This window comes from Macrosteles quadrilineatus, unplaced genomic scaffold, assembly GCF_028750875.1.
Source record: "Macrosteles quadrilineatus isolate MER2022 unplaced genomic scaffold, UCM_ALF_1.0 Scaffold_4__1_contigs__length_99947679, whole genome shotgun sequence".
Classification (NCBI taxonomy): domain Eukaryota; kingdom Metazoa; phylum Arthropoda; class Insecta; order Hemiptera; family Cicadellidae; genus Macrosteles; species Macrosteles quadrilineatus.
The window spans coordinates 77,678,223-77,750,311 of NW_026542597.1; the positions used below are offsets into that span (position 1 = coordinate 77,678,223).

Here is a 72,089-nt window from a genome sequence, read left to right on the forward strand (position 1 = left end):
CGAGTATTTTTTAAGTTTCCAGTAGGAAATCCGGAAGTGTGCAGTCAATGGATTTTAAACTGCGGAAATGAGAGTTTGTCTGAGTTACCGGAATCTCTGTTAAGACGCCGAACAGTGTGCGATCGTCACTTCGAACGTTCGTGTTTCACTAGTGACATGAGAACACGCCTGGAAAAACACGCGATTCCGACGTTAAGTGGCGATGGGAATAACATCGATGTCTCAGCACCCGTGTCGTCCACACCGATGCCAGCAGCAGCCCTCCAAGACACAATGGACATATCGACGACGTCGTCTCCACCTCCACCAGAAACTTCAACAACAGGTAGGCAGGCATATATGAATATGTAATTTCATACTTAGTTGGGGAAGCCTCTGATAAATAGTTAACATTGTTATGCTCCTTACCTGGCGAAAATGAATCGTAACGTATGATTAGAAACTTATACCATTGAGTATAAGGTTTATACTCAATGCTTATACAGTGAAACCTCAACAAGACCTCCGAAACAAGTCGCCATTGACAAGTGTCATTTTCAAAGCTTCTAATATTTATTTGACCCCTAATCACATGTTACTGCAAACCTCGATAGTGATTTATTTAACAATCCGTATGAGAGTCTTGTTATTGAGTTTTTACTGTAGTACTATAACATACTTTGCTGAAATGCCGAAGTGGGTTTATACATAGGTACCTGTATAATGTATCCACTACTGTAGGCCACTACAGTAGAGTTATAATTACACTAGTATACCTGTTGCTCGAAATCGAGCAATTGCAAAGAAGTACAGGAGTTATTTATAAACAAATAACTTGTTTAAAAACTAATAACAGTAATAATTTCCGATTATTTTAAAAGAGTCAATTAAAAGATTATTAACTAATGGAAATACTCACAATTTACACAACAGTCCTATTCCAGTTTGAAGGGTAAAGTTATGAAAAAAACCCATCTGCCATGCAGTTCCGTCAAAATCTGCGTCACAGAATCCAAGTGACACTAATGAAACCACCGGAGTCTGCTAATTGTGAAATAGACGATGACGTCATCCTCACTGCGTCCGATCTGGATAAAATCAGCGACACCGAAGATGAAGAAGGAGATGGTGATGGTGATGGCGAAGACCAAGTGAGAAACGTCGACGTGTCTATGTCAACTACAGAAGGAAGTGGAAATGAAGACATGGAAGTTGACGACCCAGACGACATAGTCCAATCTGAGGACTCGGATATTGACCTTGACGCCGAACATATACAGCCACCTCAAATTGCCCCAGATCAACAACCAACGCTGGAAAGCTGTTCTGTTCAGTAAGTAAATATCAGCTCAAGTACGCCTTTAAATTTCTCACTTTATTAGGTAACTGACGTAAAGTAATGTCATAAACACTCAATTCATAACAAATTTTCACAACTAAATAATTATTTTTTATGGAATTTTTAAACTCTAACAGTTTTTTCACTAAAATTAAACAATGCAATTATTATAAAATCAGTAAATTCCACATATCACCATAGTTTGCTTCCTACTGGTATATACAGTTCACAGGCATATTAAATACGGAAAAAGAGCAAGAGTTGAAAATACTTTTTTGCTCGTTTAGTTAACTATATTGTTCGTCATATTGCGCAATTGCTTAAGCAAACTAAGTTATAAAACGGCAACACTTTAAAGATAAAGATAACCTCTCAAAATGCTTAATGCTGTTAGTATAGGATTCAGACAAACTACGTCATTTGTTTATGTTTATGATCCATACCGGCCTTTCTAATATTCGTGGTGTAGGCCTACTTTATAATATCGGCATGTCGAACTGTTAACAAGAATGCAACAATAACCTAAAACCAATTAAAACCAGCGAAACATACTTTAGATACGTGCGATTGCTTATTATCGAAGCTTACGCCTACTGTGTTTACAACAACTGATTTTAACTATCTAGGGACTTAAAATGGTATTTACTCCCTAGGGAGTAAATGAGCTACTTAAGGCTAGCATGAAAAAGTTGAATATAGGTTTGAAGGGAATACCCCTAAAAACGGTTCTTTAAAACAAAAACAAATCAAAATCAAATGTCTTGTGTTACAATTTCAATGTATTTCAGGTATGTTGCTGGATATTTGGCGAAGATTTGCTTGAAGAAATTCTCATGTGAAGAATGCAGCCGAGAGCTTACAACAGGTGCCCAGCTCAGTGACGAAAATGAGCTGCTGATTCTTCACAGGAGTTATTCCACAAAAGATGGAACGAGCCATCTGACTGCTCCATCCAAGGAAATGGCATCCGTAACAGACGTCATGCTTTTTTCTTTTAAAGAAAACTTTCAAAAAATGAAGCATATAGTTGGGGCCAAGTCATCCTTGATGTCTTCAATCAAAAAGGACATTATGAAGAAACATAGAGAATGGCTAAAACTAGAGTCTACTTGCAGGGAGCATCGCGACTTCGTAGTCAACTTCCTTGTGCGTTTGAAAATTATAAAAACTGTGCTGTGGACGTCCCGTAGCTTACGAATGGCCCGCTACGGAAAATCTACTACAAAATCAGTACCACATCAACGTAAACTAAAAAATTTGCAACACTTGTAAACTTTGTTCAAGAGCTTCTTGTCATACACGCATATCTCAAAACTACTTAACTATAGATCAATGAATGAAGGCCAATAACTATTTTGTATTATTTATTACTTGAGTATCTTTTGCACATTGGTGCATCTTGTAAACTAGTTTTAATTCACGACATTCGTTTATTTAATCATTCAGCTGGTTTCATTATTTTTTAAATATCGCGATTATTCTATGGTGTAAATTATATAGTATTTTTCCCATGACATATGTTTAGTAAGCTGTTTCGTTTTCCTTATTTAGTTTACTGTATACCTTGTAAACTCTAGCATTTTAACATTACATACGTTTCGTAAGCAGGTTCGTTGCGTTTTAATATCGTGGTTATTGTATAGTGTAATTTGTTTTATTAAGTTCATGAAAAACGTTTAGTGAGTCTTTTCGTGTATTGTTTAATATCGTGATTGGTGTATATTGGTAATATGGTGTAAATTGTAGTATTTTGTGCATAACTTGTGCTTAGTTAGCTGTTTGTATTTTTTTTGTTTTTTTTGTTACTGTTTCCCTAGTAAACTGTAAGTTGTTGTATATATATATATATATATACACGTTTATACACAATGGCATACGTAGACTTACCGGTTTGATTTATATTGTCTTTTTTTACATTACTATTTCCATATGATTAGTCAGCTGTTCGTTTTTGTGCATTACCATTTCCATATGTTTAGTCTGCTGTTCCGTTGTTTTTTTAAAGCGATTATTCTAGGCCTACTAGTAGGGTGTTTAAACCATAGTATTTTGTTCATGTAATACTTTGAGTTAGATATTTGATTTTTTCATTGCTTTTTGCTAGGTTAAAAACGTCGTATTTGTTGATGAATTTGTTTGTTTAGCCGTATTTTCCTTCTTCCTTGTTTTATAACGCATTTTAATACCAAATTATTAATAGTAAGTAATTATTTGATGTAATAGGAAAATTGTTTTACAAGATTTGTTCGTATTTTTCTTTTCGTCATTATTCTATTATGCCTTTAAAGTATTTATAGTAAAATTCTTATAGCAATATGTATTTTTCAATTCATAACTTTGTATTGAGCCTCGATTTTGTTTTATTTATAATGTATTTATTTGTTGGTATACTTGATTAGCAAGTTTATTATATCAAGCCAATTTTACAAAGATTTTTAAAGATAAGGCTCTGTAAATACCTTTGTAGTTGTACACTCGTACTGTCAACCAGTTCATATGAAGTAATGGTATAAAGATTTTTAAAAATTAAAGTGTCTGTCGATACCCTTGTACTTGTACTCTTGTAGTTACAACCAGTTTATATGAAGTTAATGGTATAAAGATAAAAAAAATTAAACTGCCTGTACATACTCTTTTACTTGTACTCTTGTAGGCCTAGTGTAAAGCCGAATCATAACTATGCATATTTTTGAAACGTTCTTCTCTCGTAGAATAAAGTGAAAGTAGTGCGTGTTATGTCACCGAGGAAGAATATGTAGCCTACAGTGGTTTGGGAATCAGGGGTGTACGACTTAACCGATGGTACCAGACAAATAATAAGGCGTAAAAATAAACACTGAAATAATGTTATAACACTTACCATATTAAAATTCTGGTAAATATTTTCAGTTAAAACTTAAAATAATAAAGAAATTTAGGATTTATGTTATAGAATTTTGTTAAATAAGCAGTGCATATGCATTATCGTACGTGTTCTTAGTTTTAAGTTTATTATATTATGTAGAGAATATGTAAACCCACAACAGAAATAAAACAAACTTAGTTGTAATATCAATATAATAAACTATCGGTTAAACGATAAAAATGGTTTGCTATAAAGTTGATCAGAATTGTACGTAAAAAGATTGGCAAAATTTTTTTACAAACCTTTGTAATTTGATGTGAGTTTAAAATCATGATAGACCTTCAAGTAAGTGAATCATATACAGAAAAAATAAATAAAATTGGGATTCCTGTATAGCCTACAATTAATTGTAGCATTACAATATTGACAAATAACTTTTTAATTGCGTAATGTATGGATAAAATTATGTTATATGTGTTAGAGGCAGTTGTTGCCGTTCGTGTTCATTGCATTCGCTTTGTAGAGACAGCTCGACCGGTGAGGGAGAGGCCGGTTGCTGTGGGAAGTGACGATGAGTAGGGGAGGGGGGGGGAGACTGACGCGCGAGCGCGGCGCAGGCTACCTTAACGCAGCGTGTCTCAACGCAGACTGAGCTAGAGGTGGGGAGTAAATAACGCAGCCGTTATTTAATAACGGTTATTGGACGATAACTGTTATCGGCAACAGCTGTTATCGAAAACTAGGAGTTATCGATAACCGTCATAATAACCGTCTGCTCTGCTGTGCATTTTATTATTTTTAGTAACGGAGCTTTTGCCAATCGGTTTAAAATATTTTTATTTGTGTATTTTTGACATTAACTAACATTTTGTAGCAAATAAGATAACCACTTGGCTGTATATAATATCGGATTTGTTTAATAATCTCATGAAAGTAATGGTTATTGCCACTCAATACTGTTGCTGTAGCGCAGCAAACACATACACGGGGTACACGGCTGCCTTACAACTAGAGTTATTAAATAACTGCGTGGTGCGGCAGCGACGGTTATCCAATAGCCACAGGCAGCCGTACGGCTGATCAGCAACTGGAGTTATTAAAATAACTGCGAGGCAGCGACGGTTATCTAGTAGTAGGCACAGGCAGCCATACGCATACGGCTGATCGACAACTGGAGTTATCCAATAACTGCCTAGCGGCGACGGTTATCGGGCAGCCTGAGTTTCTTGCCAGTTGCCAGTACTGCTCAGCTCGGCTGAGAGTTATTTGATAACCGTTATTTTAAACAGTTATCGTAACGCAGCTGCTGGGCAAATAACAGCTGGGCATTTCTGACAGTTATCCCCACCTCTGGACTGAGCTCAGCGGCGTACTGCATTACCATTGACTACCACGACCCAAGCGTCAGCGGCCCGAACTACGTCGTCAAAAGCGGTACCGACTAACAGTATAGCGGTGGGCTCTCTAGGTTAGGTTTATACTCAATGGTAATATTGTGGTATACCATAATTATGTGAATAAAATAAAATGCCCATTTGCAGTATCGAAACTCAATGGTACATTTGGTTAGTAGAGGTAATACCAGAATATGACCCCACTTTCGGCGTTTTTGGACCTAGGACTTTTGAATTTTTTTGGCGAAAAAACACCCAAAATAGGTAAAATATGATGGTTTTACCCTATTTTTGGCGTTTTAGAGGCTATATGGGGGCATTTTTTGGTTAAAAAATGTTATTAATACTGAAAAAACAAGCCTGGAAATGAAGAGCTTTTTTTGACCACTTTTTTTAAAACCCAGCTCTCGGCACGTGAACTCGGACGCGCTCCCGACCCATAGGTTACTTCTGATCCCCAGCGATGACAAACTAAAAGTCTTATGAAAAAATGTTAGAAACAAAAATTGAGGAACATCTAATCATCTATACTTCTTCCACTGAAAGTTTTTCTCTGACCGAAAAATAAAAAAAATCCTCGCTTACTTACTTTTTCATGTTTGCTTTGAGTAACCTTTTTATATTTTCCTTAATTAATAATTATACAGTGGCATAAATTAAATTATATTTATATTGTATTAAACAGTAGTTTATGTAGAATTTTAATATATAAATTTTATGCTATAAATATTTTTTTTAGAAGCTAGACAAACATGTAAGTGATAGGAGGCGCATCACTTTGAACATCGTCATGCCCCCGACAGTGCCGTGCTGGTAATACCTAGAGTTTGAAACTATTGCTATTGTTGAAATTATATTATAACACATTTACATACAAAAGAAACTGGTAAATGGTTTTAAATTGTTTAACTTTTTATGCTGTATTATTATGTTGAAGGCTATTTTGGTTGCTGGAATTTTAGCTGTTTTGTTGTATATCAAGCCTTTTTTTTTAGATATAAGTATTTTTAAACAATAAATCAGACCTTTATTTACTAATGCTATTATTATATTACAATGCATTGGCATACAAATGAAAATGGTTTGATTTATTTGTACTCATATAAAATAATATAATTCTTTTGAGTTATAGGGATGTCTGGTGATTAAATCACAAATTTAGAATATTTAATAATGGACTTTTAAAATAATGGAATTAAGTATAGACTTATAACATTTTCATGATAACTGTTTGATTTATTTGTACTCATTTAAAATAATGTTAAAATAGTATTTGATTTTTATGTTGTATTATTGTTTTTTGTTGTTTAAAAGTTGGAACTAACATAGTGTACCTAAATTTAACCATTTGTCGTATCTCAAGCAGTTTTTGAGAAATAAGCATTTTAAAACGATAAAGTCACACCAGTAATGCATGGAGTTTGTAACCATTACCAACACTGATATTATGTTATAATACATTGTCATACAAATGGAACCATTTAATTTATTTACCAAATGGTACTTATATAAATTTTAGATTTTTAAATTTTTACCCTGTATTATTGTTTTATATCAAAAGTTGAAATCAATGTAGTGTGCCTAAATATGTTTATTTACTGTATCTCAAGCAAATAGATAGAATGGGATAAAGAGGTGTTTTTGGTGTTTTACCTATGAGAATAACATGGGGAGATTTTAAGCCACTTTTTAAAAAATCGTGCTTATTTATACATTTCTATATAAATGTCCAACTCCAAAAATATTTTCAATCCCTATTAATGTCTGTATCATGTGAGATTTGTACCAGTTGGTTTGAAATATTTATAAATATAATGTGTTGCTGGAATCACCTTAAATGGATGTCTGGTAAAATATTGGATTTTTTCTAGTTTGGATTAAATATTTGTGAAAAATTGAAAAAATATGTTTTTTACTCAACTATTTTAGCGTCTTGAAACATGTATTACCGAGGAATCAGGCAAATATTTCGTGCCGAAATTATATTTTACCTTACGTGAGAACTTGGAATCATTATTTAAACTCAGTCCTGCTCCACAGTATTATTGCAGGCTTGCTTCTCGTCCCAAGTGGTGAATTGTGTACAGTTTATGTGTGGTGCAAAGACTGGGTTTTCTTTTTAGTTGTGACCAGCTCATTCCTAAGATTAGTAAGGCATGCTAGATGGTATCCACTTTGCCTCTGAACATAAGTAAATTGTAATCTCCAGTTTAGGAGTTAAAGTTAATGTCGGATGCGATGCCTCTTTGATCGGAAGTTTGGGTTGTGATTAGCTCAACCCCTATCACTAATATCAGCATAGATCCATTGAACTATTATGTGTTATTGTACTTTGTGCTGATTAATATGTGTTTGGTAAATTAGCATGGCACAACACACAATCCCACATCTTGCTAATCGTAGTTGGTAGTTTAGGTGGTCAAAGTAGAAGTAGGGAGCATTGACTTTCTACAATCAAAATTGGATATTTAGTTAGAGCCTTAGACTGTAATATAAAAATAGATGAAAATGCAAACTCTAAAGGCCCCGACTGTGTTTTATACTTTCCGGCTGGAACAACCTTTACTTGGAAAATCGTACATAAATAATTGTTTGTATACATAAGACTCTTGTAGTGAATGTACTCTTCAATGAAAAGACAAAATAAAGATGAAAACTACTTTATGCAAAGAAGAGAAAGTGATTGTGAAGGGTAGCTACAAACAATCACATTTTAGTGCACAATGAAATTTGCTATAATTATTGGGATTGTTTTGGGTATTTTCTTAGATATTCATTGTGTTTACAGTAATTAATCATAATGGGGATGCTATTTATGTTGAGATATACTGATTTAGTTAAAGTGATAAAACGATGACCATCGATAGTGATGGAAAAAGATTTTATTTGTTGAGCAATTGATGTGAGAAGGAGTTTCTTGTTAAACAATAACCTGGAAAACCAATACAACGTAATGCATTGTCATCCCTCATTGGTATTGTACCTTACAAGCTCTGTTGTTCTTTACTCATTTTCAAAAACATATAAATTATAAAATAAGCCATTTTGTTGTTTATTTTACATATAGGTCTATATTACTGTATGAACATAATTTCTGTATTTCATATACGTAAAAACAATGAGACCATGCTAAATTACAGAATTCAGTAACAAAGGAAGTTGATATTGTGCTGTATACCTGAGGGTGTAAATATAGAGGTGGGTATTTTCATAGAGGCCTAATGATGAATCAGAATGTGAAAGTTCTATGGTAGAAATATCAAGAAAGCAAGAGTAACATCATCAGAGGTAATATGGTCATTAGGGAATTCATAGAGAGGGGTCAGTCAGGTTGAACTAGTATATTGCAGTGATTCATCTAATATAGAAACAATAGTTACAAATAACCAGAACCAATCACTGAATATTGTAGTTAGTGTTCCTATCTTACTGTTAAAATATGAAACTCATTTTAACATGAGTTAGTGAGTTCATGCCTGGCAACATGAGTGTAATAATGGTTCCAAATGTATTTATCTTAATTTATGGTAGATTTCACTAGGTGTGCTTATTCTATAGTAAAACTCTTTGAGATCATTTAATATTTAACACACTTAGATTAGTGAATAAATCATCAAAGTGTGATATAAATATGCTGGGTGAAAGTATTAAAACTTGCTATTACAGTATATGTTATTGTACTTTGTGCTGATTAATATGTGTTTGGTATATTAGCATGGCACAACACACAATCCCACATCTTGCTAATCGTAGTTGGTAGTTTAGGTGGTCAAAGTAGAAGTAGGGAGCATTGACTTTCTACAATCATTATCAATTAATTTTATCAATTAAAGGATTGTCAAACGTCTTGGTTTTGCTAACTATGACCTGGTGTCCCGAAAAGGGCTCTTAAGACCATAAAATGACAATACATTAAGTTTGAACTATTGACTGTGATGTGAATTTATGCATACTTCGTCATACAAATTTTACACTATAGTATTTTTACAAGTTCTGACTGTGACTGTGATGTGAATTTGTGTGTATTTCATCACATAAATTTCACACTATTTTCACACATTTCACACCACTATTATGATGTGTTGTGCCTGCATGGGTATGTCGAGCCATGGATATCACAGACCACCAAGCTATAAGGACGTATGCTAGAACTGATCCAATCTCTGCCAAACCCTGAATACGAGCCTGGAGGCACAGACTTCGGACCAAGGATCAATTGTAAATAGACAAACCTGTGTGATAGGATATAGAACACTGAATAATGCAAATGTTAGAAACTTTAGTCTTTTACTTATTTACCCTTACCATCCTCCATATGTTGTCATCAGTCAGGCGTCCAAACAATAAAAAAATATCGATGAGAAGAAATCGGTTGTTGTATTTAACAACATAAAGGTTGATTCACACACGGTACCTAATAGTTTAATCATGTCACAGTGTAGCAACTGACTGTGACTGTGATGTGAATTTGGTTAGTTGTGTGAAATGTGTGAAAATAGTGTGAAATTTTGAAATTGCTTCCAGTTTATACGTTGTCATCAAGCAGGTGTTTGAAAAATCCAAAAATATCGTTGAGAAGAAACCAGCTGTTGTATTTGACGACACAAAAGGTCAATTCACACACGACAAGTCACAGTTCAGTCACATCAGTCATGACACAATGTTTACAAAAAACTGACTATGAGTGAATTTGTGTGACGAAGTACGCACAAATTCACTCATAGTCAGTTTTTTGTAAACATTGTGTCATGACTGATGTGACTGAACTGTGACTTGTCGTGTGTGAATTGACCTTTTGTGTCGTCAAATACAACAGCTGGTTTCTTCTCAACGATATTTTTGGATTTTTCAAACACCTGCTTGATGACAACGTATAAACTGGAAGCAATTTCAAAATTTCACACTATTTTCACACATTTCACACAACTAACCAAATTCACATCACAGTCACAGTCAGTTGCTACACTGTGACATGATTAAACTATTAGGTACCGTGTGTGAATCAACCTTTATGTTGTTAAATACAACAACCGATTTCTTCTCATCGATATTTTTTTATTGTTTGGACGCCTGACTGATGACAACATATGGAGGATGGTAAGGGTAAATAAGTAAAAGACTAAAGTTTCTAACATTTGCATTATTCAGTGTTCTATATCCTATCACACAGGTTTGTCTATTTACAATTGATCCTTGGTCCGAAGTCTGTGCCTCCAGGCTCGTATTCAGGGTTTGGCAGAGATTGGATCAGTTCTAGCATACGTCCTTATAGCTTGGTGGTCTGTGATATCCATGGCTCGACATACCCATGCAGGCACAACACATCATAATAGTGGTGTGAAATGTGTGAAAATAGTGTGAAATTTATGTGATGAAATACACACAAATTCACATCACAGTCACAGTCAGAACTTGTAAAAATACTATAGTGTAAAATTTGTATGACGAAGTATGCATAAATTCACATCACAGTCAATAGTTCAAACTTAATGTATTGTCATTTTATGGTCTTAAGAGCCCTTTTCGGGACACCAGGTCATAGTTAGCAAAACCAAGACGTTTGACAATCCTTTAATTGATAAAATTAATTGATAATGATTGTAGAAAGTCAATGCTCCCTACTTCTACTTTGACCACCTAAACTACCAACTACGATTAGCAAGATGTGGGATTGTGTGTTGTGCCATGCTAATATACCAAACACATATTAATCAGCACAAAGTACAATAACATATACTGTAATAGCAAGTTTTAATACTTTCACCCAGCATATTTATATCACACTTTGATGATTTATTCACTAATCTAAGTGTGTTAAATATTAAATGATCTCAAAGAGTTTTACTATAGAGTAAGCACACCTAGTGAAATCTACCATAAATTAAGATAAATACATTTGGAACCATTATTACACTCATGTTGCCAGGCATGAACTCACTAACTCATGTTAAAATGAGTTTCATATTTTAACAGTAAGATAGGAACACTAACTACAATATTCAGTGATTGGTTCTGGTTATTTGTAACTATTGTTTCTATATTAGATGAATCACTGCAATATACTAGTTCAACCTGACTGACCCCTCTCTATGAATTCCCTAATGACCATATTACCTCTGATGATGTTACTCTTGCTTTCTTGATATTTCTACCATAGAACTTTCACATTCTGATTCATCATTAGGCCTCTATGAAAATACCCACCTCTATATTTACACCCTCAGGTATACAGCACAATATCAACTTCCTTTGTTACTGAATTCTGTAATTTAGCATGGTCTCATTGTTTTTACGTATATGAAATACAGAAATTATGTTCATACAGTAATATAGACCTATATGTAAAATAAACAACAAAATGGCTTATTTTATAATTTATATGTTTTTGAAAATGAGTAAAGAACAACAGAGCTTGTAAGGTACAATACCAATGAGGGATGACAATGCATTACGTTGTATTGGTTTTCCAGGTTATTGTTTAACAAGAAACTCCTTCTCACATCAATTGCTCAACAAATAAAATCTTTTTCCATCACTATCGATGGTCATCGTTTTATCACTTTAACTAAATCAGTATATCTCAACATAAATAGCATCCCCATTATGATTAATTACTGTAAACACAATGAATATCTAAGAAAATACCCAAAACAATCCCAATAATTATAGCAAATTTCATTGTGCACTAAAATGTGATTGTTTGTAGCTACCCTTCACAATCACTTTCTCTTCTTTGCATAAAGTAGTTTTCATCTTTATTTTGTCTTTTCATTGAAGAGTACATTCACTACAAGAGTCTTATGTATACAAACAATTATTTATGTACGATTTTCCAAGTAAAGGTTGTTCCAGCCGGAAAGTATAAAACACAGTCGGGGCCTTTAGAGTTTGCATTTTCATCTATTTTTTTTATTACAGTCTGAGGCTCTAACTAAATATCCAATTTTGATTGTAGAAAGTCAATGCTCCCTACTTCTACTTTGACCACTTAAACTACTAACTACGATTAGCAAGGTGTGTTATTGTGTGTTGTGCCAAACACATATTAATCCACACAAAGTACAATAACACATAATAATACTGTTCAGTGGATCTCTGCTGATACTAGTGATAGGGGTTGAGCTCATCACAACCCAAACTTTCAATCAAAGAGGCATCGCATCCGACATTAACTTTAAGTCCTAAACTGAATATTATATTTTGCTTACATTCAGAGAGACAAACTGAATACCATCTAGCATCTTAGGAATGAGCTGGTCACAACTAAAAAGAGAACCCAGTCTTTGCACCACACATAAACTGTACACAATTCACCACTTGGGACAAGAAGCAAGCCTGCAATGATACTGTGGAGCAGGACTGAGTTTAAATAGCAATTCCTAGTCCTCACATAAGGTAAAAATATAATTTCGGCACGAAATATTTGCCTGATTCCTCGGTAATACATGTTTCAAGACGCTAAAATAGTTGAGTAAAAAACATATTTTTTCAATTTTTCACAAATATTTAATCCAAACTAGAAAAAATCCAATATTTTACCAGAGGTCCCAACACTATGTGTTTCTTGCCATTTAAGGTGATTCCAGCAACACATTATATTTATAAATATTTCAAACCAACTGGTACAAATCTCACATGATACAAAAATTAATGGGGATTGGAAATATTTTTAGAGATGGACATTTGCATAGAAATGTATAAATAAGCACGATTTTTAAAAAGTGGCTTAAAATCTCCCCATGTTATTCTCATAGGTAAAACACCAAAAACACCTCTTTATCCTATTCTATCTATTTGCTTGAGATACAGTAAATAAACATATTTAGGCACACTACATTGATTTCAACTTTTGATATAAAACAATAATACAGGGTAAAAATTTAAAAATCTAAAACTTATATGAGTACCATTTGGTAAATAAATTAAATGGTTCCATTTGTATGACAATGTAGCCTATTATAACATAATATCAGTGTTGGTAATGGTTACAAACTCCATGCATTACTGGTGTGACTTTATCGTTTTAAAATGCTTATTTCTCAAAAACTGCTTGAGATACGACAAATGGTTAAATTTAGGTACACTATGTTAGTTCCAACTTTTAAACAACAAAAAACAATAATACAACATAAAAATCAAATACTATTTTAACATTATTTTAAATGAGTACAAATAAATCAAACAGTTATCATGAAAATGTTATAAGTCTATACTTAATTCCATTATTTTAAAAGTCCATTATTAAATATTCTAAATTTGTGATTTAATCACCAGACATCCCTATAACTCAAAAGAATTATATTATTTTATATGAGTACAAATAAATCAAACCATTTTCATTTGTATGCCAATGCATTGTAATATAATAATAGCATTAGTAAATAAAGGTCTGATTTATTGTTTAAAAATACTTATATCTAAAAAAAAGGCTTGATATACAACAAAACAGCTAAAATTCCAGCAACCAAAATAGCCTTCAACATAATAATACAGCATAAAAATTTAAACAATTTAAAACCATTTACCAGTTTCTTTTGTATGTAAATGTGTTATAATATAATTTCAACAATAGCAATAGTTTCAAACTCTAGGTATTACCAGCACGGCACTGTCGGGGGCATGACGATGTTCAAAGTGATGCGCCTCCTATCACTTACATGTTTGTCTAGCTTCAAAAAAAAATATTTATAGCATAAAATTTATATATTAAAATTCTACATAAACTACTGTTTAATACAATATAAATATAATTTAATTTATGCCACTGTATAATTATTAATTAAGGAAAATATAAAAAGGTTACTCAAAGCAAACATTAAAAAGTAAGTAAGCGAGGATTTTTTTTATTTTTCGGTCAGAGAAAAACTTTCAGTGGAAGAAGTATAGATGATTAGATGTTCCTCAATTTTTGTTTCTAACATTTTTTCATAAGACTTTTAGTTTGTCATCGCTGGGGATCAGAAGTAACCTATGGGTCAGGAGCGCGTCCGAGTTCACGTGCCGAGAGCTGGGTTTTAAAAAAAGTGGTCAAAAAAAGCTCTTCATTTCCAGGCTTGTTTTTTCAGTATTAATAACATTTTTTGGTTAAAAAATGCCCCCATATAGCCTCTAAAACGCCAAAAATAGGGTAAAACCATCATATTTTACCTATTTTGGGTGTTTTTTCACCAAAAAATTTTAAAAGTACTAGGTCCAAAAATGCCGAAAGTGGGGTCATATTCTGGGTTTACCACTACTTTGGTTCACGTAAATTAATTGTCCACTTGCAGGATCCAAAACAATGGTATATTTGTCAAATGGACCGGACCAATCCAAAACGATGGTCCATTATTTGTCAACTGGACCATTGTTTTGGATCCTGCAAGTGGACAATTCATTTTCGTGAACCAAATGTACCATTGAGTTTCGATACTGCAAATGGGCATTTTATTTATGCCCGAGTTTATGCGAATCGGTAAAAAATCAGTTTCCACAACTGCAAAAAAAACGCACTTCCTGAAATGTGAAACTGTACAAAGAGTGGTTTTAGAAAAGTATTGGATTAATATGCTAGCTCCGCTCAATAATGTAAATAGACAACTAAACTGCATTGTACACCTAGTTTCGATACCTATATTCTTGAAATTATGTATATAAAACATTTCGAAATTACCTCTTCCTCTTTGTATTAAACATTAGAGTCAATTTTCCACTATCCTCCTAGCAGACAATTTTATTTCGAAGTCTGCTCTAGTCTGCAGTCGCAATCGCCGAGAACCGGTTTCATTCAAATCAAAGTGAAAGCATTTCAACAAAACAGCTGGTTCTATGAAAAGAGCGGTTTTAAACAAAGAAAGAACGAAGAAGACAGTGTCTGCGCTGCGCGTCCCAACCAAACCCAAAAAACTACATACTACAACTACTTGCTACTACTTTTTGTAGTTTGAGCGCGTCCGTCCGTCCGTGTCCGGGCTCGTCCTCTCTTCTCCCATCCCATCCGGCATCCATCCTCGTTCGTGGCCGTGGCCGTGTACGTGCAGTGCTTTCTGTGAGTGAAATCGTGCGTGCATTGCATTCCCAATTGCGAGTCGCGAGTCGCGACTCTGTAGTCTCTACTGTGGAGGCACAGACTTTATAATACTTTAATGGTTTCTGTTGTCTGTGGTAGAGGTAGACCGAAGAGCCGAAATGTGGTAAATAAATAATTAATAAAATAAAATGCAGGGCAGGAGCGAGGAGCGCAGGACGCAGCAACCCAGCATTCAGCAAGGCTATATTTAATTTCGGTTCATTGAAAGTTTGCGGAAGCTAGTTACATCCACTTTTATATTTGTTTAACGAGTGCAAGTTGAAAGTTAAGTGACACGGAAATGGAGGAGAAATACGGGAATAAGATTCATTTGAATCTAGGTGAGTTGCCTCAAGTAGAAAGTTGACCTAGGCCCTAAATTAATATACTAGCGTCTCTTGGTCCTGGTCAAAAACCGATGAGAATCTGCGAAGAAGTAAAGGGTTGTGGAAGAGCCCCTCACGCCGACCTAAGAAACATTATAAAATTAATTATATAATTTTTTAGTTGCAGTAGCCTACCATTTAACCCTCCAAGTGTCTCTAGTTTTATACCTATATCATTTTGTATGGAAAATTATGGGCTTCAATGTAACAATCGGCACTAGGCTATCTTTGTAAAATTTTGTTTTAGAAACAAGTGTTAACAACAAAATGTTACAAACATTTTGTTCCAAACCCCAGTGTAAACGCGGCTTTAAGCAAAATGTTGATATCCAACTCCATTAAGTTATAGGCCTAATTATCGTAGGCATACAATCAATCAATCAATCGTTGAGATGGGGACGCCACCTAGGTGCGTATTTTAACCCAAATATGAGTGAAGTATGAGTGTAGAATGGTGTGTGATGACCTGTGTAGCTTTGTTACCGACTAAGATCAGCGGTTTCATTAGTCAGGATCATTTATTTAAAGCCCAATGATCAGGAACAGCTGGGCCCAGTTTCGAACCATCAAAAAGCTACTGACTTTTCTCAGGATCGAACCGGCGACCTTTTGATTGCTAGGCGAGCACTATAACCACTCAGCTACCCAGCAAGTTTAGTTAGGGTAGCCTAAGTTAATAGCTATTGATCAAATTAATAAGTTAGTTATGGTACTTTAATGTGTCTATAATATGATGGAGGCGGATGTAAAATATTCTCTAATACTAAGTAGTATTCATAGCAGTGAAGGCCAGTTGAGCGGAGCGATCATGTTTCATGGTTTTTAATAAAGCAATACCGTAAATGAAAAATGTTTACCTATAGCCTAGATATAAGTTAATACAAAGTACAAATGTTCCCACACTCCGCACTGCTAGCCTTTACAAATTCCTTCACCACTTCCTACGTCGTGGAGCTGTTTCCCTTCCCATAGCATTTTTTTTAGGATTGCCGATACATTGATCTAACTGCCACAAATGGTTCCCACATACCACACTGCTCGCTTTTACTACTGCCTTCACCACTTCCTACGTCGTGGACCTGTTTCTTTCCCTTCCCAAAGCAATTTATAGGATTGCAGTTACATTAATCTAACTGCCTCAGACGGTTCCCACATTTCGGACTGCTCGCATCTACTTACTTCCTTCACCACTTCCTACGTCGTGGACCTCTTTCCTTACCTTTCCATAGCATTTTAGGATTGCAGATACATTATTAACTGCCATAGATGGTTTGCAACCTCCGCACTACCAGCCTATACTACTTCCTTCACCACTTCCAACGTGTGGACCTGTTACCCTCCTTTCTCATAGCATTTAAGTATTACCGGCTCATTAATCTAACTGCCACCAATGGTTCCCACACCCCACACTGCTTGCCTATATTACTTATTCCTTCATCACTTCCCACATCAAGGACCTGCTTATTCCCTCGCTTCCCATAGGTAGCATTTTAGTATTGCAGATAGGCCTACATTTATGTAGCCACAAACGGTTCTCACACTCCGGACTGTTCGCCTTTAGTTCTTCCTTCACAACTTCCTTTGTCGTGGACTTGTTTTCTGTTATGTTAGGGTATGTGATTTCTCTTGTACTGTCAAATATTTCATCAGCTGTTTTATTTTTTAAGACTGTTTTGTGTAGCCTATGTAATGTTTACAGTTTAGTGTTAAATACTCTCATTTAAAATGTAGCAGATTTCTAAGTTGAATAAAACCATATAAATTTGGTTTCTAAACAGTTCTTTTCACAGGCTAACAATTTTCACAGGCCTCGCAATATTCAATTCATTACAGAAATGTAGTAAAATACTTGGCAAGTAAAATGTAGTAAGCCTACCTAGCAGATGCATTTTCACAAGTTTCATCTTCCATCTCTTAGCTTTTAGCCGTTTACCTTGATCTTGCAATAATCTTGCAAGTAGAAGTTGAACTATCTTACACTTTTAACCCTTCCCAGACAGCCATAATATAATATGCTACAGACAACAAAATAAAAAAAATAATAAAAAAATACAAATTATCTTTTTTACATCTGTAATTTGAATAGAATGTTCTAAATAGTTGATCTATGCAACACTTTAGACCAAAATACTTTTTTTTAACTTTATTTTGTTTTTCTTAAAAGTTATTTTTGGTGAACATTTTTTATTCCTCTAGAAAAACATTCCTAGTACATTGGTTAAAGATATATAATTGAATAAAAGACCGTTTTTACTAGGATTAATGTTGTTATATATAATAAACTGTAACAATAGATGTCGTAATAATCGGTGGATATATCCGCCTACCGTCCACAAATCCAAAATAGATAGGCGGATATATGCCTCTACCGTTCACTATGCACAAAATGATAGCGGATATATCCGCCTACCGTACGCTCTGCACAAAATTATAGCGGATATATCCACCTACAATCCGCTATGCATAAAACGATAGCGGATATATCCACCTAAAGTCCGGGAAGGGTTAATGATCCATCCGTCACTTTAGTTTTCAAAGGGCTAATAATGTTTTTTTCAGTTCCCAAAAAAGAACCAAGTGATGACTCTCATGTCCCAGACAGTGGACTCCTGAGGAGTTTGCTAAAAAAGGAGGAATCTCCCAGCGACGAAGATGACAGGTAATTTCACAAAGTCACTTTATTTTTTAGCAAATTTCCATAATTATAGAGAAGAAGCTATTACTGTAGATTTCACGATGTGTCCTGGACACGGGACCGATATACTTTTTCATTTTGATGTCCCTGGAGGTCAAAAGCACCATTCGCTCAAATTTTTGTGTAGCCTATGTATATATACAGGGTGATTACAAATGTAATAGACAAACTGTATATTAAATTAAATACAAACTGTCTATTTAATCTGTAATCAATCTGTACATATATATACGTGCGTGAACAGGGCCGCGCCGAGGGTAATAGACACCCCAGGGGGCGAGATTTAAATTTTCGTGTCCTTCCCAAAAAAAGGTAGGCCTATTTGGGGGTTTTGAATCAATAGACCCAACGTCCGATATATCAATATCGAACGTTCGGAAAATATTTATTACTAGCTGGCCCGACAGACGTCGTCCTTTCCTAATGTGGTTTTATGTCAATGCTCGTAAATTTTCAAGATGAGCTCGTTCGCATGGCTCAATCACGTCCAGGTTGAAGTTCGTTCGCTACGCTTACTCACCAAAAGGTCTATTACCACGGCAGGTTGGAAAAATGAATTTAAAACAATGTCTATATAATACAATATTTTATTTTAGCTACAGAAATGTAACAATGGGTTGGAAAATAGTTCAAACTAAAAAACTGAAGTTATTAAAGCATTTTACATTACCGTACCTATTACAAAGGTATTACCTATATTTTAGCCCCGTATTATCTTATGGTACCATTTAGGTTAACCCGAATTTCGTTAACCGGGGTTCTTCTGTATTAGCTTATATTTTTTTGTCAATATCTGGTACTGGTATGGTCGTCATTTCAAAGTAAAGTGTATTAAACTATTGTTACTTGGTAGCACTGACTGTTGTTGGGAAATATTGAATTTAGTTCCTACATCTTTGAAGGCAAGCAATTTGCTACCAAACTAGTCAAACCTTTCGTAAAACTTGACTCGCTCAACTCAAAAATTAAACTAAACTTATTCTTAACTTAATTTAAGTTCATATTATTTTTTACTACAGGAACTCTTGTGCGGAGAGGACCAATGATGCAAATCAACTAAAGTTACACGTAAGTAATAGATGTAACTTCTAATATAAAATAAAGTACGATAGACTCCCTCTTATCTGGACACCTTTTAACCCTCCGAGTGTCCATAGTTTAGGCCTTAATGTCCGCCTATTTTTGGCGCATTTGCAAGGTTTTATTAAAACGGATCTGAGAAGCTTAAAACAATGTTAATTCTACTGTTCTATATACCATTTTGTTTGGAAAATCATGGGCTTCAATATCATACATAAAACATAAAGAATATTTGTTTAAAAAAATTTTTTTGGTAAAAATAAAAACTATTTTGGAATAATTGAAAAAAAAAAAAAAAAGTTTGCGCTCAATAAAATTGTATAAATTATAGGCCTATAAATATTTGAAAATAGCCACTTTGTTCTAAATTTTATGAGGATTACAAATATATAATAATATAAGGAAGTAGATTTGCAAATAAATAAGTTATGGGCAAAAAACAAATTTCAGTACATAGCGTTTAGCTAAGAATGCATAGCCTAACCATAGCTAGGAATCTGGCTGATAATTTACATCAATATCACTACCCTACTTCTTCAGGATCATCAACCAGCCCTTCAAAATCACTTAAATCTTCTTATAATGCACCACGTATATCACTACTTTTGATTTTTAACACTAAAACAATGATAAATGTAATAAAACATCAGTCATCGGTCCGAGGTTAACCAAGCTGTTTACAAATACGCACGTCAGCTGTCTGCTACAATATTTTTGGAACTAAAATGAATAGCGCTTAGAAACAGACCTCTGGAGAAAGCTTAGAATCTAACAAAAAGAACGATACCTAACTCGATCCAGTTCAATCCGATTCAGTCAGTCATAGAGCCTTCGCCGTAAACGATGTTCGTGTGTCGAAAAATCGACAAGTGATACTACACAAAGTGTGTCGTGAGTCGATTTTCGACAAGTGACGCTTAGAGGGTTAACCGGACATCGGTTTAACCGGGCTACACTCGACGGAAATGACATCTCTTTAACCGGACAATTTTGATCAGCACATTGGTTTAACCAGACTAGATCGACAGGAAGTGGGCGGTACTGTAACGACTGTTCTCATGGGAAAGATTTGAGACCAGTGATCACATGTCTAAATACAATGCTCTCCTAAATTTAAGTCGAAATCATCGTAAACGGTCCATTTTAATGAGTTTTTGGGGACGTCGGCTTAACTGGAAAAACCGTTATCCGGACTGGCCTTGGTCCCGAGGAGTCCGGATTAGAGGGAGTCTACTGTAGTTAGTTGTTCATGGATCAAGACTTAATTTATTTAGAGTTTTTGCTGTCTGTGTCTAACATCAAGGCTTATTTTATGCCTGGCTGCAGTTGCTGCTTGTCTGGCTGCTGACTGATTTGGTCATACGGCAGTGACATAGTCCCCTTAAAACTCACACGTGAGGTTGGTGAGGGAGGGGGGGGGGTTTGGGGATGAAAAGCTCATTGTTGAGGTTTGTCTTCTAGTAAAGATGGCAATTAATATTTAATGGCTGTAGTTTTACTAATTGAAATTTGGACCCTATCATATTAAAAAAATGGTTAACTAAATGTGTAAAATTGATGTGAAAACGTTGTTGGCCTACTCATTTTCTAAATAAGTTCATATTTAAGGAAGGGAGAGGTGTTTCTCGTGTTATTTGTTGAGTTAAAAGAACAAAATGAGCTTTTCAACTACTTTTGTTTGTCACGCACGTGTTGAAACTAACTTGGAGCAAAATAAGAACACCTGTAAAAGGTATTCCAATTTAGCTGACAGGCTGTCAGCTATAATAAACTGAATTTATAAATTATAAACTGTTGTTTATAAGGAAATAACTGCATTGTGATTTAGGTAAGGAAGTTAAACAATTATTCATTTGGGTGAAAAAATCTGCAAAATTTGTGATTTTCACAACAATTTACAAATTATGAATGTGGCAGGGGCAACAATATTTGTGATCTATGATAAAGACACGTTTGTAAATACAAGGGTGAATGTATACAGGGTGGCTGAAAAGTAACTTGCACCCCCTCCTTAACTTTTGAACCTTTTGAGATATTTGAAATCTGTTTGCGGCAACCTGTTTAGATATGAGGGGCTGCAATAATGATGGTTAATTAAAAAAAAATTGCCCTTAGGTAGTAGGGGTTGGGGTTAGCTTAAAATTTTCAAACAGGAAGTATGGTCAAGTTTGGTTTCATTTTACAGGTCTTGACAAAACTAAACAATTATCATAAAGAAAATAGAAATCAAACCATTAATAACAAAATGACAGCTAAAAATGATTATTATCATGATTATTATGATTATTATATGGAAGACAATGGTTATTAAAAGTAATTTTGAACTGCCATTTTGCTTTTACAGGGTGTCTACCAGTCGGGAATTCCGGGAAATTCGGGAAAAAGTCGGGGATTTTGAAAGGTCGGGAAAAGTCGTGAAAAAGTCATGAATTTCGGCCGAAAGTCGGGAATAATCTAACCTTTCAAAATTAGGGATGAACGGGTCATACACATACACTGAGACATTGCTTAGCCATACAGGTCATTACCATCCAAGTACATGCCATACACTGAGACATTGCTTAGCCATACAAGTTATTACCATCCAAGTACATGGTATACACTGAGACATTGCTTAGCCATACAAGTTAATACCATCCAAGTACATGGCATACACGGAGACATTGCTTAGCCATACAAGTTATTACCATCCAAGTACATGGCATACACGGAGACATTGCTTAGCCATACAAGTTATTACCATCCAAGTACATGGCATACACTGAGACATTGCTTAGCCATACAAGTTATTACCATCCAAGTACATGGCATACACTGAGACATTGCTTAGCCATACAAGTTATTACCATCCAAGTACATGGCATACACCGAGACATTGCTTAGCCATACAAGTTATTACCATCCAAGTACATGGTATACACTGAGACATTGCTTAGCCATACAAGTTATTACCATCCAAGTACATGGCATACACGGAGACATTGCTTAGCCATACAAGTTAATACCATCCAAGTACATGGCATACACGGAGACATTGCTTAGCCATACAAGTTATTACCATCCAAGTACATGGCATACACCGAGACATTGCTTAGCCATACAAGTTATTACCATCCAAGTACATGGCATACACCGAGACATTGCTTAGCCATACAAGTTATTACCATCCAAGTACATGGTATACACTGAGACATTGCTTAGCCATACAGGTTATTGCCATCCAAGTACATGGCATACACTGAGACATTGCTTAGCCATACAGGTTATTGCCATTCAAGTACATGGCATACACTGAGACATTGCTTAGCCATACAGGTTATTGCCATCCAAGTACATAGCATACACTGAGACACTGCTTAGCCATACAGGTTATTGCCATTCAAGTACATGGCATACACTGAGACATTGCTTGACCATACAGGTTATTGCCATCCAAGTACATGGCATACACTGAGACATTGCTTCGCCATACAAGAAGTTATGTATACCTTGTAGTTCTGATTCTATCCTCTTATTTTATCAATGTAAACCAATTGAAAGATTCAGTATTTAAATCTTACAAAGGTTTTTATTTGTTTACACCCAAACATATCTTTATTTATAAAATGAATAAAATAAAATAGGTAACATACTTAACAACATGATGCTGCAAGTAAAAATTATGAAATAGGCAAGAAGCTCACTGATATTTCCAGAAATACTGGTTCTTCTAATGTATGATTGAAAACAGGAATATTTCACTCCACTGAGAAGTATGAATAGAAAAATTCCATGTTGCTTCTAATCGAGTTATATCAAATTTTTTTTAAAAATCGAATCGTTGCTTTGAGTTGAAATGTTTTGCTGCTTCACACACCCCTACATTTAATACGGGATTTTCTTGGCATGTGATACGTTTCGATCGTCAGTGATTTCGCTGGGTCATAAGTGACAACATATGTTGACGAAGGTACCGTGACCGCGAGACGGAAAAAGGTGTAGTAACATGGAGAATGGACCGAGTTTTTGGTCGGGATTTATATAAAAATGGTAATGAAAAGTCGGGAAAAAGTCGGGAATTCCATTTGAGAAATCTGGTAGACACCCTGTTTTAGTGGTCCAATTTCTGTTTTTTTTATGTTGATTGTTTAGTTTTCTCAAGTCCTGTAAAATGATACCAAACTCGACCATACTACTTGTTATTTGAAAATTTGAGCTACCCCCTACTCACGCTACCCCTAAGGGCAAACTTTTCAAAATTGACCATAATTATTGTAGCCCCTCATATCTAAGAAGGATGCCACAAACAGATTTCAAATATCTCAAATGGTTGAAAAGTTAAGCCCTCTTAACTTTTCAACCCCCCCGGTGCAAGTTACTTTCCCTGTTTAGTATTTAGTAGTTTATGTTTGTCCGTTTTAGCGAATTTCCCTATAGGGAAGTAGCTATTACCGTAGGTCTCATGGTAAGACTTAGGCCCGGGACCGATTTACTTTTTCATTTTAATGTCCCCAGAGGCCAAAAACACCATTCGTTCAAATTTTTATATATGTATATATATATCCTACTAATATTATCCTACTAATAATATTATAAATAAGAAAGTTTGGATGTATGGATGTATGGATGTATGGATGTATGTTTGTGACAAGTGAACGCGAAAAATACTGGTCGGATTGGGCTGAAATTTGGCATGATGATAGCTCACATTCCCGATTAACATATAGGCATATTCTTATTTCAAAAATCCTTTCGGGCTCCGCCCCAGTGGCTCTGGAGTTTCCCATGTCAACCTTATGAGAAATGGAATTATTAAATCTTAACAGCTGTTTCAACTAAACAAGTTGGTTCTGTTCTATGATGTTCAATATCATTAAAGTTACAAGGATTACCAACAGGGTGCAGCACTATTATTTCTTTTACATTTATGACAACAGCTAATTTGCAACCAAAAGGTGTGTGAGCGTAGCGAACGAACTTCAACCTGGAGGCGAGTTAGCGTAGCGAACGAGCTAACCTGAAGGCAAGTGAGCGCAGCGAACGAGCTCCAACCTAAAGGTGAGTGAGCGTAGCGAACGAGCTCCAACCTAAAGGTGAGTGAGCGTAGCGAACAAACTTCAACCAGGACGTGATTGAGCCATGCGAACGAGATAATCTTGAAAATTGAGAAGTTAAACGGGGCAAAGCCCGCGGGTTACAGCTAGTAGATATATATATATATATGTGTCCGTGAACACGATAACTTGAGTAATTTTTATCTGATTTTGATGAAATTTGGTTTGAAGGTGTATGGCGGGATAAACTTGAATGAGTTCGCGATCCAGCATGATCGGACCATGGGAACAGGGTTTTATGGGGTAAAAATTGATTTTTCTCACTTCTTACCCTCAAAACACAAAATTTCCCAATTTTTCTCTAAACCTTCTTAAAGAGCTTAAAAAAACAAACAATTCAGTATATCAAAGTGTTTTTGTACGGTTATTGGTTACGGAGAAAACTGAAAAAATGGCAAATTTAAAATTCCCATGTTATTCTTATGGAGAATATTGTAAAATGTTGTAGTTTGCTTGTTTATGGATATATTTTGATCAAACTTGGCAAATTTATTTATTTTATAGTAAGCTACCAATATTTTACTAAAAACACACTACTTTATTAGTTTCCTTGTAGCAACAAACCTAGGTACTCGTTAAACTTAATGTTATTTAAATAGGCCTAGATCAATTGAAAATCAATTCGGCCAAATGGAAATTCGCTTAGACGGCAGGTTTGCTGCGGCGGGGGTATATACTGTAGATGGTAAGTCCAGTATAGTGACAAACGTAGGAGACTACGAGGACGGTAAAGGCTCTTGGTCACTTTGTAGTGGGAAAATCAATCACTCCAGCTGATTACGGAGCAGCCTCAAAGGCACTTTGATTTATGAATACAGAAATACTTTCGTCGCAGAAAGTATCGTTATAAACAATTTTAATAAATTAGAATATTTATACATGGACTCAATTTCAGATGATGATGAGAATCATCAGGTCTATTATCCTATATTGTATCGCACGTGAAATCGTGTACCGATTTAATCTGAAAGATGCGAAATGAAGAAGTAAATAGTAGGTATTTGTGTGGCACTTTGCTGCACGGCTTCGCACGATTGAAATGTTTACGCTCGAGCCATAGGCCAGTGTGGAAAGTTTCTTGAGTGCAGCAAAGTCAGTTTGCACTCGTGTTACGCATTATATTTTTCATACAGTTATTATAAATCATAGAAATGATTAGTCTTTCAAACACTGTACAGCAATTTTTTAGGTTAGGTTAAATCTAAACATTGAACGAAGTGGGAAACGCTGTACCAGCTGATCGTAGTCGTAGTATCAAGTTTTGCCAGCTTATTTCCAAGCGTACACGGATTACGTACATAATAAAAGCACGATGTTTTGTGTTGTTTGGTTAGAATACTGTTGTGCGACAAAGTAAAAACGTTTACGACAAAGTAAGTAAATGCAGCAATTAGCAGATTTCTGTACAATAATCAGTGCAAGGAAGCCTACTTTGTTGGGCGACTGTAGGAAATAAGTTACGTATTGACAATTTATAAATTGAAAAATATACTAAAGGACAAAGGAATTAATTTAAATTACTGTATACAGGTTTTAATTAATTCAGATTTAATTAGAGTTAATAAAAAATAATAGCCAGGTAAAAAAAATTAATATGCTTTAACAAAAAAAAAGAAAAAAATACTTTAAAAAATAAACGTTACGTACAACTAGACAATCCTCAATTACTATGTTTAGTAGTTTAACCTCGGCCATAGCAAATGTTATAGAACTTCAATTAAAACACCAAGTGGAACGTTTTGACATTTAATAAACTGCACTTTAATTTTGTTTTAAATATTGTTGGTTAAACACACCAAGCACCGTAGGCTGTATTAACACATAAACAGTTCCGACTGATATTCGAGCAGTAAGTCGGAGTGTAAGGGAAGTAATATCAAGCCACAAGGTGGGTATCTCTACCTTTGGTTTCATAATATCAAACTACCTTTACAAAATAAATTCCACAAAGTGAATGGAAATTATTTGTTTTTTAATAAACCACTCATACGATATATTTTTTAACTTTGAAACATTTAGAACATTTAAAAAATAATTTTAACAGCTTGTTATTGGTTCAGCTATAATCTTTGTTATTTTGACAACGCGTAAAGATTTACAGCGTAAAATGGGTTTACTGTATTTCTGAAGAGTTTCTCCGAAATCTTAATAGAAACTCTTTCGATTTTCTTATTATACCGCTTCAGTATGCCCGACTAGGTCCTATTAAATGTGTTATTGGATTATATATTAAATCTTTTACCAATAGATTTAATAGGTATAGATTTGGATCAAAAATTAACTTACTCCTTTGGTTGATTTCATAAATTTCCGTCATAAATGAAGACAGTACTTCAAAATATTCACACGTATAATTGAATAATGAATAATGTCCCAACCCGAATATAGAGGGTTCAAACTCTAAGCTTAGTCGCCATATTGGAAAATGGGGGTCATTTTTTTAAAGTGAAATTTAAGGTTAGGGATTTTATGACTGTTTTAGGATGTGGATTTAATTTTTACGACTTATACATTAGTTGCATTATCCCTCCAAACCTAATTGGATGGTAGTAGGATGCAGAATGTACAAGCATTTTCTCAGGTGGAACCCGCTGTAACCCCCAAAAATGTAGCTTTAGAGGAAAAATTCGAATTAGTGCGGTGCGGGGTTGGTCACTTACTTTAATACTTTACTTTGGAACATATAATGGTTATTCCAAGTGTGAATGGAGAAGAGTGTAGAATGCATCTTGTAGTCTTGTTACTGACTAAAGCTGACATGTTCCATGGACAGGACTTTAAAATAATAGTCGATACAGCCAATGCCAACTAAGGAACCTACAGTCCTATAGTGGAATCCGAAACACATGTTTGCCTTGTAATTTATGAATTCGTCTAAATATCAGGATAGTAACGCAGATTGTACTCACTAGTGCGGACGTTATTCCACACCAGGGAGTATCGCGTCCACAAACCACGCCTATTAATAACAATTGGTGACCTCCAAGTAGCTGGATTACAGGATGATGCCACGGTCTCAGTCATACTAGTAATAGGAGTAAACTGAATAATACAGTGAGTATTGGCTATGTCACCTAAATAATCTGGTAATTAATGCCTACCTAACCTGATTAAATGTTGGACTACTTGATGGAGATACACAAAACCTATTACTGTTAAGAAATTCCACCATTTAGTCTTTTGGAGTATAACGTCATAAAATGCATTTGCCCATATAGACTACAGATCTGTTAGTGAAACTTATTCATCAAAGCAATTGGTGAGCCACTAAGGTTAACTGTACTGATAAAAAGTAATGGCAGATATCACGATCCAAACCCACGACATCGTTTCCCTGGGCCCGAAGTCCATGGTGTTACCAACTGAGCCACCGACTCACTAACATGAGGCGTATTACTTAAGTAGATAAAATTACAAAACAACATGCACAAGAACAGACTCATACAAACTCTTAGAATGGATAACATTAAAATAAAACTCATAGGAAAGCAAAAATTGCATACGAAAAATCGATTTAAAACCATTTGGTTCTGGTCCACAATCTACTGTACAATTTCTAGTTCTGTTAAAGATATTGTAACCTATTTAGACAGAAAATTAAGTCTCCTTGATCTTAGGGACAACTTGAAATTACGTTTTCAGAACTTTGAACGATATCCTCACCAGGAAATATTGTCATAAATGAGCAGCTAAGGGACAAATCAAATAATTTATACCTTTTTTAAAAAGGTATATTTGCTGCAGGGTTAGGGAATGTTTTATTGTACTAAACCGAATAACCTCGTAAATCGTGTTTCGAGAACCATTATTAACTTACTTATTAAAACCACGTACTAAACAAAAAAAGTCTTATAAAAAAGTCAACCACCATAAATGCTTTCATAAATTTTTATCACACTAGTCCCAAGCAAGTATTTTGTAATCGTATAGTTGGCCTGGCTACAATGTACATATTCACATATTTCATTACCCTGGAAACCATTTTATTGTTACACCTGAATTCAACTGAAAAGGTTTAACTTGTGTTCTGACAATTAATCAACCTTAGTTGAATAACAAGAACACTTAACTTCTGCATAGAATCCAAGAAGCTTCATTTAGAAGCGTCTACTTAGGAGCTTCCACAGAAGCTTCATTGAGAAGAGTTAGCCTTCAACAAACAGTTAGACAACAAAAAGTTAGAAGCGTTCCAAAGCAGCTTCAATTAGAAGAGTTAGCCTTCAACAAACAGTTAGACAACAAAAAGTTAGAAGCGTTCCACAGAAGCTTCATTTAGAAGAGTTAGCCTTCAACAAACAGTTAGACAACAAAAAGTTAGAAGCGTTCCACAGAAGCTTCATTTAGAAGAGTTAGCCTTCTTAGAAGCGTTCCAAAGCAGCTTCAATTAGAAGCCTTAGTCTACGTACAAGTCTTCCACAGAAGCTTAACTCAGAAGTGTGAAAAAGAAGCGTTCCGAAAAAGCGACATAAGAAGTTAGCCTACTCCGCTAGACAACCTTCCTATCCCTTAGACCAGCATCTCCACCTTTTGAAATGGACGCCCTAAGGAGGGCTTGGTAAGTACTATTTTCTGGCTCTATTATGCACAACATTAGTTGTAGATCTAGTACGGAGAGTTCTTAGTTTTTTTAATTATTGAAAAAATAGGTTTTATACCACGTTTACTTATTAAGCTAAAAAAACCTTACAGATTCTAACGTAATCCAATCAGTAGCCATTGACTGTAAAACAATGTACTAAACAATCTTTTCCTACAGTCACCCGACAAAGTTGGCTTCCTTGTACTGTTTATAGTACAGAAAGCTGCTAATTGCTGCATATTTATACTTTGCCGTACGGTTTATACTTTGCCGTACGGTTTATACTTTGCCGCACATCAGGATTCCAACGAAACAACACAAAACAGCGTGGTTCCATTATGCACGTAATCCGTGTACGCTTGGAAATAGGTTGGCAACACTTAAAGATAATTATACTATGAGCAGCTGATTGACTATTTATTATAACTACGATTTAACCTGTCATTTCGTGTTTATAGTTTCGGTATTTCTGAACTTTCTGGACTTTTCTTTTAAACGTTTTTAAAACCTTCCTACGATCTTAATAAACAAGAAAATACCTTTTAAGCATTTTTTTAGGCGCGGAAACCACTTCAAATTACAAAAACATACGGAACTATATTCTCAATTCGCGGAGCACATTTCTTGCCGAGGAAAAATAGCGGAGTGATATGGACCGCGGGTACTACTTTCTCTAGAGCACCATTTGTGTTGCCAGCTGAACCTAAAAACGTGTTGCATAGTGTTTGAAAGACTAATTATTTATATGCTTTATAGTGACTGTAGGAAAAATATAATGTGTAACACGAGTGAAAAAAGGCCTTTGCTGCACTCGAGATCATTCCAGTAAACATTGCTCTCGTGTGCAGCAAAGTGCCACTTTCACCACTAGTTACACAAATAACTATTGTTTCCAAGTACGTTTGGTAAAACTGTATTACAATTAGAAAATTTGGTATGTTTCTTCAGGGAGGAGCATGGTGCCCTGTTGGCCGTAGGGGGGCTGGGGGCCGTTGTCACTGTGGTGTCGGTGGGTATCTGGCTGTGGGGTAGGTGGAACGACGACCCACCGGCACCATCCCCCCCGAGATACTCGAGCCGGTTGTTGATGACCCCACCACCTACCACTCCACAACGGGAAGTCACATTAGCTGTAATAGATCTGGACTGAAATTCATCAATTTGGAAACAATTTGTTAATCAAAAAATCAATAAATTTTTGTGATTTTAAGGGAGTTTTTTTATAGCTTCTAAACAGTTTTTTTTTACAAACACATCATTTGCCATTGGCTTAAACCACTGGCTTTCACATTCGTCAGGTATACCCTCTTCATAATTTTGGAATACGTAGAATAGGGTAAGGCAGTGCTTTATATTATACTAGGCGTTTAAAAAAGTTAGGGACATAGTTCAAGTAGGGATGCTTTGGGTGAATATAATCAAAATGTTTATTTGGAAATATGTCATGATGCGTTTTGTTTAGCCTCTTTCTGTCCGTATACGTTTTTTTACCAAAACATTCATGAATCCTGATGGTTTGAACTACATTGTTGAGATTCTATAACATAATTTGACCGAATTTTTATTTTATCTTTGCGTCAAACTATGAGAATAAAACAATCTTAAACCACTTAAATATTGTGGTTATTTTAAATAGTTGATGCTGAATTTCACAAACTTCGGTCAAATTTAGTAAATTCTATGGATATAACAACGATATCTTAATAAGCTTAGTTAGGTAAAAAAAACCTCAAGAGGAGTTTTTAAACCTTTTTCCCTTGTATTTTATCAACGGTTATTTTAGGGTTTTTTAATAACCGTTTTATACTATTTTATGAAAATAATATATTAAAATATTGCATGTATTATAAATGAGCCATGACTAATTCCACCGGGCAAATGTCATGACTCATATTCAATGGTTCAAGTGTTTTTAGCGAATTTCCCATAAGGGAATAAGCTATTACCGTAGTACTCATGGTAAGACCTGGACCCGGGACCGATTTACTTTTTCGTTTTGAAGTCCCTAGAGGCCAAAAAAACCATCCGTTCAAATTCATATATATATATATATATATTTATATATGTGTCCGTTAGCGCGATAACTCGAGCAAAAATCATCCAATTTTGATGAAATTTGGTACAAACGTGTAAAACTACGTTTATTCGAACGAGTTCGCGAACCAGCATGATCAGACTATGGGAACAGGGGTTTTTGGGGGGTTTTATGGGGTAAAAATTGGTTTTTCCCATTTTTGAACCTAAAACCTTAAAATTTAGCAATTTCTTTTCAAACCATTTTGTAGAGCTTAAAAAAACAAATTATTTAGTATATTGAAGCGTTATTATGCACCTAATGGTTACGGAGAAAATTCCAAAAATCGGTCTATTTAAAATTCCCATGTTATTCTTATGGAGAATAAGTAAACTGTTGTAGTTTGCTTGTTTATGCACATATTTTGATCAAATTTGGAAAATGTATTCATTTCATACTAAACTATTAACATTTTACAAAAAAACACCTTTTTACCCTCCCTGTTGCAGCAAACCTAAGTACTTGTTAAATTAATGTTATTTAAATAGGGAATAAATGTGACATTTTTAAGGAGACATTTTAGTGTAAATCCATTCAGGCAAATGGAAATTCGCTTAGTCTGCAGGTTTGCTGCTGCGGGGGTATTTTAGTATTTAGAGAATGCCGGACCGCTCAGGCCACACCTTTTTAGTTTTTACTGCCACTAAGCATAAATGCTCCCACCTAACTCAATAGAACTGGGAACTCTCAGCGGCTGCTGTCGTACACAAAACCAACTTAATGTTCTATTCATGTTCCTATTCCTTACAATGAATGAAGCAATATAACTGCAGTGTAGTTAAACTAATCAGGCCACTAGACGTTTGGATACCATGTCGTGTGTAGTAGACCTTAATTGGAGAAATGTAGAATATGTTATAGATGTTCAAAGACTTAAAAAGCTTTTAAATACCTGTTAGATTCAGTGGTGTAGTGGAGCAGGAATGTGTGGGAACGGGTTCCTACTCAGCGTTTTACAAAGAACCTATTGATAGGGGATTCATATTTTTTCTACAGTGATAGTGAGTGTTCTCTCACGGGAAAATTTACCTCAACACCACTGATTGGATTGTTTTGTATATGTACAAAGGTCATAAATCCATGACTCAGAATGAATTAAAATTATTTTATAGTTTGTTGAAATTATTTTGTTGAAAAACACAGATATCTAATTATTGATGTTTTTAGGACCTTGACGTTTTGATGAATGATTTTCTGAAAGACAGTGCAAACCCTAACAGTGATGTAAAGGTGAAGTCTGAGATGGACTCTGAAGAATCTGAAGAAAATGATCAAGACTCACCAATGGCTCAGGAAACTGAAGATCTGTCAGACAAGGATGTTTTTACACCTCAGGTTGGTTTCAATAATATTTTTAATATCTATTTTTTAAAGAAATCACCTCTAGCTTTGACTGAAGACATTTTGGCAACTAAAGTCAATTTTTGCAATAGAAACACAATAAATTTAATTTACAAGGTTGACAAAAAGTAAAGTCACCAACAAGCTCTGTTGCCGAAAAGCAGGATGGTTCAAATATGACAGTAGTGCTGTGATCTTTACTTTGTCCACTACCAAGGCCACACTAAATAAACAGGACGTAATGCTCCTATGGAATGACGTCATTGGAGGCGACAGCAATGACGTAATTTTTGCAGTTTGTGATCAGCTGCTTGTTTTAATATTTTCTTGGAAAACAAAAATATAACAAAAAAATAACATTACATCATTGCCTGAAGAGCATTACGGCCTATTAATTAATTTTGTGTTGCCTTGCCACTACTATGCTAGCCGGTTCTCATTTGTATGCAACAAGTAGACTCATTACAGTAGCCAAAAACGATATCAGGTTAACCCTGCTAGTATGAATCGGGTTCTGTGATTGACTTTTTTTAATAGGCTCACACCTGGTGAAACACATAATTTACAGTTCAGACATGCGTTTTTACTGTTTTTAGAAAAGTGTTTGGACAAAAAAAGTTGTGTAAATGTGAGTTTGCTCATCATACACCTTTGCACTGCGAGGCCAACAACAGGCATTATTTAGTTTCCATCAAGACAGTGATTTAGTTGAGAAAAATGTGTTTGCTAATCTGCGTGTTCATGACAAAAGGTTTACTCTTGTAGATATGTTTTCTATCAGATCGAAGATTTCCTGCTCAGTCACACTGACATCTGCATACAAAATATCCGTAAAAATCAGATGATGAACTGCAGGTGGCCAACACCATGGGAACATTTTTAAACGTCCAAACAACGCCCACCTCCGAACTTCCTCTACCTCTTACACATATTGTCTAAATCCAAACACTTTTCTTCAATCATCAATTACTTCTTCTCCAATACTGAATTAATATTGAAACATTTCCAGGAGATTGTTGAATCTGAAAGTAACAGTAGCAAGAGTCATTCCTCAAATAGAAGGAATCCCAGAAGGAATGCCACAAGAAGCAAGACACCACCAGTAGTAGCAGCCACATCAAAGGTAAGCCAAACCCATCTGTAATGACAGTGACAGATATTGTAATGGTGAGTCATTGAATGCCGAGTTGTCATTAGTCTTTCCAAGGCTAATATTGGTGGTAATCTATACCTCAGGAGTAATTCGAGCTTTTTGAATTATCCTACAGCTGTTCATCCCATAATCATGAAACGTTCTGTTTTTGTTCATTGTGTGTCTTACTTGGTCTAAAATTGGAATGGCACCCGATTGTACTGCGGGTTGTTGGCAATGTTGAGTAATCCTTTCTTGGTGAAGGGGCAGCTATTGGTGGTATCTCTGAACCATCATCAGACTTAAAAGAAGTACTTAAGGGTTTGCGGACCAGACTTTTTACAATAGGTTGGGTCAAATTGGCTAAAAAGTTAAGGCCTCGGGTCTTAAGCCAATATTAGATTGATTTGGGAAATATCACTTGCGAAAGCCGCTAAAATACAAGCATTCAGATTCTCAAGGATCACTTTTACTCCTTAGGGTCAGCTGGAGACTGGACATAAGCTGTAATGTTTTTTTGACTTGTTAACTTTTAATAATAATAATAATAAAAATAACTAAGGGAAGGTGTTCAGTAGAATATTTGTATAGATTGTAAGCAATCAAATTAAGGTAGAAAATAGATTTTTAGACATTAGCATAATCTGTGACTGGCTTACACAACTATGTTCTTTGATGGGGATACACAAAAATTGGCAACAGCTGGTCCATTAGTTATAGATGAGATATCTACCCAAGGCTCCACTAGAAAAACAGGCCATGCTGCAGTGCGAGCAGCGCAACACTACGTCACAGTGGTAAATAGATGTATCAAAATCTTACCGCTAAAATCTGACAAACAGCCAGCTTATTTACCTAAAACATATGGGATGTTCCAGTGAATCCATCAACCCACTCAGTGTGACATCATGAATCCTGCAGCATGGCCTGTTTTTCCAGTGGGGCCTAGGTCTACCTCACTATCTAATAGTCAATGTCAAAATGTAACAAAACTATAGAGACAACTGTTGTATTCGAGGAAACTATACTTTATTTACTTTGAATCTCACAAGACAAGTGACGAGGATAATAGGTTTGAATCGCGTAAAGCCTAAGAAATACAGGACAGTTTTCTATCGCAGAAAGGATTGAGTTTTGACCAGCAACTTGCTAGCCAAGCCACAGTTCATCCATTATTTTAAGTTCCATAACACTAAATTAAATGTAATATTTCCAGGTAATTGTTGAATCTGAAAGGAAGAAAAGCAAGAGGCGTGATAAAAGTATAAATGTCAGAAGAAATACCACAAGAACTACATCACCAGCTGTAGCAGCCACATCAAATGAAAACCAAACACCATCCATAGATTCAGACACCGAAGTGGTAAGAAATCATGTTCAGTAGTCATAGTGTCCAAATACAGTCTAGCCTAAATTAAGGTCTTAAACATCTATCCATAGTCTTAAACTATGGACACATTACTTCAGGTCTAGCCTGAAGTAATGTGTAAAACGATTTTGGGCTCGTGCCTAGCTTCCTAGAAAAAAAAGGTAATGGAGGACACCACATGATAGCTATTCTCCTTTATTGCCCACTAGGCAATAGAGGAAAACACATGTCATTGTACCCACTAGGCAATAAGGTAAACCTATTATAGTTACTGTACCCACTGGTTAATAAAGAATCACTCATGATACTACTGTACCCACTAGGTAATAGAAAACTGTACATGGATGCAGGTACATATGATAGCTACCTAGTACACAATAGCTAATGCACCCACTAGGCAATGGAGGAAGACACATGATAGCTAATGTACCCACTAGGCAATAAGGTAAACCTATTATAGTTACTGTACCCACTGGTTAATAAAGAATCACTCATGATACTACTGTACCCACTAGGTAATAGAAAACTGTACATGGATGCAGGTACATATGATAGCTACCTAGTACACAATAGCTAATGCACCCACTAGGCAATGGAGGAAGACACATGATAGCTAATGTACCCACTAGGCAATAGGTAAACCTATTATAGTTACTGTACCCACTGGTTAATAAAGAATCACTCATGATACTACTGTACCCACTAGGTAATAGAAAACTGTACATGGATGCAGGTACATATGATAGCTACCTAGTACACAATAGCTAATGCACCCACTAGGCAATGGAGGAAGACACATGATAGCTAATGTACCCACTAGGCAATAAGGTAAACCTATTATAGTTACTGTACCCACTGGTTAATAAAGAATCACTCATGATACTACTGTACCCACTAGGTAATAGAAAACTGTACATGGATGCAGGTACATATGATAGCTACCTAGTACACAATAGCTAACGCACCCACTAGGCAATGGAGGAAGACACATGATAGCTAATGTACCCACTAGGCAATAAGGTAAACCTATTATAGTTACTGTACCCACTGGTTAATAAAGAATCACTCATGATACTACTGTACCCACTAGGTAATAGAAAACTGTACATGGATGCAGGTACATATGATAGCTACCTAGTACACAATAGCTAACGCACCCACTAGGCAATGGAGGAAGACACATGATAGCTAATGTACCCACTAGGCAATAGGTAAACCTATGATAGCTACTGTACCGTCTAGGCTATGTAGGTAAACCTACAATAGCTACTGTAAAACGTATGATAGCTACTGTACCCACTAGACAATGGATGAAAACCTACAATTGCTTATGTACCCTCTAGGCAATGGAGCTAATCACGATAACTCCTGTACCCACTAGGCAATGTAGAAAAACCTATCATAGCTACTGTGCCCACTAGGCAATGAAGGCAAACCTATCATAGCTACTTTACCCACTAGGCAATGGAGGTGAACCTATGATAGCTGTACCCACTTGGTAATGGAGGTAAACCTATGATAGCTACTGTACCCACTAGGTAATAGGTAAACATATGATAGCTACTGTACCCACTAGGCAATGGATGAAAACCTATTAAAGCTACTGTGCCCACTGGGCAATGGAGGCAAACCTATCATAGCTACTTTACCCACTAGGCAATGGAGGTGAACCTATGATAGCTGTACCCACTTGGTAATGGAGGTAAACCTATGATAGCTACTGTACCCACTAGACAATAGATGAAAACCTACGATAGTTTATGTACCCTCTAGGCAATGGAGGCAAACCTATCATTGCTACTTTACCCACTAGGCAATGGAGGTGAACCTATGATAGCTACTGTACCCACTAGGCAATGGAAGTAAACCTATGATAGCTACTGTACCCACTAGGCAATGGATGAAAACCTATGATAGCTACTGTACCCACTAGGCAATGGAGGAAAACACATGATAGCTACTGTACCCACTAGGTAAAGGGCACATGATAGCTACTGTACCCATTTGGTAATGGAGGAAAGCACGTGATAGCTACTGTACCCTCTAGTCGATGCAGGTAAACCTACAACAGCTACTTTACCTACTAGGTAATGGAGTAAACCTATGATAGCTACTGTACCCACTAGGCAATGGAATTAAACCTATGATAGCTACTGCACTCACTAGACAATGGATGAAAACCTACGATAGCTACTGTACCCACTAGGTAATAAAGTAAAACACATAGCTACTGTACCTACTAGGTAATAAAGTTAAACACATAGCTACTGTACCCACTAGGCAATGGAGATAATTACATTTTAGCGACCTTACTCACAGGACAATGTGGAGTCAAATACATAATACTAGGGCTGGTTTTTTTAAGTATGAGCCGTTTTTGCGTATAAAGCTCCGTAGGTGTATAGGCTAAAACGTGGGTCATCGCCGCTTACTGTCATCATTTGTGAACAGAATGACACCTTTTGCAGCTCTGTAGCTAACAAGTACTCTTTGCTTCAAAGACATTCGACTTAAGAACCCATGTCAAACAACACTAGGCTGTCCATGGAATCGGAATCACAAGTGTGTTGTCTGTGGATTTTAGAGAAGGGAGAGTCTCATGAAGAGAAGATAATGAAGAGTTTAAGTGTGTTGTCTGTAAGAAGTTTTTTTGCAAAGAAAACCCAACTGAACATTTATCTGTCAAATAAGTAATCAAATTATCGAGAGTAGGTATACAGTAGAATGTTTTTTTATAGATCGCAATCATTGACATGTGACACAACTACACTTTCCATCCTCATGTTAATGTTGTTGCCAGGTTTTAAATCAAAATCCTCGTAGTTGATGTGAGCCACCAACGATTGTGCTGATATAAATTACTAATTTCTGTCAGATTTATACATTTTTTACCAAAGTTAAACTGATGTAACGACTTATTGTGAGCTATAGCAACTGTTATGTTATGACCCATCAACTACATCAGCAATAAGGTAGAAAATATATTTTTAGACACTATCACATTCTGTGACCGGCTTACAGAACTATGTTCTTTGTTGGGGATATACAAATATTGCTAGCTGGTCCATATAGATGGGATGTCTACTTCAGTATCCAATAGTCAATGTCGTAATGTAACAACTATAGATACGACTGTTTATTCGAGTAAACTATAGTTTATTTACTTTAAATCTCACAAGACAAGAGTTAACTAAAGAATAACAGGTTTGAGTTGTGTAAAGCCTAAAAAATACAGGACAGTTTACCAATGCACAAAGGATTGAGTTTTGATAAGCAACTTGTTAGCTAAGCCACAATTTATCCATTATTGTTCCAAAACACTAAATGAAATGTAATATTTCCAGGCAATTGTTGAATCTGAAAGGGACAGTAGCAAGAGGCATGATAAAAGTATAAATGTCAGAAGAAATACCACAAGAACTACATCACCAGCTGTAGCAGCCACATCAAATGAAAACCAAACACCATCCATAGATTCAGACACCGAAGAGGTAAGACATCATGTTCAGTAGTCATAGTGTCTTTAACCCTTACATTGCTAGAACTTGTTTGTAATTTTCTGAAAAAGCTAGAGTTATTTCTTATTTTTTCCTAAAAATTCTAGGCTTGCCACGGTGGCAAAGTCTAGTGTGCGAGGAAAGAAATCGGTAAAAATAGAATTTTTGATCCCAAAAGTGCTAAGGAATGATATATTTGGCCTCGATCGTATGAGAAATCGAAAGAAATCATCGCTGTTTCAAAACAACAACCAAATCAACCGATATGCCCATTAATACTCACACAATCGAAATTCGTGCCAGCACAATATATCGTCGCATAGCAGTTTAGCACTATTCTGATGAAACGCTAATAACAATATATCGCTCTATAGCAATGAAAGGGTTAACTGTAAGCTTGTAGTAGATTGTCATTTATTCCAAGTGTCTTAAAATTGAGAAAAGTCGCAAAGAAATGGGAACCTGCTGATGTTTTTTTTTTTGTTGTTGGAAATATAAATGTTGTGTAAAAATGCATGGTAAAATAGCCTCTAAACGAGTGAATTTAAGCTATAATTGTTTAAATATATTTCTCCATTAAGTAATAGGGTGTTATAAGTACCTACACTACTTGTCGTGCGGTCACAAGTCTGCCAATTGTAGCGAACAAAGAAGTAAACAAATAATCTTATTTCTAAATAATTAAAATAAATCTGTTAATGATCATACAATACTTCATCATATGATCTAATTCTTTAAACCTGGTTACAAGCGATCTTGTGTCTCTCCACCCTCTTTTTCTTTACTGTCCATGTGCTGATTATTACACTTGAAACCCTTCCTATCAGAAATTGCTCAGTCAGCAAGCTTAAGAGGTTGGCGGCCTCTTTTAACCTTGCATATGCCCGTCCACATAAACTTACTGCCCGTGTCTGGAACTTATTCAGCAAAGCAAGGGGTGAGCCGGTACAGGACAAAGGTGAACTGTACTGATAAAATGTTTACGCCAATGACCAGGATCTGAACCCTTGACATCGCTGCCTTGGGCCCGAAGTCCGTGCTGCTACCGACAGAGCCACTGACTCACCAAACGTATCTTACTCTCAGCAACGCCAAAAAAATCAAGCCGAGAGAGAGTTTCTATGATATAATAAGGAATGACCTTATTAAATGATTTCATTCTAGAAGTGTGCACGTTTTTCGTACTGGGATCTTATACAATAGGCCTAGTCAGATGAAACCTTATTATATTCAAAACAGCAATTTGTTTGCATTTCAAGTTAAGTTTTTCCAGATATGCCGGAAAATCATAAGATTTTGTATAAATATACCTAACCATGAAAAACACAATGTCATACACGTTTAAGGCAAACCAAATGTTTCACAAATAAATGTTGACATTTATTATTTTTATTATTTTATATACGACGAGAAAAATAAAACAGCAGCTTTATAGATCTTTGAGACATAGACCTGAGGGAAAACTAAAAGCTACTTTCCCCTGGTTAAAAAAGTAGTTAAATACTGCCTCACTAATGCACACTTAACACTTGACATTTTCATCAACAACAACGGACGCTCTTGCCCGTGAAACGCTGAGAAATAAGGTCCACTAAAGCAGCTGTTCTCAAAATTCATCTACTCAAGAACACCCGTAAATAATTATGTATGTAATGCATCACCTGACTAATAATACATGCCTATCACCTGACTCCCCCCCCCTTGATAACGCCTAATTTTTTTATTTAAAATTTATTATTTTAAAAGATGGCATATTTACAATAAGGCAAGGAGTAAGGTATAGGTTTGTTAAAAAAATAAATAATTTGTTGATTTTGAAAACTTTATTTTTACATAGCTTACAGTAATACTGTATATTGAAATAAGTATGGCCCACCTACTGGGATTACATGACTTCAATAACTTTCTTACTTTAGTGTGAACAATGGTATTGTTTTTTGGTTATAAGAATCTCTAAAATGTTGGGATTTATTAAGTTTTAACCTTAAATCAGTTTAAATATTTTAAATTCTATTTCTCTTTGCTGGCTTCAAGTTGCAAAGTTCAGAAAATGTTCTTTAAGACAAATAGGTTGTACAAAAAGGAACTATGTGTTCCAGAGCTTTTTTGGCAAGTTCTGGTACTTCAACTTAAGCAAGTAGCCAAAACCTTGTCAAGTTATTTTCCTCTTAAACAATCTCCCAGGCTCTGCTGCACGAGAGTTTAACCAATTGGTCCGCGGCTCAGAATCAGAAAGACCAACAAGGACACAAATGCTTCTCTTCTTGAAAGGATATTTAGATCCACTTATTGCTAGGGTTAGGTTCAGGGAAATAGCTCCTAAGAGTTTTAGCTGGACCTGTTAAATTTTCAAGAATCAATTCTTTTGTTTTTGCAGGCATCTCTACTTCGGTTGTTTCTAAGAACTCTTGCAAAGTTGTAAAATAGCTGTAAGAGTTCTTTAGAGCACGATTAGACCAAAGCTGTAGTTTTTAGCGAATTTCCCTATAGGGAAGTAGCTATTACCGTAGGTGGCATGGTAAGACCTAGGTGCGGGACCGATTTACTTTTTCATTTTGATGTCCCCAGAGGCCAAAAACACCATTCGTTCAAATTTTTATATATGTATATATATATATATATAGATATATATATATATATATATATAGATTTATATATATATATATGTGTCCGTGAACACGATAACTTGAGTAATTTTTATCCGATTTTGATGAAATTTGGTTTGAAGGTGTAAGGCAGGATAAACTTGAATGAGTTCGCGAACCAGCATGATCGGACCATGGGAACGGGGTTTTACGGGGGGTTTTATGGGGTAAAAATGGGTTTTTCTAATTTTTGACCCTACAAACGAAAAATTTCCCAATTTCTCTTCAGACCTTCTTAAAGAGCTTAAAAAAACAAATAATTTAGTATATCAAAGTGTTTTTGTACTATTATTAGTTACGGAGAAAATTCAAATAATTGTTATTTTAAAATTCCCATGTTATTCTTATGGGGAATATTGTAAAATGTTGTAGTCTGCTTGTTTATGGATATATTTTGATCAAACTTGGTAAATTTATTTATTTTATACTAAGTTATTAATATTTCTCTAAAAAACACACTTTTTTACCCTCCCTGTAGCAGCAAGCCTATGTACTCATTAAAATTAATGTTTATTAAATACATTTAATTGAAAATCAATTCAGGCAACTGGAAATTCGCTTAGTCGGCAGGTTTGCTGTGGCGGGGGTATTCTATCATAGATTCCACTTTTTCCTGCTCACTAAATATATCAGTGTCTGGCCCTTGAAGATTTGTATTTAAGACGTTGAAATGACGAAAGATATCTGCCAGATATGCAACGTTGCTCTACAACTTGACGTTCAGAGGAAAGCTTTCATGTTTTTCTCCCTAGAAAATAATTCTTATCTCATCACACAGCTTCAAAAAAAGTTGAAGGAAATTGCCTCGAAAAAGCCAGCGTATCTTGGTGTGAAGTAAGAGCTGAACTTGTTCACTTCCAATTTCTTCACAAAGCTGACTAAAAATGTGAGAGTTCTAAGGTCTTTATATAAAGGCTTTAATATAATTTACAATTTTCACTTTTTACATAATTTATTTTTTCTTAACAAAAAATAATTAATGAAAAAGTTAACGGTAATAACATTTTAACGAAGCAGTGAACAACTGTGATAAAATTATAGAATAAAAAAAAACCAAAATTATATTATTTAACCGAGATCTAGATATAAATTCTTTAAAATTAGATTTAAAACTCTACGGTAACATATATTTTTCAGATATACAGGCAAACTATTTAACAATACCCCCGCCGCAGCAAACCTGCCGACTAAGCGAATTTCCATTTGTCTGAATTGATTTTCAGTTAAATAAATTTTAATAATATTAGGTTTAACGAGTACCTAGGTTTGCTGCTACAAGGAAACTAATAAAGTGTGTTTTTGAGTAAAATATTGATAGCTTAGTACAAAATAAATAAATTTGCCAAGTTTGATCAAAATATATCCATAAACAAGCAAACTACAACATTTGACAATATTCTCCTTAAGAATAACATGGGAATTTTAAATTTCCATTTTTTTTTAATTTTCTCCGTTACTAATAATTGAACAAAAATACTTTTATATACTAAATTATTTGTTTTTTTAAGCTCTTTAAAAAGGTCTAAAGAGAAATCGGGAAATATTGTGTTTTGAGGGTCAAAAGTGAGAAAAACCAATTTTTACCTCATAAAACCCCCCGTAAAGCCCCGTTCCCATGGTCCGATCGTGCTGGTTCGCGAACTCATTCAAGTTTATCCCGCTTTACACCTTTAAACCAAATTTCATCAAAATCGGACATAAATAACTCAAGTTATCGCGTTCACGGACGTATATATATATATATATATATATAAGTCTATATATATATATATACATATATAAAAATTTGAACGAATGGTGTTTTTGGCCTCTGGGGACATCAAAATGAAAAAGTAAATCGGTCCCGGGTCTAGTATCTACAGTACAGTAGAAGTTTACTAAATACAGTATAATAGGGAAGATCATTCTTATGAATGTTATTAAGCATTGACTTAGGAAAATCCAAGAATGTTTTGTAGTTTTCAACAGTGCACCGGCTGAATGGGCACATGCAAGGCCGCACTAGATATACAGGCCGTGCTGCTACTTGTGTGACGTCACAACTGTAGGCGGTCTCGCGGCCGCTACACACATAGGCGCTTATACGTTTTTACGACTGCAGTTAGTTCCCACTGTGATTTGAACAATTAAATGAAGTCGTATTATAATATAATTTTGCAGTAATGTTTTATGTTAGTGTAGCGTAGTGACTAGCTAGTTTTTTTTTTAAATTCGTATAATAATGTTTGTGTATTTCTATAATAACAAAACATATTTTACTAGTTAGGCTACTATTTGATGCAAAAGTATGTAATATCATTGTTTTCATTACTGTATATGCATATTATTTAGTACACTGCTATAATAAAGTTGAATATGGATAATGGTGAATAAAAAAACAATTTCAGTCTTAACTTGTTTTTAATCTGTACAAAACAATCTTTAATCAACACTTATTACAAAGCTTATCTAGCTTACGTTTTTTGGTACACTTCTTTCCTTCCTCGATTATTCGTTGTTTTTTCATTTTACTATAATTATTCAGTAAAATATTACAGAATGTTAATAAACATTTTTTAAACAATGGGGTTATATCTATACCACAAGAAAGACATACCTCAACATTTGTGCTGTCGAGAACATGGTACATTACCGACATTAGTACCTTTCTCTGACATTTGCTCTTCAAAAATGTACTTTCATATCTTTCACCAATCATAATTTTAAAACCCTTCAAACCAGTAATCAATGTATTTATGATGAGGTCAGAGGGATATTGTAAATTGCCCCTATCTATCACGGTAAAATAATAAGACATTGTAGGCCTATGTGAGTTGAGGATTGTTTGCTTATCGATTAAAACAAATTTAGGTTTACAACAGTTACATTGAACATTTTTTAACAATTTATGGCAAATGTACCCTCCTATGTAGGTAATACCAACAACATCATTTTCGGAAATATCAGCACTTTCTAACTCACGAGAAATGTCTTCAAATTCTGAAACATAAAAAAAAGGTTTGTTTCCCCTTGTGGTCCCTCAGTTTCTTCTACACTAAAATCCCTTATCTCTACTTCCCGATTTTTAGCAGAAAATACCTTTATAATGCTAAGAGTTTTAAGCTTCTTTTCTGATTCGAGTACTTGTGTAACAGATATATTGTAACTAGCACCACTCATTTGACGATACTGTCCAAACCTAGCCTCTAAATCGTCTGTTTGGAACTTTCCTAGCAACACATACTTAAAGTGTAAAGAATTAAATAAACATTCTACAATTTCTAAAACTGTACTGACGGCATGTTTAAGTGCAAACTGTGTGTCAAGTGTGCGTTTTCCATTTCTTTTTTTATTATTTGCTAACTCTCCTTGGACCACAATATTATTCCATTTCTCTAACCAGACTAGAAATGATCTTAGAAATAACATATTCTCATGATCTACAGTGTTTATTGGTTGGCAATCTCTATTTTAAATAAACCATGACTTTTGTAACAATGATGAATTTTTATTTTGGGTCTCCTCTTAAGGCCAATTGCACTAAATGAAAGATAATTGATCTTGGAAATAACGTTACATGGTAAATAAATAAGTATAAACAAAGAAAATTAAAAACAATAACATATAGTTCGTTTTGAAACAGCTGGTGGTTTAAAAATACCCTTTATTTGAAAAAAAAAGAACTGGTCACATGTTGGAGGAATTTAAAAAGTAAACAGGCTAGTAAAGCTAGGGACGTAATTGTATATGTTTTTATCCATACCGTTATCAGTTCTAATGTACTTGATAATTACGCACCCTCATTGAATCAATGTACATCGTAATTTCCCATATTAATCTATTTAAACTATAAGATATTTATAGTTGAAATAAAAGTTATATTTTGCATACATCAGCACCCCCAAACTGAACACACCACAACTGAACACACGCCAAACAACCTTTTTTAGATTGGCTGTTCAATCTATGTCATCCATCAGTTTATCTTTGGGTAAAACCTGGCTGAGGTTGTGGTGGTAATTTAAACTCATGATTCGTGATTATTCTTTATCTCCTTTTCATTGACACCAATATTTCTGAGCCTAATCGAAACAAATTGTAAGCAGACTAACATTAATTGTAAACATTAATTGTAGCTACCAAGACGAATTAATACATGTAAATATTGTTATTTTCCAACTCTTTCCAAAAAAGTTGAGCAGTTAAATGATTTGCATAATCCTTTTCTTTTAAGACTCGTGTACAGAGCCTCGATTTGTATAAAGCTATTAGCGAATTTCCCTATAGGGAAGTAGCTATTACCGTAGGTCTCATGGTAAGACCTAAGCCCGGGACCGATTTACTTTTTCATTTTGATGTCCCCAGAGGCCAAAAACACCATTCGTTCAAATTTTTATATATCTATATATATATGTGTCCATCCACACGATAACTTGAGTAATTTTTGTCCGATTTTGATAAAATTTGGTAATAAAAGGCGGGATAAACTAAAATGAGTTCGCGAAGCAGCATGATCGGACTATGGGAACGGGGGTTTATGGGGGGTTTTATGGGGTAAAAATAGGTTTTTCCCATTTTTGACCCTAAAAACACAAAGTTTCACAATTTCTTTTTAAACCATTTTGTAGAGCTTAAAAAAACAAATAATTTAGTATATTGAAGCGTTATTATGCGCCTAATTGTTACGGAGAAAATTCAAAAAAATTGTAATTTTAAAATTCCTATGTTATTCTTATGGAGAATAAGTCAACTGTTGTTTGCTTGTTTATGAACATATTTTGATTGATTTTGGAAAATACTTTTATTTCTTACTAAACTAATTATCATTTAAAAAAAAAAAATCTTTTTTACCCTCCCTGTTGCAGCAAACCTAAGTACTCGTTAAACTAATTCTATTTAAATAGGAAATAAATGGGCTATTATTATGGAGGCATTTTAGTGTAAATCCAATCAGGTTAATGGAAATTCGCTTAGTCTGCAGGTTTGCTGCGGCGGGGGTATGGTTTTACTTATCTCTGTGGTCTATAATTATATCTACTAATCTTACTTATTTCCTATAGTCAATTACTAAATCAGAGTAAATAAAATAACCTAATAGTTCTATAGAATAGTTTTATATTTAATCAGCTGTTAGTTAAAACAAATTATATTGCACTAAAACAAATCAAAGATTGCTTTACAAAATAATTTGAACATCCTAGTATTTTACTATATATATTTAATTCATCTATCATCCTCTTACCGAAGAATTGAACTTATCAATGATCAGCATTACACATAGTATAAATAAGTCAACCCTTAGTATGTCTTTTAATTTTTATCCAAATGCTGAATTTGTGTAACAAACGCTGAATATTTACAACTACTGTTATGTTAAGCAAATCATATCATACCAAAAGCTAGTTTAGAATGTTAGCGTCGGCTGCTAGACTTTAAAAAAATTAAAACTTAATTTCTAAAAAACTGGGACCCTAAACTAAAATTATGGCTTCGACATTCCCTAGTTCTCAAAATTATCTTTCTTTCAACCCAAAAATCATGAAAATCCGTCAAGTGGTTGATTCAGAATCGTGAAATTAAAAAAACCCTGTCACGTTTTAATATTATAGATCCTGGCTGAAAACAAATCAACACAACATTTAACGCCTCTTTTACACGACGCGGTGCTCGCCGTGCGGCGCCCACCGGATCCGGCATAGGGCTATGGGAGTATATGAGTCCTTTCACACTATGTTCGGCGCGCGAGTTACCGCCGGATGCACCTTCAGCCGGACAACAGCGCCGCGCGGCGTCCACGCCCGACAATTCGGTGAAGGGGCATTGGTTCTTATGGGAGCTTTCACACGGTGCGGCGCGCGCCGCACGGCCCAACCCCTACGCTGTCTCAATTTAGGCAAACTACCTAACCAAGAGGGTGCAACAGTTGATTAAGAAATTATATATCAAAAATAATATATTTATTAATAATATATATTAAGTTATTACAAAACATATTTTTTTATGTTCATCCTATGGAAATCGGCCAACTTAAAGTATAAAAAAAATGTTTCCTTTAATAACTTACATGATGAACAATTGTTGTGTGGTTGTTTAGAGGAGAATATTTAGTGTTAATAATAATTTAGTAATTTATATGCAATGAAACATTTTTTTTAAACTTCTAGAATATAATATTTTCAGATATGACGAATACTTATATATAATACGTGAAGGCGATTTCTACGAAATACTACTCCTCCATTAATAATGGACAGATTTTTACAAACGATGTGTCAAAATTAAGTATTTGTTGTGTTACACGTCCCTTTCACCAATTCCTGTAGTAAAAGTCCTTGGGCTTTGCCCCTCAGGCCATCAAAATCCCAATGTATATCAAATTATGAAGACAAGATTTTGTTAGGTAAACAGACAAATAATTTGTATTAATTACAGCTGTTCATAGTACACACATGATACACACAAGAGTTTTTGTTTTCAGTTTTGATAGATGGAGTTGAGTGAGCGTTCGTTTTCAGAGTGAGTTCGTTTCCAGTTTCGATAACTGGAGTAGAGTGATTGGTTACATTATCTTTGAGTTGACTCTCACACGTCAACAGAAATTGTGACAATTATTCGTAAAAAAAAACTCCTTTAATATTTTGCAATTGCTCTAATTCGAGCAACAGGTGCTCTAGTTTATTATATTTAAAATTAGCCTATTCATTTTATTTGAACTTTTAAGTGGAGTATTCATTTAAAAGCCACAACTGAACAGAAAATTATAAATATTTAGGTGTGCCGTACGACGTGCGCCGCACGAAACCCTACTAGTGTGAAGACACACGCTTGTCCGGCGCAGCGCCGCTCGGCGGACGCCGTACAGCGCGCGCCACTTTGTGTGAAAGAGGCTTAGAATATTTTAAAATTGTACCAATGATATTCTGAACCCTTAAAGGTTCAGTCTGAATATCAGTTTTGGTGTGTTTCAGGTGCAAAGTGAAGGAGGAAAGTGCACAGCTCAGTTGAATGGTGTTCTGTGTGAATGTGTTAAGTGTAAAAAGGCCTTTGACTCTGAGGTTCTGTCAAATGGTTACAAAAAAAATACTGGTTCCCTACAAGAATTTTTGGAATGTGTACTCTGTGCCGAATCATTTTGCAAGTTTAATGTGTTGAAGTCTCATATTTTAAACGTACATTCAGGAGGTTTAAAAAAAAATGTTTGTCCAATATGTAAAAGAGGTCTTACAAAATCATATTCCCTTAAAATACACATTCAAAATGTGCATTATCAATTGAACAGAAATCTCAGTTATACATGTAAACTTTGTAATGAGACATATGCAGATAAAAGTGGTCTTAGAAAACATACTTCTCGGGTACATGTGCATACAAAAAAATACCAATGTGGAGAATGTAATAGTAATTTTGCTGATAAAAATAAATTAACCATGCATATTAAAAGATGCCATTTGCCTCTCGAACAATATAAATGTGCTAATTGTAGTAGAGTGTTTGCCTTCAAAGAGACTTTAGTGGAACATATTAAAAATCAGCACTCAGGTACAACTCGAGGTTTTAGTTGTGAAAAATGTGGGAAAATGTTCACAACAAATCAAAATTTAAATATTCATTCCTTGTCACATTCTGATAATAAACCGTATGTCTGTCATACTTGTGGCAAAGCATTTAAAAGAGAGTGTAATTTACAGCAGCACGAGCATACACACAGAGATAACAGACCTCATGTCTGTAATATATGTGGTCAAACGTTCAAACTAAGAACCCATGTCAAACAACACATGGCTGTCCATGGAATCACCAGGAATCACAAGTGTGTTGTCTGTGAGAAGACTTTTGCCAGGAAAACCCAATTGAACACCCATTTGTCAACTCATTGATTGGTGTTTGCACAAATGCTTTAGCCAGATCATCTTCAGAAGATCCAAAAGTTTACATTATTGAATAATACTGTTCGATGAAATGGCGACACTTCAGATCACAAGATCCAAAAGTACAGTCATTAACAGATATAAAATTTTACATTGTTAATGACCCTATGGAAGAGAGTGTCCTTTAGACTTTTGGTCTTGTGAACCAAGGGTCAGAAGATACAAAATATACCATTCTGTAGTTCTAAAGATCAGAAGATCCAAAAGTAGGAATTATTGTGTGTTTATTTTAGCCCCGGTAAAAGATTGTAGTAGTAAAATGCGTCTTGCCGCGATTGCGGGCGACGACGATGACGTTTTTGAGACCGCGGGAGACGACGATGACGTTTCCGTGACCGCGGGAGACGACGATGACGTTTCCGTGACCGCGGGAGATGACGATGACGTTTTCGTGACCGCGGGAGACGACGATGACTTTTCCGTGACCGCGGGAGACGACGATGACGTTTCCGTGACCGCGAAAGACGACGATGATGATTTCTACACGGCCGCGTGAAATGCTCATGATTTTGCCGCGATAGTGACCGACGACGATGACGTTTCCGTGACCGCGGGAGACGACGATGACGTTTCCGTGACCGCGGGAGACGACGATGACGTTTCCGTGACCGCGGGAGACGACGATGACTTTTCCGTGACCGCGGGAGACGACGATGACTTTTTTGTGACCGCAGACGACGGCGATGACGTTTCCATATCTGCGAGAGGCAATGATGATGTCTACACAGCCGCGTAAGATTTTCGTGATTTGCCGTGACCGCGAAAGACGACGATGATGATTTCTACACGGCCGCGTGATATGCTCATGATTTTGCCGTGATTGCGGCCGACGATGATGACGTTTCCGTGACCGCGGGAGACGACGATGACGTTTCCGTGACCGCGGGAGACGACGATGACGTATCAGTGACCACGGGAGACGACGATGACGTTTCCGTGACCGCGGGAGACGACGATGACGTTTCCGTGACCGCGGGAGACGACGATGACGTTTCCGTGACCGCGGGAGACGACGATGACGTTTCCGTGACCGCGGACGACGGCGATGACGTTTCCATATCTGCGAGAGGCAATGATGATGTCTACACGGCCGCGTAAGATTTTCGTGATTTGCCGTGACCGCGAAAGACGACGATGATGATTTCTACACGGCCGCGTGATATGCTCATGATTTTGCCGTGATTGCGGCCGACGACGATGACGTTTCCGTGACCGCAGGAAACGACGTTGACGTTTCCGTGACCGCGGGAGACGACGATGATGTAGACACGGCCACGGGAAATATTCATGATTTTGCCGAGATTGCGGACGACGACGAATATGACGTTTCCGTGACTGCGGGAGGCTATGATTATGTCTACACGGCTGCAGATGTTCATGATTTAGCCGCGATCGCGGACGACGACGTTGACGTTTCCGTGACCGCGGGAGACGACGATGATGTAGACACGGCCACGGGAAATATTCATGATTTTGCCGAGATTGCGGACGACGACGAATATGACGTTTCCGTGACTGCGGGAGGCTATGATTATGTCTACACGGCCGCAGATGTTCATGATTTAGCCGTGATCGTGGATGACGATGATTACGTTTCCGTGATCGCGAGAGACGGCGATAATGTATACATACCGCAGGAGATGTCCAGGATTTTTCCATGATAACGTTAAGACTGTGATGACGTTTACGTCACTGTGGGAAGCGACCACACGACCGCAGGAAATATTCAGGATTTTGCCGCCATTGATAATGTGTTCATAAAAAATTAAGATAATATTCAGGATTTTGCTGCTATTGAGAGAGAAGATGTTTCCAAGGCCTTAAGTAATGATGATAATGAAAATGATTAGTATAATAAGGATTATTACTTTTTCAACACTAGCTCACTATGGACTTTGAAACAAATTTGATGTAAGTTTATATTGTATACTTAAGCTGCAAGTCTTAAATTGATTATAGTTTAAGTGGAACCAAAGAAATACGCGGGAACCTGGAAAAACTTTGAAAAACCAGGAAAAACCTGGAAAAAACCTGGAATTTCACTTTAATAAAATAGTATACACCCTGAAAGATTAATTCCTTTGATTTAGGCCATCTCTTATGATTCTACTACATATCATACGCTTAACTAAGATACGCACCTAGAAGGCGTCCCCATCTTAATGATTGATAATTGATACTAATTTACTTAAAAATACACAAGTTTGTAAATTGCACAGTAAAAAAGTTTAGTGCAGAATGATCATCCAAATCATTTCAACCAGGACGTGATTGAGCCATGCGAACGAGCTTATTTGTGAAGTTAAACGGGGCAAAGCCCGCTGTAACAGCTAGTATACATATAAAACACTTTGATTGAATGGTGTTTTTGGCCTCTGGGGACATCAAAATGAAAAAGTAAATCGGTGCCGGGCTTAGGTCTTACTGTGCCACCTACGGTAATAGCTACTTCCCTATAGGGAAATTGGCTAAAAAGCCAAAATTAGAAAAACATGGGGGTTTTTTTTATTGCTTTTACAATCAAAATAAACTATACCGAGCTATGGCTCGGTACTCCAGTACTCAATTAGAATATAACCATTATTTTGTATGTCAATCATTATGATATATCAATACGCGGCCGGGTTTTTTCTCATATTCTGCAATTAACTTATAACTTAATTTCTCTTTATTTGTTATATGTTCAATGATGCTGTGCACTCATTTTGTGCACAGGTATCAAGACTGTTATATGTAATATTGAATAAATGGCTCTAATTAAACTGCACAACTAACACACGGGCCCTCTTGTTGTAATAATTATTATCCTGGCTGAAAACAAATCAACACAACATTTAGAAATATTTACTAAAAGTGTACCAATGATATTCTGAACCCTTAGAGGTTCAGTCTGAATATCAGTTTTGGCGTGTTTCAGGTGCAGAGTGAAGGAGGAAAGTGCACAGCTCAGTTGAATGGTGTTCTGTGTGAATGTGTTAAGTGTAAAAAGGCCTTTGACTCTGAGGTTCTGTCAAATGGTTACAAAAAAAATACTGGTTCCCTACAAGAATTTTTGGAATGTGTACTCTGTGCCGAATCATTTTGCAAGTTTAAGAGGCATCATCACCTTTGCTCTGTTTGCGATTTGGGGGGGGATGACTTGGTGGTAGATGAGGGTGAGCGGGGAGGGGTGCGGGGTCAGTATTCATGCCGTTCTAAAAACATCGTTATTTTAGCCGTCACCGCACGCGCACTGCCACGAGTCCGCGCAGTACCATCGCCCTGCCCTACCTAGCGTCGGTCTTAGAATACTCTACTGTACATGTTCAAGATATATATTTGGCGGCTTCCTTAAACGGCTTAAACATGAAGAGAGTTTATATATTATAAATGGTAGTGATAAATTATTTTTAAATGCATTACTAATTTCATTGATATCATTCCATTTAATAAAAGTTTATATTCTCTGTTCTTTTATTCTTATAAAATAAAATAAAATAGTAAACAAATTTATTCCAATGGAACAAAATACAGTACAGTACCACACCAGGATATTTTAAGGAGTTAACAATATAGCCACCATTTCGTTACTGAAGATATTTCTGTTAATGTTTTGCAGAGTTACAACACACACACAATGATGGTAACAAACAATAATTCAATGTTTTATATGCTATATGTATGTAATACAAAAACTCTCTTTGTCATGACAATAATTATAGTAATACCTTTATCTAGGTAGGAAATTACAATACAGCAAATAATAATAATATACAAATTCAAAATGGCAAGTAAATTAATTTATGTACAGGTATTGAAATATATTCTAAGAAAAAATCAGTACAAAAGTATTTCACAATAATATGTATCCTAACGCATTTTACGGTAAGCTTGTATGAATACCATGATGTATATATACAGATTAACGATTACCTAATTATAGTTACAAAATTAAACATACAACCAATAGTCAATACATTAATGTAAAAATCAAATCGTAATGAATAAACTTTACAATATCCGTCCAAATCAGAGTAATGAAGGTTTCAAAACTAAATCAATCACTAAATTATTTTCAAAATTCAATGTTAAAAATAATTTTTGGCATGTTTATTCAGGACGTCCCTAAGTTGTTGATTGTAATTTATTTTTCCGGTCCCGTTTTTGCTTCTGTTCTTTGATGGCAGCTTGTATATATACTGGGTTTCTTATTTCCATGGACCTGGGGTGACGGGGATCTACTAACTCTGGTAATATACAATCCACATAAAACCTTTTCAATTTCTCTTCCATCTGGTTTTGCCAAAAATCGTCATCCTTCATGATTTCTTCAATTTGGATTCCATGAGGTGTCCACAGGGCGAAGTAACATTTTTGTCGTTTTGATATGTGAAGTTGTCCCTGGATCTGATAAAAGAACTTGTGTTTCCTGTTTATTTCTATTTTGTCCTCATTGAAGCTTAGGAAAGGGAACTTTTTTGATCTAATTGATTCTTCTGGGGTTAAGTTTTTGCATGACTCTGGACATTTAACCTCAACAATGCTATCATTCCCAATTAGACCGTCAGGACTGGCGCCTAAGTATTGGATGTTTTCGTCAATGAACAATCCGCACTTTTCAACAGTTACCCCCAATACTTCTTCAATTTTCGTTATGGCATTAAGTTCATTTTCTTTTCCATATCTTGTCGCTGAACAATCGACATCACTATACAGTAGTGTCTTTACGAGGTTTCCACAGCCCGTTGTTGGTCGACGTTTACAGACCGTACCGAAGTTAGATGCGGTGAGCAACTTGCGCCTTTCTTCTTTCCATAGGCCACTGTCCGACTGTAGAACGGTTTGTCTTTCAATCAAGATAAGTTCATTCCTGTTTCTTTTTAGAGATTTCAGAAAATCTTCCTTTTTCAGTTCGTATTCTTCTTTTGGGAGGTCTGGTTTCTGCGAATTTGGTCCATAGCTTTTTAGATTTTCGGCTTTATCTTTGTTGCTAGATTTCAATTTAGACCTCCTTACCTTTTCCCTCCTTTGTCTTTCTCTCAGAACCTTTTGTACCCGCCTAAGTTGCTGGGTCTTTAAAACCTTCCCAGGACTCTTTTTAACTAGATTTTTATGTAGTTTGTAAAGTGCGAGTTGTGAGTTGTGTGATACAACTGCAGCAGAACATCTCGCCTGGTATGACCTTTTCTTGGCAAAGTTTATTCGTTTGCCACCAACAAACTTGGCAACTTTCGAGTTGAAATGCTCGGCAGGGTTGTTGTTTTGCTTTATGATCAAGCTTTTGGCATTGTCACACAGATAGCTCACGTGCCTCATCACCTTGTGGTAGATGCCACTCGCCTTCATCTCAGGGATGTAATTTATCTCTCCATCCTTTCTCCCTTTACATCCGAAGTAGCCGATTTCCTCGCATTTAAGATGTTCTCCGAACACGTGGCTTGGCGAATTTCTTATGTCATTTTGTAGACGCAAAGTCTTTTCTCTATGGTTTTCCTTCTGTCTGTAGTCAGCTCCTTTGTTACAGCTGACCTAAGTTTAAAGACCTTGCTTCTAAGTACGTTTCTTAGAGTTATTGGACCGGCGCCTTTGTCCAGTACTATGTCTCTTAGTTTTGAGCAATAATTTCGAAGTAGGTGATTTGTACATTCAATCTTAGAGACTGTGTAATTTTCGTATGGCCTACATTCGATTAGTTTATTGTAGACGTTTGAATCGCCATCAGCTAGGACGGTCCCGTAAATGGCCCCATACATTTCAATACTCCTACAAAAACCTTCGAAAATAATGTCAGCTTCCATGCTGGGTGAAGAACCTGTCCAGTTTTTGTAGCATGGATGCGGCGATGCAGATAATCCTTTCTCAGTTGCACTGGCGCAGATAGTATTGCGTACTCCAAGAAAAATCACCTTCTTTGAGTGAGCTCCAACGATAGCTGCCTGGAAAAAAATTCCTTTTCATTTGGTTATAATATATAGTGTATATATATTATGTACATATACTATGTATACATGTATATATATGTATATATATATCCCAACGAAATATTTTAAATTGTGAAAGAATAACCATGTTTTTAAACATATTACAGTGATTTCTCAATTACCTGTAAGTGGGTGTGAGTAGATGATGTAATTTTCGTGTTCAACATTAAACTTTGAATGGGAATAATAGAAAATTATAGAGGATCAATAGTAAAAACTACATCGAAAATAGTTCCAAATACTATAAAAATTATATACCAAAAATAAAAAATAAACATTGGTCTATAGAATGTTCCTACAACATATACTTCTGTGTATACAAGAATGTAGCAAAATATGTCAGATAGCAGGTATTCAGAAAAACTTGTATTTTTGTTTCAGTTTAAACAGTAAAATCAGTAAAAGAAATTCCTGTTTTCTAGTGTTCAAGTCACTAAAACAAACGAAGTTATAAACCTCAAAAGTAGGCCTATACCATATGGTTGGAAAGCTTATAAAAAGGCGCAGTTTTCAACATATTTTGCTACTTCTTGTCCCAGACATTGGGAAAAATAGTGGGATGAAAATCTTACCACTCCCGATAGTGAATTGTAGTTAGTGCGGTAAGACCTCTTGGCCCACCCGCCGTCTGCCACAACCGTCAAGATAGGTATTCCGTCCTTTGTGACGCTACCCTCCTCCAGCGCATATTTAATCTCCTCCTTGGCTGCCTCCTCCATCTCTTGTAGAGCAGTTGACTCCCATCCATCTGACACACTGTTGTGGTACTTTGAGTACGTGTTGTAGGACATTGATGGGACCTCTAAGGCAGAAAAAAACTCCTCGAGTTGGGAATGTCCGATTCCGATTGCCATGGCCCCCGCCACGCTTGCCGAGTTTATATCCATTACGGCACTCGCGTCGTCCGTACACAGTGTGTATTCCAGGTTGCACATGTTACATTTGAACAATAAGTTCGATTTAAGCCCAAATCGTGTTTCCTTCTTTAGGATCATGTTACCAAACGTGCATCCCATTGCTTCATTGTGGTCGTTCATTTGTTTTATTTGTTCTAAAAACTTTCGTACGTCTATCACTCGTCTCCCTACAACATCTGCAGAACAGTCAGATGAATCGTCCACACTAATTTTATCATCAATGTTTTGTTGATCTTCAACATGTGTTGCTTCATCTGCTAAAACGGAAGAAACGTGGATATCTATAGAACTTAGGCACAACTTTCTTCGGGCTCTGGGTTGGATTGGGGTACTGCACTTGAATCTGTAATGATAAAACATAAAATATATTATAAACACTGATAAAACCAATCAAATATCTTTTTTTATGCATTTAGCTATTTATGTCAAAAGCCAGTAGCTGTTTAAATTTTCACTTTATCAAAAACACATTATCATAAAAAATATTCTATGACAGCAAAAAATCTTCAAATTTCTCAAATTACTACAATCCTAGGTGCTGGTGGCTGTATTATTATTTCAGGATAGTTTTGCCGTCATTTGAAGGCTTCTGATTGTCTGTGGGAACACCATTACCGAAACGATACGATGAGACGACACCAGCCTTGGTGGGCTTGTGGATAGCGTGTCGGACTGATAATCCGAAGGTGCCGTGTTCAAATCCCGCTGGTGGCACTACCTTTTTGTCCAAATTTGTTTCATTATCAGCAAGTTTGGTTGGTTTGGTTAGGTTATTACAGTTTAATTTAATAATAAAAACATTATCAAATTGAATTTAAGCCATTAATAGTTTAATTATATGAACAAGTATTTATTTTATTTTATCAACTATTGTTCGATTAAACCTTCATTAGACTTTTTCATCATCAGCAAGTTTGGTTAGGTTGACAGTTAAGTTTTATAATACAAAAAATTAAAATTGAATTTGAGGCATGTATAATTGTATGTTATGAACAGAACTATTTTTTCAATTAGTAAACTCATTATAGTTAATCAGAAGCCTCTGAAAATAAGCCTGAAATAAAATTTGGGCATCCTGTAGACAAGTTGTTCACACGATATAAGATAACAAAAAATCATTATATGAAAATAGCTGGAATTTATATAGCAAGGTTCCAACTAAATTGTTAAGATTCTAAATGTAGATTTTTGAAAATATTGACAGCGGTTTTCTCAAAATCAGGTAATTATTAAAATAGGAACCTTGCCATTCTAATCTAATAAAATAAAAACAAAATTCACTCATCATTAGGCCTACACTTACTGATCAGAGTTTCCAGCACTAAACTGACTGTCGCACGACTTTTCACTAAGGGGTGAGATATCCATCCTCGTTGATGGTTGAGAATTGCCCAATGAAGGGTCGGTGACTTCCAGTTGAGCAGGAGGGTCATGATCATGGACATTTTCAACTCCGTCAACCTGCCTTGCGTTCCTGTAAACGAAAAGTATCATGCTTTATGTGGCTTGGAATAAAGATTCGTTCACAAAAAAAAATATTTTAACTGCGGTTTTACCACAGATATGGTAGCTAATATATTACCACCAACTTGAAATGGTGTAATATATCAAAACCAAGATAGAACTATGAATTTAGATGTAGTACAAGTTACCTGTGTGTCAAATTCTAGCCTAATCAATTCAGTAGTTTATGTTTTCTTTTGATAGAGTAAGAGTCAGACACCACTATATTTTTATATACTAGTATGATATGATAGGATGATTTACTACTTACCTTCTTTCAAGGCGCCATTTCATCAGGCCAACGTTGACACTTCTTTTCTTGCGTTTAGCACTCAAAAATAAGTTGCCTTTTTTCGAGACTCTTCCCATAATGCAGAAGAAACACAAGTAGACATAAAAAGTACGAAACGACGTAAATTGTTTACTGGTGAATGTTAGCAGTAGGATCGCACGATGCAGTAACCAAAGCCGTTAGCAGGACTACTAGCGCTAGATCACTAGATCAGGTGATGTGCAGGTGTAGCCGACGGCCAATGACTGCAGCGGCAGTGATGACTCACTGTAGGGCGTAGGCCTATCCACGCTGTTCCCAGAATTTGACAAAAATGTACGCAAAACACTCAACACTCTGATCCATGTAACCTCACATCACCATCACGACCCTCGCATGTCCACGATATCCATTGAACGCTGGACCTTAGGCATACGCTGAAATAAAGGACATATCTTCTTTAACAAGGTTTTTAAACATAAATAGGCCTACCCCGCCTCAGTAGACCTGCAGACTAAGTGAATTTCTATTTTCCTGATTGGATTTTCACTGAAATAGGAGTCCTCTGGGGACCTCAAAAAAGTAAATCGGTCCCGGGTCGAGGTTTTACCACAAGACATAAGAAAATAGCTTCCCTATTTGGAAAATCACTTAAAAATGACCCCTTGGGGATAAATAAACACCAATTACGTAAACACCATATTATTTCTCAAACTTTCATTTTTTATTGCACTAGCCGTGTACTCGTGCTTTGCTAAGTAAGTTTAGAGTAACTTGTTAACAAATTATAATTAACCCTATCATTTAAATTGTTATACATTACTACTTTGATTTGACTAGGATATGCTGATTTATCTTAGACAATTTTGAGTTGTAACGAAACTAAAATAATCAAAAACGTAACAGACAGATAGACATTCAAATTTTATGATTTTTCAAGGTTGGTCTTGGTTTCAGCGTTATTTCAAACAATCATATCGAAACAAAAATAAAATAAAATGATAACGAATGTACAGACAACAGTTTTATTTAATTTTCCTCGGTAACTTCCTACATTTGTTTTATTTCGATTTCCCATTTTAAAAATATTTTCAAAGGACAAAACACCTAGAGAATGAAACGGTAAAATTAATAAGAACCACTCATTTTCATGTTAAGATTGTAGTTACTATCTTCCGTAATGACTCAGTAAATAGACTCTATATACGTAAGAGTTATGGTAATGATGATAGTAATAGATTGGACTTCGACAGTAAGTTCTACTACCACAGTGAGCAGAGCGACCTTGCGTATGTCAGAGAAGCAGATCGAGTTTTATAGGATGGCTAGTAGCGAGTTTACCGGTAGATTCAAGTGACGCTCAGGCTACAAAACATGCGTTCTTATTCTCCTGTTTTGGACGCTGTTTTTCACCCATTTTACATGAAATGTTTACCATTGTTTACAGAAAGGGTTGAATTTTTTTTCTATTAAAAGCAAATTACAACATTTAAACTTTATTACGGTCGAAATCGTTACCAAACTTTAGAAAAATTGACCTATTTTCACATTGTATTAAAAAAAATCTATGTAAAAAACTCTTAGTTTAAGGTTATACATGAAAGCAGATACTCTTTGTGAACAAGTTAAGACGTATACCAAAGTTCTAACTTAAAAATTGGCGTCCGAAATGGGAGAATAGACAACGTATGTTTGTACGTGTTTTTCAGGGGTGAGGATGCCTCTTAATGTGTTGAAGTCTCATATTTTAAACGTACATTCAGGAGGTTTAAAAAAAATGTTTGTCCAATATGTAAAAGAGGTCTTACAAAATCATATTCCCTTAAAATACACATTCAAAATGTGCATTATCAATTGAACAGAAATCTCAGTTATACATGTAAACTTTGTAATGAGACATATGCAGATAAAAGTGGTCTTAGAAAACATACTTCTCGGGTACATGTGCATACAAAAAAATACCAATGTGGAGAATGTAATAGTAATTTTGCTGATAAAAATAAATTAACCATGCATATTAAAAGATGCCATTTGCCTCTCGAACAATATAAATGTGCTAATTGTTGTAGAGTGTTTGCCTTCAAAGAGACTTTAGTGGAACATATTAAAAATCAGCACTCAGGTACAACTCGAGGTTTTAGTTGTGAAAAATGTGGAAAAATGTTCCCAACAAATCAAAATTTAAAAATTCATTCCTTGACACATTCTGATAAAAAACCGTATGTCTGTCATACTTGTGGCAAAGCATTTAAAAGAGAGGGTAATTTACAGCAGCATGAGCATACACATAAAGATAGCAGACCTCATGTCTGTAATATATGTGGTCAAACGTTCAAACTAAGAACCCATGTCAAACAACACATGGCTGTCCATGGAATCACCAGGAATCACAAGTGTGTTGTCTGTGAGAAGACTTTTGCCAGGAAAACCCAACTGAACACCCATCTGTCAACTCATTGATTGGCGTTTGCACAAATGCTTTAGCCAGATCATCTTCAGAAGATCCAAAAGTTTACACTTCAGATCACAAGATCCAAAAGTCATTACCAGATGTAAAATTTTACATTGTTAATGATCCTATGGAAGAGAGTGTCCTTTAGACTTTTGATCTTGTGAACCAAGTGAGGGTCAGAAGATCCAAAATATACCATTCTGTAGTTCTAAAGATCAGAAGATCCAAAAGTAGGAATTTGTGTCTGTGAGATTAAAGGTATTTTAATAAACCTTGGCAACAGCCGTGTTACTTGCTTTGTTTTTTTCCCCTGTGATGTAACTTCTTTTACATACAAGACAAGGGCTATCCAGAAAGCAAAGAACATTTTATTTCGCCGCCGCTACATTTTGCCGTTGTGGTCTTGTATATTTTGGTGTGTGCACACTCGGGAACTCAGTCGGCGTCCACCCATAACAACGGGAGCATTCTCGCGCTGCCTGTTTTTTCACAATTTCAACTTAAGATGAGTGCTACGATTGAAAATCCTGCTAGTTATGAGGTGTGGTCAGTGATGCGGTTTTTGTTGGCAAGAAACTTAAAACCAATAGAAATTTCAACGCCAAGTGTGTGAAGTTTAAGGAAACATCGTAATGAATTAAAGTTATGTGGAAAATAGTGCATTCAGTTTAAAAATGGCTGATCTGACACTCATGAGTCATGAGGAAGTGAAGGGTGGACGCCCGAGCACTGTGACTGCTGGACTTGATCGCCTAAGTTGATGAAAAGGTTCGCGAAAACTGCCGATTGCTGATAACATATATTTTGCTTTGTTGTGGCACAATTTAAAATAACTAAGTCCGTGAAACTTGAGAAGAAGTTTCAGTTTAAAGTTTTTTCCAAGTAAAAACATATCACTGACAACACCTAATAACTGGTGGGATTTTCAATCGCAGCGCTCTTAAGTTGAAATTGTGAAAAAACAGGCAGCGCGAGAATGCTCCTGTTGTCACGGCTGGATGCCAACTGAGTTGCTGAGTGCCCACGCACCAAAATGTACAAGATCGACCTGCCTGGCGGCGTCACAACAAAACTTTCTTTACTTTCTGGATAGCCCTCGTACATATTTTACTTAAATCTAAGACAAAATAAATCAGATAATATCATTGACTACACAACAATACAAATAACCAATTTATCTCATATTGCTGTATTCTGGGTTCTCATAACAAATAAATAAATATTCTTGAAAGTATTCACAGAAGAGAATTTCTTCTTCTATGTGGAGTACTGTATTTGATTATCACTTTATTTATTTACATTATTATTGCCATGATGGTTTTTACAAGGTAGAATCAAATTGTAAACAACAGTGAGACAGACTTGAACCAGAAAAAAACAAGACAAAAGTTGTGAAAAGGACTTACCAGGACAAGATTTACGAGTTTTCTCCATGAGCTGCAGACAATCCTAGAATTTCTGGGGTTTGCAGCAAGTTATTCACTTTTGTAAAATGTAATCATATAAAAAAATAAAATATTTGATGTTCACTTGAATCATTTTAATGTTACTAGTGTTCATAAATAATGTTATATCTATAATATTAAAACGTGACAGGGTTTTTTTATTTCACGATTCTGAATCAACCACTTGACGGATTTTCATGATTTTTGTGTTGAAAGAAAGATAATTTTGAGAACTAGGGAATTTTGAAGCCATAATTTTAGCTTAGGGTCCCAGTTTCTTAGAAATAAAGTTTAGAATTTTAAAAAGTCTAGCAGCCTACGCTAAGATTCTACTCTAGCTTTTGGTATAATACCATTTGCTTAACGTAGAACAGCTGTAAACATTCGGCGTTTTCGACACAAATTCAATATTTGGATGAAAATGAAATTATATACGTAGGGTTGACTTATTTAAACTACGTGTAATGCTATAATCATTGATACGTTAATTTATTCGGCAAGAGGATGAGAGATAATTTAAATTTAAATATACGTATTAGTATAATAGATGTTCTAATTTAGTTTTTGAACAGTCTATAAAATCTTTATAGTTTGTTTTAGTGAAATATAATTTGTTATAACTTACAGCTGGTTGAATATAAAAATAATCTAAAAACTATGAGGTTAGTTTATTTACTCAGCGATTTTTTCATTGATTATAGAAATTAAGTAAGGTTCTATAACCATTGCTCTATACGAATCGAAGCTCATGAGTCTTGAAAAGAAAGCTTATGAAAATTGTTTTACCTCCCGAATTTTTGAGGAAAGGTTGGGAAAGTAACAACGATCACAAGTTTTAATTAATCTTGGGAGCTTTTTCTTAACAATAAAATTTGAACTGCTTAAACTAAGCATGAATTAGGAATAGACATATTGATATAACTATATACAGTTTGAATGCACTGCTTGATTCCCGTACGTAGGACGGGCCAACAGCTCGTTTTTATTTAAAACATGATTGTTAATAAAGATGCAATAACCGTAAGTTATAAACATTATTTGTTTGATAGATTTTGTTGTAACAGTATGACAAAAAAAATATATATAACATAATTTTCACAACTTACGGTTATAGAATTTTTCCCTATGTTCATAATCAAAGTCATAAGTAAACCTACCACATAGTTTGTGTAAAATATTTTATTGAGCGGAGCGAGCGAAGCTCTTTTACTTCGACTCATGCATTTCGTAATACGCAAACTCTTCCTAGACGGCTGAATCAATCGTTTTCAAATTTGGCATGGTGATAAAGACCATATCAGTGAGTGCCAACATCTATATGGCGTTAAAAAAGTCTCTCAGGAATCCGCCCCGCTGGGTCTCAAAGTTTCAATGTAATCCTTATGGAAGCAGTATTTGACACATAAACAAAGACATATGATCAGCTGTTGAATTTTGAATGCAGTGGATAAAGAAATAGCTGATAGCATTATTCCACAGATAAGAACAAAAACGGTATGGATCATAAATATAATCAAATGACGACACTAGCTTGAGGTCCGTGACGTAGGAAGTGGTGAAGGAAATAGTCAAGGCGAGCTGTCCGGAGTGTGGGAACTGTTTATGACGATAAGATTAAGATATCGGCAATCCTAAAATGCTATTGAAGGGAAGTAAACAGGTCCGCGACATAGGAAGTGGTGAAGGAAGTAGTAAAGGCAAGCAGTCCGGAGTGTGGGAACTGTTTGTGACGATTAGATCAAGGTATCTACAATCCTAAAATGCTATGGGAATGGAGGAAAACAGGTCCGTGATGTAGGAAGTGGTGGAGGAAGTAGTCAAGGCAAGCTGTCTGGAGTGTGGAAACTGTTTATGACGATTAGATTAAGGTATCTGCAATCCTAAAATGCTAAGAGAAGAGAGAAATACCCCCGCCGCAGCAAACCTGCAGACTAAGCGAATTTCCATTTCCCTGAATGGATTTAAACTAAAATGTCTCCTTAAAAATATCACATTTATTCCCTATTTAAATAGAATCAGTTTAAAACATACTTAGGTTTGCTGCAACAGGGAGGGTAAAAGTGTTTTTTATGTAAAATGTTAATAGTTAGTAAGAAATAAAAACATTTTCCAAATTTGGGCAAATTTATGTTTATAAACAAGCAAACTACAACAGTTTACTTATTCTCCATAAGAATAACATGAGAATTTTAAATTTACAATTTTTTGGAATTTTCTCCGTAACCATTAGGCGCATTATAACGCTTCAACATACTAAATTATTTGTTTTTTAAAGCTCTACAAAATAGTTCCAAAAGAAATTGAAAAATTTTATGTTTTTTGGGTCAAAAATGGGAAAAACCCATTTTTACCCCATAAAAGCCCCCATAAACCCCCGTTCCCATGGTCCGATCATGCTGGTTCGCGAACTCGTTCGAATAAACGTAGGTTTACACGTTTGTACCAAATTTCATCAAAATCGGATCATTTTTGCTCGAGTTATCGCGCTAACGGACACACATATATATATAAATATATATACTGTATATATAAATATATATATATACTAGCTGACCCGGCGAACTTCGTATCGCCTAAGTTATAGGTTTCCCCTAAGACAGACCGATGGAAAGAAAGTACCGTTACGTTTAATTTTCAAGATGATCTCGTTCGCATCGCTCAATCACGTCCTGGTTGAAGTTCGTTCGCTACGCTCACTCACCTTTGGGTTGGAGCTCGTTCGCTACGCTCACTCACCTTTAGGTTGGAGCTCGTTCGCTGCGCTCACTTGCCTTCAGGTTAGCTCGTTCGCTACGCTAACTCGCCTCCAGGTTGAAGTTCGTTCGCTACGCTCACTCACCTTTTGGTTGCAAATTAGCTGTTGTCATAAATGTAAAAGAAATAATAGTGCTGCACCCTGTTGGTAATCATTGTAACTTTAATGCTATGGAACATCATAGAACAGAACCAACTTGTTTAATTGAAACAGCTGTTAAGATTCATTAATTCCATTTCTCATAAGGTTAACATGGGAAACTCCAGAGCCACTGGGGCGGAGCCCTTTTAAGAATTTCGAAACGGGAAATAGTTTACGTCCGATTCGCATACCTACAGAATTTACACACCAAATTTCATAACCATCGGTGAAGTTGTTCCGGAGGAGTTTGCAGACAAACACTGTGACACGAGAATTTTATATATTAGATAAATATATATATATATATTTATGAATTTGAACGGATGGTGTTTTTGACCTCTAGGGACCTCAAAACGAAAAAAAAATCGGTCCCGGGTCCAGGTCTTACCGTGAGTACTACGGTAATAGCTTATTCCCTATATGGGAAATTCGCTAAAACTGGCAGGGCCGGATTTCCCAATAGGCCCGGTAGGACCGGGCCTATGGGCGCGAGCTCCCAGAGGGCGCAAGGCCGAGAGAATTTTTTTTATATCTAAAAATAAAAAAAAATATTCATAGTTGATTAAAAAAACTCTGGCTAATAAAGCATTCTGATTCTGAAGTTCATAGAAAGAAATAATTGTTAGAAGATTTAAACTATTTTTCAGAATTACGCATAAATTTCATTACAGCATTGGGTACGGGAGGCTGTAGGAATGTTGACGAGCGCCCGAGCTGTACGCATCGTATTGCCACTGCACTGTCACTATGTTGGCTCGGTGCTACTGATCGGAGTAATTAGGGGCACATGCGTGCTAGACACTGTTACCACCAAACACACAAAACAAATAACTCACAAAACAAAAGTTATCGACTAATCTTTTGATTAGTTTACAACAATCTGCGGGATCAAGTTAAAATATATAATAGGTTGTGTTGAATATAAAAAAAAATGATTAATTTATCTTTAAAATAAACGAAAAAATATTAATTTCAATTTGCTACAGGTTTTTTGACTAATTCAATACCCTCCAAAGCACCATTAATGCTGTAATTTTCTCCTCAGACCTAAGGATCGGTATGGTTGGCCGGAATATTGCTCTGTAGTCTGTTTTGCTTTGGAAATATAACCTGGATGCAGTACCACCATAGATTAAATATAACTCAAGTCGACTTCCTATCACATTGTTAATTCATTTTTTTCATGTCTAGTTTACGTTGGTGACACTGGACGTTAGTTTTGACGTACGGTACTTTTGTTTCTATTATTTTAGGGTTAGTTCTATGATGTGTTTTAATTTCTTGTAATGAGACGACCTATTGTTTATGATTATATCGTTTTATTTTGGATAAACTAAGTTTATATAACAAGAATTGTTTTCAGCTAATCCATAATGATGACGAATCTACTAAAGGAGTATGTTTAATCTATGGTATCACGTACTGTATGGAGTTCATTTTTTGGGGCCTGAAATTGGAATCAATGGCCATGTTTTTTGCAAGAATGCTCGGTGGATTGAGTTGTTTTGTTTCAGTCCCACAAACGTGAGCATTTACTAAAAGCATACGATTGCTAAAAGTTTAACACGGCATTTTGTTAAGGCTAAATGAATCAATTCTTTAAAAAACTTGCAATCATAAAATTCCGACGAGGAGTGGTATTCAAGCAATTAACTTAGGCCTATGGGCATGATAACTTTGACCAGACTAGGGGGCGGGAAATTATTTGGGCCTAGGGGCGCCGAAATGCTAAATCCGGCCCTGAAAACTGGTCCGCGACGTAGGATGTGGTGAAGGAAGTGGTCAGGACGATCTGTCCGGTGTGTGGAGACAATAATAATAATATCACTTTATTGTCATAAAACATTTCACATTTCCAGAAAAGCTGGTGAAACAGATGACATTGTCATTTCTTAGCTAACAAAAATAAAAATTAAAACTAAGGATTAAAATTAAACTAGTCACTTTAAAAAAAAACAGTCATTTAAATACTCTTCTATTGTATAATATTTCTTTTTTATAAGGAATGTTTTTAATTCTTTCTTAAACTTTACAATGCTATTGATATTTTTAAAATGAGCAGGTAGACCGTTGTAAAGCCTCAGACTCATGTAGTACGGCGATCTTTCATACAGGCATAGCCGATGTCTTGGATACTGCAAATTATTTTTTGAACGTGTTTGGTATTGATGAATAAATTGATTGTCTATAAATAATTGTGCATTACTCTTGAAGTATACCAGAATTTTATAAATGTAAAGTGAAGGCATGGTTAACATTCCATATGTTTCAAAAAGCGGTTTATATGACTTTTTTTTGCGTGTAAATGATAAGATTCTTAAAAAACTTCTTTTGTATCTTAAAAATAGTTGAGGCATATGATGTTGACCATAACTCAATACCATATTGCATAATGGAAAAAATATGGCATAATAAACTATGACCTTTGTTTTAGAATCTATTATGTTTCTTAAAACATATATCTGGAAACAAGCTGTATGTAATTTTTTAGCTAATATTTCAATGTGATGTTTCCAAGTCAAATTTTTATCAATATTTAAGCCTAAAAATTTTGTTTGTTCGACAAAAGCTAAAATATCATTTTCATATGGTAATTCAAAAATTATGTTTTGCTTATTTTGTAGTGTTTGGAGTTGCATAATATGTGTTTTAGGATTATTAAGTTTTAAACCATTCGCCGCAAACCAGCTAGTTAAATCTACAATGGAACGATCAAGCTCTAATCTAAGAGTATGTACATAATTTGCTTTTACTATAGCTGTAGTGTCATCAGCATATAATATTGGGGGGCCACCAGTTGACCGACAAGATACTTGGTCGTCTTGCCACTAGACCGTCTTTTTTAATTAAATAGATAATTACTGAAAACCAGTACGTCGACAAGTTATTTCATCGTCAGTCCAGTTGACCGGCCTGTAAATCTAAATTATTATACACGAGAAACCAACTTGTCGTCAATCCTCCCGACCGACTTACCACTTGCTCGTCTTTTAGGTGGGGATGTGTTGAGCGGCAGTGCCAGCGGCGCGCGCAGCTGTGGAGGGCCCTGCAGGCGTACCAACTTCTGTATCTTGTAGCGGCGGTTTTCATTCCGACGATTTTCAGCTATCACAATGCAGCGGACTAGTGAGGTTTTTATTACGTGTAATTGTTTGTTTCTCAATCGATATTTTGTTATACACAGTACAGTGAATATAAATAGGCCTATATTAGTTTACTTCAATGAAATAAATGTTTTATTTAACTAAATAAATAAAAATACGCCGATTGAACAAATAAAATTGTTACAGACAACAGGAAGTCCTTAATATGATCAAAAAAGTGTTTATCTTTATTAAAAAATTACTGAAATTTGTAAACTTACTGCTGGCGACAAGGGTGGTGCCATGCATAGGTTTATCAATAAATAAGATAAACATGGACAACCTTATGCAGCTATAAGTCAGGAAACATTTGTAGAAACATTAAAATGCAATACCAATTTATGAAATATGATAAAATATTTACAGGAAATGTTGATTACTGTATATACATCGTGAGTATCTCCAGCAGTTACACACTGGTGATCTTTGAGTTGACTCTTTTAAACTCATTGAATATTACTTTTTTTCGTTTTGAAATAAATTCTGTAATACTTTGAAATTGCTCGAATTTGAGCAACATGTACACGAGTTTGTATATTAAATTAACTAACATATTTATGTAAAAGGAGGGTCAAATATTGTGAACAGTGGTGAGGTAACTACCGTTACATTTATTCAATTGAGAGATAAATACAAATTGATAATACCGGTTATTTAAAGCTTTGTTGTCTATTTTTCCCTCTCTTAAAAAAATAAAATAAAGAATGAATTTAGACTTTTGGTGACATTAGTTTGTACTATTTCTCCTTAAATGACACTGCTGTCTTGGTAAGCAATAGTTATCTCGGTAAACTATTTATTTGCTGAAGTGCACAGTGTGCTACTTAGCCTGAGAAACATCTTTTGTTTTATGATTTTGTTGTAGGCCTATTGAAAACCTTGTCTAGAAGGAATTCCCATTGCCTGTGTTACCGGGGAGAAGTTTTTCTTAGTAAAGTCTGTAGACGTCTTCGGTTTTACACAGAAACATGTAATTATAATTGAAGAAGTACATGTTTTATCCTCTCACGTTGTTGCATGGACAATATACTATGGTGATTCAATTCTGTGTACTTCAATTGTCTAACTGGCCCTAACTGACGCATCCTTGTTCTTTTTTTTACTTAATAATGTAGTCTTTACTTCCTAGATCTTTGCGTTTTATTGTGTAACTGTCCTCAAGTAAGTCTGTGTTCTGAGTAAGTACTTCAAATGCACGGCACTACTGTATATTCAGATTTTCTAATGAACTAATATAAGGATAAAAGGAGTATAGACATGTATGTATGACAGAGTATGTCTACTCCTTTTATCTATGGTACTATTTCCAAGTTCATCTGGACGACCCTGCAAATCGTTTCTAGTAAAAAAAAAATATTTGGTTTATGTTTATGAACTTGTATGAGTGTTGTTAACTAAAGCTAAATTCACATCAAATTAATTAATTTAATTTATTTTAATAGTTTTCTAATTAATTTCAGTTTTAAGAACATATAGTAAATAAATCCTTGTTGAAACGGCTGTACTATCCATGCACTTATTGTCAAACTATATGTTCAAAGATTCCTGGACGGCAATGTTATAATACTAGTTGGAGCAGAGGTACTGGATCTAGGGTTAATACAGTTTTGTGACGTAAGGTATATCATTGCAGAAGTAGTTAGCTCAATAATTATGACGCGGATGACAAAGATTGGTAGTTTTTGCTATAATAATAAAAAAAAATATCAAACCCCAAGTACATAAAATCATTCACAGTTTTTTTTCACAGTCTATTGAATAGCCTGCAGTTAAGTTCACTCTAATGAAGAATATAGACGTGGCCAGAGTTCCAAACTATTTAAGTAACAACTGTTTACATGAACTATCCTAGTGTGCAATGTACTTATTGAATTTTCATTAGTAATATATCATGGCTATATCGTTTATGTAAAAGTATCAAAAGATAGTAAAACGAAAACGAAACAATCAACCAAGACCAGTGACCGAAACAAGTGTCGAGCTGGCGGCGCCGCGCCTACCTCGGGATTCCCCGAGGGCATTAATTCATCTTTGAAGTAACACCGGTAACACTGACTCACTGGCCGACACGGATACCCGCCTACCACCCCCTTTGTGTCGTCACCCTATGACCACCGGTCGGTCAGCCACCCATCCAAGGAAACTCTAGACATCGGCGGCTCTTTGTCGTTCGTTGACCAGCGTATTTTCTAGAGTTGAATGTATACCCTCACTCACACCAGGGAATAAGTAAACTGTAGTAGTTTTCTTGTTTATGAAAATATTTGCATCAAATTAGAAAAAAATCATTTATTTATTTATAAAATGTTATTATTTTACACAAAAAAACACACTTTTACCCTCCCTGTTGCAGCAAACCTAAGTACTTGTTAAACTTATTCTATTTAAATATGGAATAACTGTGATATTTTCAAGAAGTCATTTTAGTGTAAATCCAATCAGGCAAATAGAAATTTGCTTAGTCTGCAGGTTTGTTGCGGTGGGGGTATATTTCGTCATAAACTCTTTTTCCACTTAAGAGTCTTCAATAGTAAAGTGGCAACTAAAACGTGACTCCAGCGACCCAATTCTGGCGGCGCTCTAGAACTACCCGAAGGCCTTTTCCGGTATTACGCGTGCCGCATCACACAAGTAGTTTTCCCGCGCCCCTATTCAAACGCTTGTAGGCGAAGAAAAAGAAAGCGAGTTGACGACCGAGGCTAGGTCGACCCGATCGACTTCGACAGCTGTTTTACTGTCTCTCTCCCTCTCTCTCTCTCTCTCTCTCTCTCTCTCCGTCTTTGGATGTGTAGGGTTGGCGAGGGTTGTAAAATTGCTGAAAGTGAAAGGGACGTGGCTGGCGCTACGTTCCTAGTTTTTGGCCTCTTGATGCTAACACTGGGTCGGCTACTCGAGATCAAACAACAGCGTGTGTTTAGTACAAAATTGGGTCCACAGTCACATCTATCTATATCTATACTTATTTAATACGCAAGCAGGATTTTTGTGACAATTACTCATCCGAAACTACTGAACCGATTGACATGTTTTTGGTGTCATTGGAAAGAGCGTAACGTGAAGTTGTGCAGGAAACTTTCTTTTTAGGTAAATAATTAGAGAGTGAGGCCCTGGGACCCTTTAAAGTTTCGTATTTCTCCATAAGATTAACATGGGAAACAAACATTGTTTTGAAACTCCAGCTGTTGTCAGGAATTAAATATTAATAATTAATTGCTCCCCATGGAAGCATGAGAGTTCTGTAGAGTTTAAAGTAGCCTACACCTTATTGTCTACAAATTGGCTAAATAACTTAGGTACAGTACATTATAAAAGCTGACAGACTTTTTATGTTGACTTAAATTGTAAGCTTACCATTTCCCGTCCATGGGCAGTTTGATAGTTAAAAAATAACCCTTTAAACTGGAATAGGACTGTTATGTAAATTGTGAGTATTTCCATTAGTTAATAATCTTTTAGTTGACTCTTGTAAAATCATCGGAAATTATGACTGTTATTAGTTTTTTAACAAGTCATTTGTTTATATGTAACTCCTGTACTTCTTTGCAATTGCTCGATTTCGAGCAACATGTACACTAGTTAACCTATAATTTTATACAATAGCTAAAATATTCCACATTCCAACCAAATTTCTGGCCGAAAGTAGTTTTTAATTGCATTTTAATTGAATGATTTGTAACGAATCGAATTGAACCATAATTGTGGTTAATACTAGGGACTAACAATTAAGGGACACTAGGTTCTACATACTACAAGTGCAGAAGGGCACGGTACCCATTCGAGCCGTGTCCATATTTTGTTAAATTAATAGTAGTTTACAGCAACTGGATAAACATTTTACAATATTTATGTAGAAATATGTGCATGATTTAGAAAGTCATTAAGCTGGAAAACTGCAATATACTACAGACTTTTCAGAGAGGTTACGTATTCATTCAGCTTAGTGAAAACATAATATAGATACGTATACAAATAAGAACTTGAACTCTTTGAGAGCCATTGAATGTTATTAGACGAAAAGGGTTGTGTATGTTTACTAGCGCTACTCAACAACAAAAACCATTTAATTTATCTCTAAAATGTATATTATTAAAGTGCACTG

The 72,089-nt window shown here is 35.5% G+C and overlaps 1 protein-coding gene across 1 annotated transcript; it reads left to right on the forward strand.

Annotated features, from left to right (window-relative positions):
* The first annotated feature begins 15,501 nt into the window (after positions 1 to 15,501).
* Positions 15,502 to 53,511, forward strand: LOC128993074 (uncharacterized). Its single transcript, XM_054416831.1, has 9 exons — positions 15,502 to 15,946; positions 18,551 to 18,650; positions 19,706 to 19,754; positions 32,680 to 32,847; positions 33,863 to 33,976; positions 35,202 to 35,348; positions 38,699 to 38,845; positions 52,321 to 52,558; positions 53,501 to 53,511. The coding sequence occupies exons 1-9, from the start codon at positions 15,907 to 15,909 to the stop codon at positions 53,509 to 53,511; spliced, it is 1,014 nt and encodes a 337-aa protein (XP_054272806.1). The 5' UTR covers positions 15,502 to 15,906.
* Positions 53,512 to 72,089: the final 18,578 nt, after the last annotated feature.

Bases quoted from the DNA above. Each gene is read 5' to 3' on its own strand.
- LOC128993074 (XM_054416831.1), top strand. From the start codon at position 15,907: ATGGAGGAGAAATACGGGAATAAGATTCATTTGAATCTAG. The intron at 18,651-19,705 runs GTAATTTCACAA...TTTTTACTACAG, and splicing joins CCCAGCGACGAAGATGACAG to GAACTCTTGTGCGGAGAGGA. The intron at 35,349-38,698 runs GTAAGAAATCAT...TAATATTTCCAG, and splicing joins TAGATTCAGACACCGAAGTG to GCAATTGTTGAATCTGAAAG.